Source organism: Papaver somniferum, unplaced genomic scaffold (assembly GCF_003573695.1).
Source record: "Papaver somniferum cultivar HN1 unplaced genomic scaffold, ASM357369v1 unplaced-scaffold_19, whole genome shotgun sequence".
Classification (NCBI taxonomy): Eukaryota; Viridiplantae; Streptophyta; class Magnoliopsida; order Ranunculales; family Papaveraceae; genus Papaver; species Papaver somniferum.
The window spans coordinates 13,424,119-13,496,207 of NW_020628818.1; the positions used below are offsets into that span (position 1 = coordinate 13,424,119).

At 37.9% G+C, this 72,089-nt stretch overlaps 6 protein-coding genes across 7 annotated transcripts; 3 read left to right on the forward strand and 3 right to left on the reverse strand.

Annotated features, from left to right (window-relative positions):
- Nucleotides 1-11,466: 11,466 nt before the first annotated feature.
- On the forward strand, nucleotides 11,467-12,411 carry LOC113338549. Its single transcript, XM_026583944.1, has one exon. It carries the CDS (start codon nucleotides 11,467-11,469, stop codon nucleotides 12,409-12,411), a length of 945 nt encoding a protein of 314 aa, XP_026439729.1.
- Nucleotides 12,412-22,954: 10,543 nt separating this feature from the next.
- Nucleotides 22,955-23,968, forward strand: LOC113338550 (putative F-box protein At3g23950). Its single transcript, XM_026583945.1, has one exon. The coding sequence runs from the start codon at nucleotides 22,955-22,957 to the stop codon at nucleotides 23,966-23,968; it is 1,014 nt and encodes a 337-aa protein (XP_026439730.1).
- Nucleotides 23,969-26,747: 2,779 nt separating this feature from the next.
- Nucleotides 26,748-27,485, reverse strand: LOC113338551. Its single transcript, XM_026583946.1, has one exon. The coding sequence runs from the start codon at nucleotides 27,483-27,485 to the stop codon at nucleotides 26,748-26,750; it is 738 nt and encodes a 245-aa protein (XP_026439731.1).
- Nucleotides 27,486-28,485: 1,000 nt separating this feature from the next.
- LOC113339089 (E3 ubiquitin-protein ligase ORTHRUS 2-like) lies at nucleotides 28,486-34,013 on the reverse strand. Of its 2 annotated transcripts, none has more exons than XM_026584489.1 (9): nucleotides 33,528-34,013; nucleotides 31,800-32,332; nucleotides 31,522-31,638; nucleotides 31,331-31,430; nucleotides 31,172-31,233; nucleotides 30,965-31,067; nucleotides 29,325-29,451; nucleotides 29,008-29,222; nucleotides 28,486-28,873 (listed from the first exon to the last, which is right to left on the reverse strand). In XM_026584489.1, the coding sequence occupies exons 1-9, from the start codon at nucleotides 34,011-34,013 to the stop codon at nucleotides 28,676-28,678; spliced, it is 1,941 nt and encodes a 646-aa protein (XP_026440274.1). In that variant the 3' UTR covers nucleotides 28,486-28,675. The 2 variants fall into 2 exon arrangements, with proteins under 2 accessions (XP_026440274.1, XP_026440273.1); XM_026584488.1 differs by having other exon boundaries at nucleotides 31,522-31,647.
- Nucleotides 34,014-36,882: 2,869 nt separating this feature from the next.
- Nucleotides 36,883-38,279, reverse strand: LOC113338553 (MATH domain and coiled-coil domain-containing protein At3g58210-like). Its single transcript, XM_026583947.1, has 3 exons — nucleotides 38,152-38,279; nucleotides 37,881-38,032; nucleotides 36,883-37,727 (listed from the first exon to the last, which is right to left on the reverse strand). Exons 1-3 carry the CDS (start codon nucleotides 38,277-38,279, stop codon nucleotides 36,883-36,885), a joined length of 1,125 nt encoding a protein of 374 aa, XP_026439732.1.
- Nucleotides 38,280-50,709: 12,430 nt separating this feature from the next.
- Nucleotides 50,710-51,876, forward strand: LOC113338554 (uncharacterized mitochondrial protein AtMg00810-like). The gene has a single exon (XM_026583948.1). It carries the CDS (start codon nucleotides 50,710-50,712, stop codon nucleotides 51,874-51,876), a length of 1,167 nt encoding a protein of 388 aa, XP_026439733.1.
- The last annotated feature ends 20,213 nt before the right edge of the window (nucleotides 51,877-72,089 follow it).

Below are 72,089 nucleotides of genomic sequence, written 5' to 3' on the forward strand. Positions count from 1 at the left end.
TAGTTCGAATAGGTAGTAGGAAATTGGTGTAATAACATATAATCAGTGTGTGCTTATTCTGTACTAGGTCCCGGGGTTTTTCTTCTTTTGGGGTTTCCTCGTTAACAAAATCTCTAGTGTCTGTGTTATTTCTTTTCCGCATTATATTTGTTTACATAATTGAAATATCACAGGTTGTACGTAAATTCAATCAATTGTGAATCCTACCTTTGGGTTGTTGATTAAATTGATTGACACTTGGATATTGGTTTTTGATACCATCCAAGTTATTTCTTATGTTCAATCGGGCTCGCAAATTCCTATTTGTTTGATTGCGGATTGAATCGAGAAATTGAGATATAACTCTTTGATATACTTTTCTTAAGATTGAGTAGGACTGTCTAGTTGATTCTCTTGAAAGTATATTGGAGTTAGTCCATATAGATTGTCAAACGAATTATTGGGTATGGTTGTTAGACCCCCGCTTTTTCAATTTTGACCAACCGAGTGTTAGTATTTGAATATGTCTTTACTAGACTAAGTCAGTCTTTGTTAGTTGTTAGTAGTGTGCGTACTGTTTCCTAGTTTTTAGCCATTATTTTTTACTGTGTCATTGTTTCTGTTAGCACAGTTGTTAGTGCTCAAACACCTATAAATAGGTCAATCTTGGAAACAATCCTGGACAGGAGTTCTTCCAAAGCAATCTGGGATTCGATGAAGAAAAGGTATCAAGGAACATGAGAGAGCTGACTGACAAGAATTAAGGTCAGACTGGGAAGTTTTAAGAATGCAAGTAGGTGAATATGTTTCTGATTACTTGGATAGGACGATGTCAATCGCAAATAAGATGCGAAGCCATGGTAAAAAGATGGGCGACGTTGTTATCATCAAGAAGGTGTTGAGATACATGACGTCGAAGTTCGATTATTTTGTGTGTTCGATTGAAGAGTCAAACGATATTGATACTCTTTCAGTTGATGTGCTAACAAGTTTGTTGATGATTCACGGGCAAAGAATAAATCAACATGAGGTGGTCGAACAAGCATTGAAGCTGCAACACTCCAACAAGGGAAGACCTTCAAAGAATAAGGATAAATGCAAGAAACATGGTGATGGCAATCATTAGGAGAAAGGAAACAACAACAAATGGGATCATTCTTTCAACAAACCAAAAGTGCGATGTCGTCGATATAAGAGGTATGGTCACTTTAAAGTTGATTATCGAGTTAATTTATCTAAGAAGAATGGTGAAAGGTCGAATTTTGCAGAAAAAGATGATGACACATAAATAAGTTTGTTAATGGCATGCCATCACCAAAAGGAGATTGACCATCAAAATGATATGGTATACTTGGATACAGGTTCAAGTAACCACATGTCTGGAGATGAATCTCTTTTCTCTGATTTGGATGAAGCGTTTCAAAGTACTATGAAGTTTGGAGACAATTCTACTATTGCTGTAAAGGGCATAGGATACATCAAAATTCAAGCCAAAAACAACACACATGATGTCATCTCAAATGTATTTTTCGTTCCTGGTTTGAAGAGAAATCTACTGAGTGTGGGACAACTCCTAGAAAAGGGTTATGAAATCAAACTTAAGGATGGAGTCTACCATATTGAAGACCCGAAGAAAAGTTTAATTTCCAAGGTACAAATGACTCGAAATCGCATGTATCCTTTGTTTTTGAGACATAACGTTCTTCCTTGTTTTTATAGTATAGTGAAAATCCATCGTGGTTATGGCATATTCGCTATGGACATCTAAATTTCAAGGGTTTGAGGCTTCTACATCAAAGAGATATGGTGAAGGGTTTACCTCAAATTGATTTGAAAGAACAATTGTGTGAAGGATGTGTTGTTGGTAAACAACACAGAGATTCATTTCCTAAAGGAAGTACATTGCGAGCTAAGAGGACGCTGGAATTGGTGCATACTGATATATGCGGGCCGATCACACCACTATCACACGGTAACAAGCGGAACTTTATTACCTTTATTGATGATTTCAGTCGCAAAACTTGGGTTTACTTTTTCAATGCAAAATCTGAAGCTTTTTCAGTATTCAAAGAGTTTAAGGTTCTTGTTGAGAAAGATGCAGGGTGTCTCATTAAAATCTTAAGGTCAGATCATGGCGGTGAATATAAGTCTAATGATTTTGCTGATTTTTGTAAGAAAGATGGCATTAAACGGAAATTTACAGCGGCTTTTACCCCACAGCAGAATGGTGTAGTGGAGTGCAAAAACCGTACTATTTTGAATATGGTGCAGAGTGTACTATATACATCTGGAGTTCCCAAGAAGTTCCGTCCTGAAGTTGTGCAATGGAGTGTTTATATTCTGAATAGAAGTCCTACGCAATCAGTAGTCGAGGGGTGGAGTGGTGAAAGGCCTCGTGTATCGCATTTGCGGGTGTTTGGTTGTACCGCTCATGCCCATATACCGGATGAGAAGCGGAAAAAGCTTGATGACAAAGGGGTAAAATGTGTTTTTCTTGGTTATAGTGATGTTTCAAAAGCTTACAAGTTGTTTGATCCTATAGCAGAGAAAATTCTCATCAGTCGAGATGTAGTATTTGACGAAACTCGCTTTTGGGATTGGAATACTAATGATGGTGGGGAGTTCATTGTTGTTGAAAATGATGATCTTGAGGGAAGTAAAAGTCCAGAAATTCATGATCCTGATACTTCACCTCCAAGCTCACCAGAACCGCAGCACATCGCAACACCAAATGCTCGTACGGAACAAGGTTCTCCATCAAGCTTACCTACTTCACCTGAGTTAGAAACTTCTCAACCATCTGTTTCAGCGTCAAGACCTCGTCTCAAAATTAATAGACCTTCTTGGATGGAAGATTATCAACTACAAGTTTCTGGTGGGGATGATTCTTCTCAAATTCACTTTGCTTTATTGGCTGACAGTGATCCGATAAACTTTAGAGATGTTGTTCAAGATCCAAAGTGGCTAATAGCTATGGATGCTGAAATCAAAGCGATAGAAAAGAATAATAATTGGGAGATGGCAGATCTTCCGTATGGTCATAAACCCATTGGTGTTAAGTGGGTTTATAAAACGAAGTACAATTCAGGTAGTGTTGTTGACAAGTACAAAGCAAGGTTGGTTTTCAAAGGTTATGCGCAAGAAAAGTGAGTCGATTATGATGAAGTGTTTGCTCCAGTAGCGCGACATGACACAATCAAGTTAATTATTGCCAGTATTTCAGTTAGATATGAAGTCAGCTTTCTTAAATGGGGACTTACAAGAAACTGTTTATGTGGATCAACCTCCTAGGTATGTAAGAAAGGGAAGAGAGAAGAAGGTGTATCGACTGAGAAAGACATTATATGGACTGAAACAAGATCCACGAGCTTGGTACAGTCATATAGAAGCATACTTCATCAAGATGGGTTTTCAGAAATCTCCACATGAGCCTATACTATTTGTGCAATCCAAACCAGATGAGAAGTTTTTGGTTGTGTGTTTGTACGTGGATGATTTTATTTACACCGGTAATGATCGTTTGTTGTATGAAGAGTTCAAAGAATCGATGATGGCGGAGTTTGAAATGTCAGACCTCAGAATGTTGCATTATTTCCTTGGTCTTGAAGTGTTGCAGTCAAATGGAGGTATGTTTTTATCTCAAAAGAAATATGTTTCTGAAATTTTAAGTAAATTTCAAATGGATACTTGCAATTTTGTTCGTACACCTGCTGAGGTTGGAATGAAGTTGGAGAAAGATCCCCAAGGAAAAAAAGGTGGATAGTACACTGTATAAGCAGATTGTGGGTAGTCTGATGTACTTAACAACTTCTCGACCGGATATAACGTATGCTGTTAGTCTCATCAGTCGGTATATGGAAGCTCCAACTGAAATGTATATTAATTCCGCAAAAAGAATCCTCCATTATTTGAAAGGTACTGCTTACCTTGGTATTTTTTATGCAAAAGGTACCAAACCAATTCTGGTTGATTTTGCTGATAGTAATTATGCTGGAGATCCCGACGATCATCATAATACGTCGGGCTATGCCTTTATGTTTGGGTCTGGTGTCATATCATGGTGTTCAAAGAATCAACAGATTGTGTCATTATCAACCACAGAAGATGAATACATTGCAGCTACCTCTTGCGCTTGTCAAGCTGTATGGTTGAGAAGGTTACTCGCTGAAGTCTGTTTCCCACAAGATGGAAGCACCACAATCTTTTGTGATAAAAGTTTTCCAATTAAACTTTCAAAGAATCCAGTTTTCCATGGTCCAACTAAGCACATTGGCGCTCGTCATCACTTCATACGTGATCTGGTAAGTGATGGAACAATGGATTTACAACATTGTAGAAGTGAAGAAAATATTGCATACATCTTTACAAATCCTCTCAAGTTTGCTGCATTTGAGAAGCTTGGACAGTTGCTTGGAGTTTGTTCAATCACTGAAAAAGAAAATTATATTTCTTAAACTGCTACTGTAAGTTTAGTTTATGGGAGGTAATGTTAGTATTTGAACAAGTCTTTACTAGACTAAGTCAGTCTTTGTTAGCTGTCAGTAGTATGCGTACTGTTTCCTAGTTTCTAGCCATTATTTGTTATTGCAACGTTGTTTCTGTTAGCACGATTGTTAGTGCTCAAACACCTATAAATAGGTGAGTTCTTTTCCCTTGAAGTTGTATCTGAAGATAATAAATAATACAAGTATCTTCTTTTTCGTTTCTCCGTGTGATCAGAATTGGTTTCATATTCAATACCGAGGACTGGTAAAAACATACCTTTGTCATTTGGGTGCAACCTAAATTTTCTTGAATAAGTGATTCAACCATCTGTCCATATTGAATCTATGGATCTCTCGTTCCATCGTATATAAACACCACAACCAAGCTGTAATCATGCGCCTTTAAACTCTAAGAGCTAGCACTATGGTGCCTTCCCTCCCTTCCCTATCCCTCGAATGTCGGGAAGGGATAGCATAAGGAAGGTAACCTCATTATGGTGTCCTCTTATCCCTTCCCTACACGAAACGGCTACTCAGTAGCCGTGTGAATAGTGCCAAACGGCTACTCAGTAACAGTTTTTCTTTTTTTGCGATTTTTTTTCAATGGAAATATATTTGTATAGGTAAAAAGGGATATTTTAGAGTAAAAAAAAAAGATATATAATAGGTAAAAAGGAGATATCATAGTTAAAAAAAAAGTTTCAGTAAAAAAAAAAGTTTTAGTAAAAAAAAGATTGTGGAAAAGCAAAGTTTTAAGGTAAAACTTTAAAAACCAGAAACATTTACTCAGTAGCCGTGTAAAATGCTACGGCTACTCAGTAGCCGTAAAATGTAAATACGGCAACTGAATAGCTGTGTGGTTTCCCTTCCCTACAAGAGGGATCATAGGTAATCCTCTTAGTAAGGAAAGGGAGGAATATCCCTACACATGTAGGGATATGGAAGACCATAGTACTTATTTTTTTGAGTCTTTGAGGGATATTGAGGGATAGGGAAGGGATAGAGAGAACCATAGTGCTAGCTCTAAATTATATGAAAATAAACTTAATTACATGTGAACACAGAGAAGCTTACAAAACTTCAGTTGGACTATATAAAGATAGCAGCATACAACAACATAAATTAGTAGCTTCAAAAAAAAAAAAACAAATTATATGCACATAATTCATCATCCGCCACTGTCGAAGGAGCCATACGTGGAAGACATGCATCCCCTGACCATCGAGATATGATGCCACGTCCCAACACTCAAGAGGCATCTAACATCCACGTGTTCCCGTCATCAGACCAATCCAACGATGGATGATCAAGAAGCATCAAAGGACCGAGATACCGCGAAGTATCATATCAGACTAAGAGATCAACTTTACTCCATCCCAATATAGATACAAGATCAAGGGTGGGGAGAAATCACGCCGACAGGGATGTGACAGGGGCATCAGCCGCCTGACGCGTGCAGATTTCCCCAACCACCCGCATTAAACACTCTAGGCATAGGACGCGTGTCGAAGATCCTATGGAGAAGAAGGATTCCCATCTTTTTTTCTACACAAAGTCGTTGAGAGACGATGGATCAGAACGAAGATAGCATCGGGTTCGGTACAAAAATCAAGACGATAAGAACACAACTGTCTATAGAAGAGGGCCCCACCAAAGATGCTTATAAATACCTCTTGAACACTAAGAGAAAGGGGGTCGATCAATTCTAAGTAGAGTGGGAGAAGAGAGCAGGAGAGAGACAAATAAGTAAGAGTAAGTAGTAGATTCATCTTCTTCCAAGCTTCATTATTCAATCCAAAGTCATTCGACTATCTTTGGAATCCCAAAATGCATAATGAAACAACTACCCCCGTGGATGTAGGCCTTAGTGTTGAACCACGTAAATCGTTGTCTCATTTATATTCTGCACTCTTGCTGTTTTATTTTACTTATATGCTGAGTTATGCTATATATTGTGCATCGATAAGTCTTTCCAGTTATTCTCTTATGGCTAGACAAGGACGAGCCCGAAGGCTCTGAGTCTAATAAGCATCAGACTTGTATAGTTTTACACGTATTTCATTCTCCTCAATGATTTTGTGAGTGATGCGAATATTGTTTGTGAATACGTGAATACCATCGTTATTTCCGTGTTCACAATCTGGCGCTAGAAACAGGGACTCTTGTCCCGATAAAAGATTTATCTTTCCCTGTGATTTCACTTTTTGGCTCCCAGCATTATTCCCCGGATAATAGTGTTTTGAGCATCTTATCATCATTTTCTTTGAAAGAACCTGTTAGATCTATGTTTTCCTTTAGATCAGCGTTTACTTTTGCAAGGGTATTCTAGATCTATTTTTTTTTTTTGGAAAAAACATTTTAGATCTATTTTTCCTTTAGATCGGCGTTTACTTTCGCAAGAACCTTTTAAATCTATGGTTTTTGTGACAAAACCTTATAGATCTATGTTTTTCCTAGCACACCATATTTTTCGGGTCCGTCCTATTTAGATCTTTTAGATCTTTGTGAAATCTTTTCATTTAAGTTTTTATCACCCTCATTTGGATTCTAACAAACATACGTTGAACCTAGGATTTCATGCATAAAACCCTCGGGTTTGTCATTTTCCACAAAGTACTTTTAAATCTATGGGGAGATCTATGTTTACAATTATCGGATCTACGATTTCCCTTGTTGTGTTTCTCGAGCCGTGTTCTCTTTGAAAACCCTTAAGCGTACGCTGAGGTTTTTACCCTTTCTTCGGATTAAATTTGCTAACAAAACCAATGTGGATTCTGTTTCTTCGACTACGTCTTATTTTTGCAGAAAATCGAAGATGGAGAAAATGAAGGAGGCAGGAAAAACTAAAGCATCGTCAAAGGAAACACCAAGGATGACCCAAGTTATGACCCGTAGTAAGCAAAAAGGTAAGAAGACGAAAGCGACAAATCAGAAATAAGATGCCACAGAGATCACCTCACCGTTGGATGCCAACGCCGTAGCGGCAGCAACCCTCAAAGCTGTAGCAGCCAAAGCTGATGCAGCAAAGACGATGGAAGATACCCGAATTCATGAACAACGGGAAGAGTTTGAAGAGTCAACGATAAAACAACCATCCTTCGGAATGCCGCCAACAAATGACCAAAACCAAGCTCTACCCGCTACTCAACCCTTGTTGACAGTAAACCAGCCAGCGCCCCCACACGTGGAACTGCCAGTAGTTATTACCGATCCTTCCCCTCCCTTAATCCATACAGTAGATGAAGGTCATATTGTGGCCATTTGAGGGCAGATGCGAACCGGGACCCCAAACCAAGGATCGAATCATTCCGTCCAACTGATGGCAGAACTTAAGGAATTAAAGAAGAACCAGCGGGTATACGCAGATGCAGTAACATTACTGGCTCGAGAAAATCAGGAGCTCAAGGATAGGATCGCCCAAAGCATGGGAGCGGCACGCCAACATGACGAGGCAAATTCAAAAGCACCAGAGCCCAATCATGACCGAAGAATGATCGTGACGAATGCCAACAATCCGGAGCCATTAGACCGAAGTCCTGCTAAAGGAAATAGATTATCCGATCCAGACTACTTCCCAGAGGATTCATATTATTTCGATAGCGAGAACCGAAGAGCTGGACGATCCACAGGCAGAGAGGACCACCAGCGGGCAATGAAGGACCTTCGTGCTGAGATGATGGCTGAAATAAAGCAACTGAAAGCAAGACAAGGAGGAGTAATACTAGAAGAGGTGATGAGGGAAGCCAGCATCACACCACTGAATCCACACCTACCTAAGGCTCCCATCCCCCAGAAGTGTCCCATACCAGCTTTTGAATGCTACGATGGATTCAGCGATCCCGCGGCCCACCTTCGGTATTATAATCATATTTTGGCTCGATGGGACAAGGATGATGCGGTCCTATGCCGATATTTTCCTTCAAGATTGAAAGGATCGGCCCTATCTTGGTTTGATAACTTACCACCCAATTCTATCGACTCTTACAGCCAGTTCACGGAGAAATTCCTGAGAACCTACATGTACAACAAAGATGTCAATGTCGGGATGGACAAGCTTTTATCTCTAGCGGTCACATACAAAGAAACCATCAGAGAATACACCAATAGATGGCACAAAATATGTCAAGCAATAGGGAATGTAGATCCGGTGGTCACCATCAATTGCTACAAATGGGGACTGGATAGGATGAGCCCGCTCTTTTTCGAAATTCATGGAAGTGTACCCACGACCAAAGGAGACCTTCGAGTTATCATTGAAAAGCATGCCAGATTGGAAGAAATCCAGCGGGAATATCCTAAGGCCCAGACGCAAAGAGCACATCGGACTAATTCTGTGGAGCAAGCTAGCGGATCCAAGAGAGGCACCTCGAACGAACGTCCATACCAAGACAGGAGAGGACGAAGGGATGATCCTCGGCGTGATGATCGGAAATTCGAAGATCAAGTGTATACAAAGCTAAACACCAACTACACTCGCATCCTGAGGAAGATTAAGGATCGATAAAACTTAGAGTGGCCTTGGTCCAAAGGAAAGCAGCCACCTCGGTCCGAGAAGTCCAGATACTATTGTGAGTACCACTGCTTCAACGAGCATCAGACTGAAAAGTGGAAGAACCTCAAAATAATGATCCAAAAGCTAATTGACACTGGTGATCTCAAGAAGTATATTAAACAGGCATAAACCGGTGACAAGGCCAAACGAAACAAGCAAGTCCAATTACCTGAGGGCAATCGAACACTCAATACCATTTCATGCTCTGAATCCAACGGACCCTCTCTGACTGCCCAGATAGGAAAAAGATTGAGAAAATAATTCGAGGACTACTGCGAGCTGTACAAAATCGACGGGGTCTAAGTTGATGAGCACGAAGAATGGATGAACGCACCAGTTATATTTGACGCTGAAGATATCAAAGATGACATGGAGGACCACAACGATCCTCTAGTTCTCACTTTTCCAGTAGCAGGATGTAACGTCAAGAAGATCTTGATTGACGGTGGAAGCTCCGTCAACGTTTCGTTCTATGATACGTTCAAACGAATGGAATTGAATGATGAGCAACTGATATCTTATTATTATACCATCTATGGATTCAACGGCGCACCAACGAAGCCCCTATGAGACATCGTGTTAAAAGTAAAGGCAGGACCAATGAAGATCGAATCCCGGTTCAGCGTGGTAGATGCTCCATCCCTCTACAACTCCATCATCGGCCTAATATGGGTGCACAAACTCAAAGGGGTAGCAGCAACATATCACCAATACCTTAGATTCCCAATTCCCGAGGGGGTAATGTAAATTAAGGGAGATCATGTCACCGCCCGAGAATGCCAAGCTCTACAAAACCAACTCAAAAATGCACAAGATGAGCATCGGAAGTCCTGCAGGAAAAAAAACAAAGCAACAGCCAAGGACAAGGAAATTGACTTATATCTTGAAGAAATTTCGGGAAAGCTTGACAAAGGAGAGTGTCGTCTTAACTACCGAAGCTTCTACTTCAATGGATAAGGGGGCTGAAGAGCCTACCAAATAGCAATTAAAAAACGTCCCTCTCATAGGGGAACCAAATCCTACATTCACACCTGTAGAACCCACAAAGGAGATCAATATAGAAACCTAAGAAGACCCGAAGATGATCAATATAGACACTCTAATGGACAAGGAACGAGAAGCAGACCTAACCAATATACTTGCGGAGTATGCAGACACATTTGCAAGGAAACTAGTAGACATGCCAGGTATCGGTCCGAAGATAATCCAACACGAGCTTCGCATAAAGCCAGGCACGACCTCTTTTAGACAGAAGGTACGGAAAGTTGCACCAGAGTACCACCAGGCGATCGAGAAAGAGCTCCGCAAGCTGTTGGAAGCAGGATTCATTAAGGAAGTAAAGTACCTAACCTGGATTTCGAACATGGTCATCATAACAAAGAAGAATGGAAGAGTAAGGATATGCATCGACTTCACCAACCTTAATAAAGCATCCCCAAAGGACAGTTATCCGCTCGCGAGAATTGACCAATTGGTGGAGGCTGTTGAAGGGTACAAAGAACTGTCGTTTATGGACGGATATTAATTCTGGTTATAACCAGGTAGCCTTGGAAGAAGAAGATCAACATCACACAGCGTTCTATACCCCGCACGACCTCCATTGTTACACACGGATGCTCTTCGAACTAAGGAACGCAGGGGCAACATACCAGAGGATGGTCGATGCTATTTTTAATCCATGGATTGGGAACACTCTAGAAGTTTATGTCGATGACATGCTTGTCAAGAGTAAGCTGCGCAAAGACCACCATCAAAACTTGACAGATATCTTCGATGCCATGAGGAAGCACAACATGAAAGTGAATCCAGAAAAATGTACATTCGGCGTCACGTCGGGAAAGTTCCTTGGATATCTAGTGAAGAAGAGGGGCATCGAAGTCGATCCCACTAAGATCCATGCTATTGTGGAAATTCCATCTCCAAATAAACTGAAAGAGGTCCAAAATCTCAACGGATCACTAGCAGCACTAGGGAGATTCATCGCCAGATCGTCGGACAGATGCAAGCAATTCTTCAACATCCTCAAGAAATGAAGTAAATTTGCATGGACAACTGAATGTGAAGAAGCCTTCCAGAAGATTAAGGAATACCTGGCCACGATCCCGATCCTCCAGAAGCCCGATCCCAATGAGGTACTGGCCATTTACATAACAGCAACCGAAGACGCAGTCAGCGCAGTACTGGTCAAAACCAACACGAAGGTCGAACAACCAATCTACTACGTCAGCAAGACTCTCAACCCGACAGAAAGAAATTACACGAAGATTGAACAACTCATACTAGCATTAGTATGGGAAACCCAGAAGCTGAGAACCTATTTTCTAACCCATTATGTTTGTGTCCCTTGCAAGGAACCGCTAGAAGCTGTCCTCAAAAACTCTGGGAAAATGGGAAGAATATAAAAATGGAATACTCACCTTGATCAATTCAACATCATCTACGAGATCCAAAATGTCACAAGTCTTGGCGTATTTTTTAGCAGACCTTCCCTTGGGAAATGACGAAGAAGTGAAGGGAATACCAGAGACGCAGGAAGACGATAAAGATCCGATTGATGTACTTGAACCCTCGAGCCAAAGACGATGGGAGGTTTTCGTCGACGGATCAAGGAATAGAAAAGGGACAGGCATAGGCATCATTATCACCACCCCAACCGGATATAGGATCGTGCATGCACTAAGGCTGGAGTTCAAGGGGAATACCAACAACATCGTGGAGTACGAAGCCGTAGTACATGCTCTTCGGTTTATAATAGAAATTGGAATAATAGACGTGCGCCTGACAAGTGATTTACAACTAGTCATTCGACAAGTGGAGTTGGAATACAATGTTTATTATGAGACCCTCTCAGCATATATGGCTGTGGTCCAGACCCTAGCATCACAAGTACCCAACATCAAGTTCCGACATTTATGTAGGAGGGACCTTAGGCATGCTGATGCTTTAGCATACATATCATCCATTCTAAGAGATGAAAGCGCCAAGGCCATCAAGGTGGCAAGAGTATATGAGCCTTCGATTACTCCACAACAATCCTTCTCTATCAATCGTGAAGACGATGTAGGGGAGGATATAGCAGATGATGATGTGGGGGAAGATATCCACGATGATTTCGTCGAAGACGATATCTTGTCAAGAGCAAACGAAGACGAATATTTCAGCAGCAAAGAGGATTGGAGAACCGAAATCCACATGTTCCTTGAAGAAGGAATGCTTCCTGTAGACCTGAAGCAAGCTCGAAAGATACAGTCAAGGGGAGGGAGATATGATATTCGTAACGGAATTCTTTATAAGAAGTCTTTCCTCGGACTTTTATTGCGTTGTTTATCCAGGGAAGAAGGCCATCGTGCCCTGAAGAACATCCACTATGGGACGCAGGAAACCACAGCGGAATGAGGTCACTAGCCGACAAAGCTAAGATACATGGGTATTACTGGCCATAGATGATACGGGACGCATACAGGATGTCCAGAAGATGCGAAGAATGCCATCTTTTTTCCAAAAGGATCCATTCCCCGTCTGCGAAGCTAAATTCAGTTGATAGCTCCTGGCCATTTTCAAAATGGGGGTAGATATTGTTGGACCCCTGATCGAAAGGTCGGGGAAGAGACGATTCTTGATCATAGCCACGGACTATTTTAGCAAGTGGGTGGAGGCCAAAGCTCTGTCCAGAATCAGAGACGTAGACGTATTCACATTCATTTTTCAAAACATCATTTGCAGGTTCGGTATTCCCTCAAAAATTGTCTCCGACAATGGTAAGAAGCTACAAGGAAAGAATATAGACATGCTCTTTGATACCTTCAAAATCAGGAAGAACAAATCGACTCCCATCTACCCCCAAAGTAACGGCCAGGATGAATCCACGAACAAGACTCTGGCCCTTATCCTCAAGAAATCATAAGATGACCACAAGGGACAATGGTGTGAACAGCTGCATAATGTGCTATGGGCGTACCGAACCACACGCAGATCCGACACCGGTGAATCTCCGTTCCTCCTCACTTATGGAGTCGAAGTTGTCATTCCAATGGAAATCATCATGCCAACCACGAACACCGAAGCTTGGGAGAAGAACCTAACAACGGATATGATGTTGGAAAGGCTCGATGACCTGGAAGAACGAAGGGAGACAACGTTACAAAGAATGGAGAATTATCAACGAAGATTGGATAGAGAGTACAACAAGAAAGTTAAGATTAGGAATTTTGTAGAAGGACAGTATGTGCTAAGAAATATACCGCAATATCAACGAGAGAGAAAGTGGTGAAAATTAGCACCAACATGGGGAGGGCCATTTATCATACATGACATCACAGGTAATGGATCCTACTACCAGCGTAATCTGAAAGGAGAAGTCCTCAGGAACCCTTGGAACGCAAAATACCTCAAGCCATACTACCCATAAAGCAATGCAGTTCTGCACCTGCATAAATAGTACCGGAAGAAGAAGAAGCTGGCGCACTCGCTTGATATGTTTCTATCTATGGACGAGGAATAGCAGGCCTCATCATATCAATCAAAAAAATCTTGTGTAAATATTCTATTGGGGAAAGTAAATATATACGATCTCTCAGGACTCCCCTATCAGCGTCTATAAGTGTAGGACCATGGGGAAGGATTCCGGTAGAAAGAGATACCCAACCAATTAATAAAGCAACGACTCGGCAGAATTCAAGAAAAAAATAGTACTATGTTTCTGCAAATCTTCTTCATCAATTGTTTCTCTAAAAAGCCTCTCGAAAATGAAACCCTTTAAATAAGGCAAACCTTTGAACTATCTTAATCGGACGACGACCGAAGGGATGAGTCCCTGAGGGATGAAAAAATGTTTGTTTGTCCGTCACAATTTCTGTGCAAAAAAACAAGAAAAAAATGTTAATTTATGGAATTTGAGAAAAAAATTGACATGATTGAGTAAATTGATGACAAAATATACCATCAAACAAACATATTTTCAGTTCAAACTTCTTAAGAAAAACCATTAGATCGATTGAATGATTCGGATCTTAAGCATATATCTGTTTTAAGATGAAACACCTCGGGCCGGCTAAAACATTACCGGACCCGTAAAAATATTCGACCCAATTTTTAAGGTAAGCATTCAATTCATATTTGTTTTTCTTTTCTTCTCCAGTGGTTAGAATCGTCAGATGGTGGTAGTATAAAGAAAAGTTGCAGGAATTTCGGATCAATCTCGGTTGATCACGATGTAGATGAAAAAGTAACAGGCTGGGTAAATATGTACCTGATCGATTATCCTAGAAGAAGTTTCCAGCCAACTTAATGCATGCCCACCGTTTCACTTCCTTCGGCTTGGTTAACGCCGTGTATCAACCGACTCACACATCCTTTCTTCTCAAATCTCAATCAACTATCTCTTCTGATCAACTATATACCATGAGTTGATGAGTGATGATGTATTACTAGTATCTAATTATTCTTTTCTCCTAATCTTAAGTGTTGCGTTCTTTTACAGCCCAAATTTATTTGAGATAAAGAGAAGGTGGCGGACATGGAGGAGATTAGTGGAGTATTTATTTTTTTAAAAGAAAATTTAGGCAAAAGCCTAAGAAACGTGATACATAAATTGTCCAGATTGACTTCCGACCCACCATTTAAGTTCTTACATGCCAGAGCTATATCTAAAGCTTGCAAATTCTGAAGTCTATGAATAATTTTGAGATTAGTTAATACAAAGGAGACATGCTGAATTCTTAAGGAGTCTGCTTCATTCATGAGTTTTCGTTCCCTGTAATAGTTTCGGTTGAATATTCCTTTGATTGCATTGATGTATAGAATGTTGAAATGTTCTAGGATTTCATTGGTTTCATCTTGTATTTCAATGTTCATGTGCTGCTTTTCCTCCGCCCAGATGAATGCTAGTTCTACCCCTCCTGTGGCTCCCCTAACTCCCAATTGGCCTGAGTGTCCTCTGTTATCATAGTAGTTTCCTGCAAAATCGGTAATAGTTAGTGCAGAAAAGAATTGTAATCTGTCAGTGTCCTCTATGGTGCAGATCTTGATTATGTAACCATAACCCTGATTTTGCTGAGAATTCCCAAAATTTAATCTGGGTACTTCCCTTGGTATTTCAGTGTCAGAGCTTTGGCCATATTCATTAAGAATATGAGAAGGTAAGTTCTGAACTCTGTTATAATCACATAGGTGTTGCTGAATAATAAGGGTAGTTCTCTTAGCGTTTGATGTTATGTTTTGGAAAACTCGATCACATCTAGCCTTCCAAATGAACCAGCAAGTAGTAGCAGAGATATTATTGTTGTCACTGTTGTTGTTGGACTGAAACCAAGTATTAAACAAATCCATGAATTGTATAGTATCATCAAACATTCCATGGTTTTCTCCAAACATTTGATGCCAGACTTCAGTAGCTGCAGGAAAATTTAGAAACATATGTTTCATGGATTCCTCCCCACTATTGCAGATTTTGCATACGGGATCAATATAGTGAAGTATGCTTGCTGTTTTGGCATTTGTTGGCAGTATTTCATGAGCACATTTCCAGAGAAAGATTTGAATGGCAGGTGCAACTTCTAGTTTCCATATTGTTGTCCAGTCTCTTGTTGCAGTATCATTTCTGTAAAGATTCTCTATCTTAGCCTTGTATAAAGCCTTTACTGAGAATTTTCCTGTATTATTTAGATTCCATTTCATACTCTCATCTTCCCCGGGGTGTATTTCCAGATCAGAAACAGTTTGAGCAATATTTGTGTTGAAGATCTGCTGAATAAGCTGATTGTTCCATTCCCCTTGAGCTGTCATGAATTGAGCTAGAAACTGAATATCCTGTGGACAGTTTGCAGGTTTTGAAAGCTTGGAAGTTGAATTTGGTATCCATAAGTCTTCCCAGACCCTTATCTTGTTTCCATTTCCAATTTTCCAGGAGCAGTATTGCTGGATATTCTGAATGCCTTCCAGAACTCCTTTCCATAACCAAGAATCACCATCCTTAGATTTTGTGTTCATGTTCAGAACAATTCTTCCAAGAAGGTACTTAGCATCCATCATTTGAAACCATAGAGAGTCATTATCCTGTTCCAATCTCAATCCTATTTTTGTTATCATGGAGCTGTTAAATAATTTCATGTTCATAAAACCTAATCCACCCAACTCCTTTGGCTTGCAGATAGCTGTCCATGCCTTAGGATAGAACCCTGTGGGGCTTTATATATTTTTTCCCCAAATAAGTCTTTTTGTAGCTTGTTTAAATCTTGACAATTTTGTTTGGGTATTCTGAAGCAGTTCATTTGGTAGATACTGGCCGTGGAGGTAACAGATTTGATTATGACTTCTATTCCAACAGGATTGAGAGGAACATTTTTCCAGCTTGAGAGTCTAAGTTTCGTCTTATCAACTCCAGGTCTGAAGGATTGAATATTGCTTCTATGAGTGAAAATAGGGGAGCCTAAATACTTGTCATTCAAAGGAAGAGCATGTACTCCCGTTATGTTGCAAATAATAGGTACCACAACTGGATCAGTATCCTTGCTGAAAAAGCTCCAGATTTGTTGAAGTTGATTAGCTGTCCAGAAGTATCTCCAAAAATGTTGAGAATGTCCTTGAGGTTTTGTGCTTCAGCTTTATTGGCTTTGCAGAAGACCATGCAATCATCAGCAAAACGAAGATGGTTTATAGATGGAGCATTCTTGCAGATTTTGATTCCAGAGATAATACCTAAGTCTTCAGAATGAATAAGAGTTCTAGAGAGGGATTCCATACAAAAGAAAAATAAGTAAGGAGAAAGGGGATCCCCTTGTATGAGACCTCTGGAGGGGTTGAAGAAAGTATCAGGAGCTCCATTAGTAAGAACTGATGTGGAGGTGGTGGAGATGCATTGCATAATCTTGTTGCAACAATCAGAGTTGAAGCCTATCTTTGTAAGGATGTTGTGCAGGAAGTTCCAATCGACTCTGTCAAAGGCTTTAGCCATATCAATCTTTATTCTCATACTGTCTTTATTTCCTTTTTTTCCTCTTTTAGATCTCATGGAATGTATTAGTTCATGGAAATGGCGATGTTATCAGATATTTGTCTACCAGGAATAAAGGCAGATTGGTAGGGAGAGATGATCTTTTGTAGGTATGGTTTCATTCTTTGAGCTAAAAGTTTGGATATAATTTTATAGGTGGTATTACAAAGGCTTATGGGTCTGTAGTGACTAGGACAAGTTGGGTTATCTATTTTGGGGATCAGAGATATGAAGGTGGTGTTCATTTCTTTGAGAATGTGACAAGATAAGAAAGAGTGTAGAAACATTTTTACTATGTCTTCTCCAACCAGATCCCAATTGTCTTGAAAGAAATTTGAGGGAAAACCATCAGGGCCTGGAGCTTTATCTTTGGACATGCTGAATAGGATTTCCTTGACTTCATTATGGTCAGGGATTCTGTCGAGGGCATCATTGTCTAAATTGGTTATAGAAGTGGGTATGAGGTTAATAATTTCAGGGTTTATTGTAGGTGTCTCAGCAGTGGCCATCTTGGTGAAATAATTAGTGAAACATTGCCTAACTTCTTGATAGTCCTCAATGCAGTTTCCTGCAGCATCTTGTATAGAATCAATTCTATTTATTCTGGTTCTGCATTTGGTAGCTCTATGGAAATAACTGGTGTTCTTGTCTCCCAACTTGATGAACTGGTCTGTATTCTTGGTTTTCCAGAATTGTTCTTCAATGTCTTGCCATTCCTTGAGGAGTTGCATAGCAGTCTTGAGAGCAGCACTTCTGTCAGGTCTGAAATAATTGCCTTGTAACCAGTGAAGATGTTGTTTACTTTCTTCAATATTAGTTTTGATGTTGCCATAAACCTCCTTGTTCCATATTTTGAGTTTCAGCTAGATGTTTTTGAGTTTTCTAGCAATAATAAAGGCACTGGAACCAGACAATTGTTTCTGCCAACAATCAGCAATGATATCCCTACAATCCTTGTGATCCAGCCAAGGACCAAAGAACTTAAAGTGAATTTTACCAGTGTGCCAATGGGGATTAGAATTAAGGAGAATAGGATGATGATCTGACCCAATGGCTAAGAGATTGGTGATGGTAGAGTTTGGATATAGAATAAGCCAAGAATCAGTGGCTAATCCTCTATCCAATCTTTGTTCAGTAACAGCTGGACCACTTCTCTTGTTTGACCAAGTAAAAGGACAACCCACATTACCCAAATCATTCAAATCCATCTCAAGAATTTTATTACTAAAAAGATTAGCTTCCACACTATCCAATGGTTGAGTACTGTACTTCTCATTATCATGAAGAATGAAATTGAAGTCACCAATAATTAACCAAGGCAGAGAGTAATTGGAAGCAGTATGTTCCAAATTAGTCCAAGACTCAATCTCACTCTTAATATCATAAGGACTACTATAGTAACTAGTAAAAATCCAAGAAGGGCCACTAGTAGGCTTGATTAATGCATTGATATGATTGAGGGAGTAATCAAGGATCTCCACATCCAGGTTAGTTTTCCATATCAATACAAGGCCTTCAGCAGTACCACTAGCCCCTCCAGGGTTAACATGCCAATAATTCTGAATATTAAGCTGTTGCATGGTTTTTAAGAGTTTCGCATGATTTTGTTTTGTTTCAGAGATGAAACAAATATCAGGAATAAACTGGTTTAACATGTCATTAAGATAGTTTATGGAATGTTTTTTCCTAGACCTTGAAAATTCCAAGCAATTGAGGAAAAAAACTGCCAGAAGTAAGAAACATAAGGGTATTTTGAGGAAGGCCTTCTAATTAAGGGATCATAGTAGGTCAGCACATGATTAAAGCAAACCATATTATCATGGATATAGTTCTTATAGTGAGAGTAGTTAGTGATGCATACCTCAGAGTTGGATGAGCAGTTTCCAGGATCACCATTATCCATTTGTGGGATGCTTGAGTCCAGTGGCTCTGCGTAGCAGTCAGCATTGTCCTTGAATCTTTTGATGTTGTCTGTTGTATTTGTTTCCATGGTGACCTCTGTAGTGTCATTTTTTTTCTCTTTGGGATGTTATTCGGGATGGTAGAATCTGTAGGAGTATCAGAATCAGTGATGTTGTTGAGTTCAACAAAAACATGATTTTTCCTTTTAGCGTACCAAGCCTTTTTCTGTTGATTTCATTCATTCTTTCTTTGATTTGAGAGAGGGTTGATAAGGTGTTGAATTGAAATGGTTTAGGAGGGGGTAACGGTGGAAAAATACCAGTTGGATCCATATCCTGTGAAGTGTTGGTATTAGAATCATTGGAATTTTTGGCTCTATCAATTGCCTTTAGTTTTGGTTGCTTTTTCTTGTAATTATTGGTGATCTTCTTGGAGAGCTCCAGCTTTCTGTTCCTTATTTGGCAGGCTAACACATCAGGATGAGGTGAATCTGGTTCATCCACAGATGAAGCTCCAAAGATAACATGCTTGGATGAAGAGGAGGTTATATTAGCAACAGCTGTTTCCAACTCTTTCTTCTTTGCATTTCTCATTTTGATTTCAAAAACTGCTGCAGCATCAGCATATGTGTAAGATCTATGAATGACCTTTCTCCCTTCTTGAACAGCTTTTTGATGGGTAGTTTGGGGTGGTGGTAGGGGTTGTGGTGTTGGTAGAATAGGGTAATGAGATTGTGAAGGGGTTGGAGGAGAAGGACAAAGGGGGGATGGGTGATCTAAGATTCTGCAAACCTTACAGAATCTTATACCATTGAGGGCAAAAGAAAACTCCAACTAGTGAGAGGTAGTTGGTGTCTCATAAGCTTCAATACCAAATTTGAGTAGTCTGGTGACATCAATGGTAAGCTTGACTTCTAGATTTTTTTCAAATATGTCTCTCCCATAAGCTTTCTTAGCAGTTTGGAAAACTCCAACAGGTTTGAGGATGTTTTGGATGTCAAGTATAATATGAGTTGGAATTCTTTTGATGAGTAGCCAAACCATAACTTGAGTGAATTGCTCTTCATGAATTAAATCAGGACCACCCACTGGTACTCCGACTAAGACCATTAGTTTATCAAAGACTCCTCTGGTTCCACCATTCCTGAGAGTTGAGTAGTCATCTTCATGCGTGAGTCTGAGGACATAGTAATTTCTTCTTCTATTCCAGATATCCAGTTCAACTCTGCCATTGAATTCCCAATTGTTATTGATGAAGTTACTGACTTTGGATATTTGGAAACAAATATTGCTACAAAGCTTCCCAATGAAATACCATTTCCAATCTAGAGGTTGTTTGGTTTTGATATTTTCAGGGTTAATGAAAACTTTAGGAAATAGATCCTCAGGCATAGTGAGAGTTTTGTTCATCTGAGCAATCAGATTTTCTATGGAAGGAGGGTTAGAGTTAGAAGATGAGGCCATTTTTGTTAATCAAACAAAGCAGTAGAGAGATGTTTTCCAGTGGATATAATGACCACTTTGGTTTTTGGTGTGACAGAGCCAGTAAATAAGAGAAAAGGAATCTAAACGGGCTTTAGTTTGAAATTGCTTCATGGGTAAGTTGTAACATGAAAGGTTACTTTCCCTACGGTGTATTTTTCTGGGTGTTTTGTAAGTTTGTGGAAGGCTAACTATGAACGATTTCCGAAAACTAACTTCATATGGTTGTGAAGTATTTTGGACTAGGCTTTGAAAATGACATGTGAATTAGTCGCAATCTTCCTGTGCTGGAGTAAGACTCTGCATTCTGCGCTTATGACTATCTATGTTGTGTCAGAACTTGGTGTTGATGGCTAATGGGATCCGGCTCGAGTTCCTGCACATCCAAGAAATGTTAACTTTGACTAACCAGTTAGGCACTATACCTTGTCTCGAGAGTTGAGGATTGCTAATCGAACTTCTTGGCTCAACGTTCCAAGGTGAGTGTAAGTTGGCCCGTTTCAAAAGATTGGTGGGCCGCTGCTAACAATTGGGCTTTGCAAACTTATTCCATAGAAGATCGGCCCCTCCCACACTAGTGTTAGCTTGCTTCTGAATGGATTGAGCATGAGTCAGCCTCTGAGACAGAAATTTTCTAGAGATTTGTATAATGTTGCATGTCCAACAAATGTAGGTTGGAAGATATTTGATTCCAAAGCAAATGGTGCCACCTGGTGGGTGAGAGCTGACAGAATTTTTTGAAGCAGCATAATTTTGAGTATTATCAGTGATAGGAGAGCTGAGAATATAATTTCCAATAGGAAGATTTGGGATTTCAGATGATTCTCTAGTGATTTGATTATTTCTGTCGGAGCAAGTGATTAGTGTGAATTTTGTGATGTGTGTAATACAATTACAACTGCAAGTGTGATCACTGTGAGGAGCATTCATGATTGGGTATTGAGAGAAATAGATATGAGCATCAGAATTTCATAGAGGAAAAAAAAAACGGTGAGAAACCAGAAGATCGACGACAAGAAATAGTCGTTGAAGGAGACGTTGACGAGAAGAGACAAGAGAAGAACGACCAGAAATAGCAGTTAAGGATAGAGAAGGGAAGAACTCAGGTGTAAGGGAAAGAGGAGAGAGAGCATTTTTTAACTCTTGAAATGACAAGTGCATGCTCAAATTTTAGAGATTAGTGGACTAGGTTACTTATGTTTTGTACGTCTCATGTGATACATTAACTTCAATTACCTTATTATCCTTGACAATGCAGAGTTTTGGTTACACTTGTGCCTCATGCATGCATTTTTGAGGACACGTGGAAGGGAAAATAGATAGCCCACCGTGGTAAATGTTTGATACCGTACCGAAGTTTGCCGATAAAAATGTTATAACGGTGAACGAGTGGTAATAATGTTATACTTATTATTGAAACTGGAAAAATGAAGAAGAAGTAAATGAATCGCGTGCTTAGTTGAAACAAAAAAAAGATTTTTTTTGATGCCAAAATGTTTGTGTTTTTTTGACCACCACTGTCAGCAGTTATATAAAAACAAACCAGCACAAAAACAAACCAGTGATGGATGTTGGAACCCCATAATTGGCAAATAATCTCCATTTTAAAATCGGAATGTATAGATGCGCCGAAGGAGGAGCATCGTGGGTACCGTGTGAGAAGAGGGATCCTTCACCAAGTGTCTTGCCTAAGGCGCATAAAGAAAAATTAGAAAACAAAAAATAGTAAACTGCATAATTGGAGAACCTTCAAGAAAGTATAGTTAGATTAATGTGGCAAGAAATGTCCAAGATAAAAGAAGGGAAGAATTACCTACCAATTGAGGAATGAAATTGCAGATCCGAATATGGGAACTTATTGCCGTATTTCCCGTAAAAACGATTTTTACGGCCACCCAAAAACAAAGACATACCAGTACCACCGGAAGCAAGTGAGTTGGGCTGCTGGATAGGTAAGCAAGTGGGCTGGGCTCCTTGATAAGTGACTTGTGACCACTGATGATGTGTCCAATAAAAAGTCCGTGATCTTGGGAAGCTTGCCATACACCGATTAGGAAATTGGAATTAGTTTGCTTAGGACTAGGTTTCCTTATTTGCAACTTCACTTTATGTTCTTCTCTATAAATATGTTCTAGGATGTTGTTCATGGAAACAATACAAAACAATATTTTAAGAGTGTTTTGGCGACAATTCAAAAGATTTACGGTGGTTGATCTCCTAACAACTGACCAAAGGTAGTATTAGGTAGGATTCTATCGTTTTGGTGTCGGATCCTATCACAGACACAAACAAATTATAAGTCAGTGTCTACACAATGAAGAAGATTAAGTTGATGGGATATTCTAATATAGCAGAAGACATATGGTTTGAAATCTTTCTTCATCTTCCCCTTACTGCAATCTATAAATTCAAGTGTGTTTCAAAGGTATGGTTTTCTATTCTTTCAGACCATAGTTTTATCAACCAGTGGAATGCACACAACACTCTGTCACACCCATGGATGCTAGTGCATCTTTATAGTTCTGATAGACTAATAGATCATTCCCAACTTAACTCATTACAAAAAATGTTTATCTATGCATGTCCTGAGATGCATTCACAATTTCTGTCTCATCATCAGTATGGGTTCTCTATGGGGTTCTTGAAACAAGAACAAGTATATTTATTCATTGTGGGATCCAGTAATGGTTTGGTTCTATGCACAGCAAGCAAAATGCTCACGGACATGTATTATGTTTGTAATCCACTAACCAAGAAATGGGTTTTACTTCCACCACCATTAATACAACATATATGGGTTGCCACTGGTTTCATATGTAACGATGAATGTGTTTCATCATCATCACGCATATCTACGAGTTACAAGGTTATTCGTATACCTATAAATATGGAAGCATCCAAATTCAAAGTTGAAATATTTTCTTCTGATTTGGGTAAATGGAATGTCTATGATGTTTCATATCCTCTGGATGCTACTTGGGGTTACTCCTTTAATGAAAAACTTGTTACCCATAATGGTGTTTGCTATCGGTTTCAAAAGGAAAAGAGAAATCTTTTAGCTTTCAGTATTAGCAGAAACAACAACGATGGAGCCTGTGGCAATGACTGTAGGTCAATTGATTTGCCTGACCGAGCGAAGGATGAGGAGCACTGGGATGATCTAAAACAATACCTAGGGGAATCAGAAGGATTGATCTGTTACGCTATAGTCAATGAAAGTGAGAGGAGTTTGAGTGTTTGGGTACTCGAGGAAGACTGGTATTTGATGCACAAGGATATCGAATTTGACAATACTATAGCAGAAATGGAATCTTCGTTCAATGGAGGAGCAGGTGCGGATGATATATTTTCACAAATTCAGGTACTAGGTTTCAATCCAGTAGACAAAAATGTGGTTATTCTCAGCTACAAGAAGTGCATTTGGAGTTACAACTTCAGAACCAGGGGATATGAACAACTCTCTCATGTTCCTCCCCTAGGTAGCAAAATTTCTATGTCTCATATGAGTGAGACATTTTCTTCAAAGCCAACATTTGCTTTAAAGCCAACTCCGACAACACTTCCACCAGTAACTTGGTGACACGCTTCAATATTGGATGTGCGAATATGCCCATTGTCATGTGTAAAGCCATTTACTATTTAATTAATAGACTTAGAATTTCATTGAATATATTCGTTGTTAAGTTTTTGTCCGTCCAAATTTATTTTTTTCTTGAACTCTTATTTTACATCGTCGTCAAATTATCAACCAGAAGGTATGATGTTCTGCATTGGCTTTGTTTTCTGTCTCTCTTTTTTATTTTTGCTTCCCTTCGGGATAGATTTTACATTTCTTTACGTGGCACTGTATGCCCGCACTTATGAACACTTATGGTTTTATATATCTTCTGACATTCAATTGAAGACTATTGGATAACTTCGCAAATTTTGCAACAGCTAACAAAACATAGCCGTATACAGCAACATAAAATAGATGAGTAGCAGAGATCACATTAAAGAAAAACAAACCTATAAGGTTTACACTATAAACCTTTTGGAGTATAGATGACCTAAAAATGACAATGAAAACGTACCAGATTATATAGGTACGTGCATACCTCTTTCTTCCGACTGTTGCTGCATCCGTATCTTCTCCTAATGCTGTTTCACCTTATACCATTGTTTCCACATTTTCTTCTCCTAATGCTTTCAGTGAAACCAAGGTGTTGGCATGAGGTTTAGCTTGACGGATATATTTACCAAAATCCACTAGCATCATTTTGGAAGAAGGAGACTTTGGGTCATAAAGCGTGACCTTGGTATCCGAGTAACATAGTACTTGACCACTACTCGTAAGGGCAACTACAATACTGCGTAGATCCAAATTTCTTAAACTGAACTCCTCACTCCAACTCCATGCCTCATCTTCCTTCTGTTTCCATAACCATATGCTAGCAGTTTCAGTCTTGGCTTTGTCCATAGCAATCAAATAATTCCCCAATAACCCAAGTTTAAGATCCAATCCAGGCTTCCCAGGAAGCGAACAAGTAGACAATTCAACAAAAATTTCATCAGTTAAGTTAAATGCCGTGATTATCCCTGAATAAAGTATCCAATAAATTCATCCATTGGCAAAAACACCATCTAGCCCTAGAAAAAAGTATTCTATAGGCTTTCCATATTTCCCTATGTGTCTCCATCCCTTGCCACTTCCAAGAGTGTAAACCTCAACTTGTACAACTGCAGGTTCTTCTGGTAACTTGAACATTCTAAGAACCTTGTATTCATTAGTGGAAGAAACATAACCGAACCCGCTTGACAGGATATTACCAAAGTAAGTCGTTGATCTATCAAATTTTGGGAGAGAAACAGCTTCTCTAGTTACGGGGTTACAAATATAAGCAGGTCCGCAGCTGAAAGTATTATGACCAAGCAAAGCACTTAGACATAGTAAACCGTTGCATGAACCTATAATACTAGAAATAGAAAATGGAGGGTTAAAGTTGATTTTTGTAATTTGAGTAGATGGTGTCTCAGAATTATTCTCGTCATATTTGATGTAATAAAACTCATCACCAACTGTTCTAGACTTCTAGTCCAGGATATGAAACTTACCTCACCAGAATCAGCATCTTTCAGTCGATTCGAGCGAAGGATGGACGGCTGACAAGATGTCTCCAGCTTTTACATACTCTTTTGCATTCAGGAACTGATTCAGCTGGTATACGAGTAAATATGTCTAACATGATCTCTATTGGGAGCATATTAAAGTACCCCATTGAAATCCATACACAGTAAAAATCTAGGGTTTTTGTTGTGGTCGAAGAAGAAATTGGGGTTTTTGTGTTCTTTCTTTAATGGTTCCCCAACTTCCCAATGGTTCAGCGGAAAAGAAGGACAACTTTATGGCCTGTGTGGTGTTGTGTTTGTTTTAAGGATAGGAGGTCAGAGTCGAGTCGGTCGACTCTGCACAAGCACAATGGTAATTAATTAATTGATCCCCTGGCGGTGCCATACATGTTTCATTAAAGCTTTCATGGTCACTTCTTTCAGGTTGTCTGTTGGTTGTTCATGTTTACAATGACACGAATATTCATATGAAATACGAATCACTGAGTGAACAGCAGTTGATTTCCATATAAGCATCTTTCATATTTGTCTCTCATTGTCATATCTGTACATGCTAATATTTGTTTATGTGCTCGGCGCTGTTTGTGCATCTACCATTCAATACCTGTCTTTCAGAACCTTAAGCCTTGACCTTCCAAAAACAAGATTTTGTATGATTCCCTTTGTCACCTCCCTTCAAGATACACAGAAGCCATTTCTTTTAAGTATCTACCTGGAACTTAATTCGTTGTCAGAGCTCTTATTGGGGTCGTGGTGCAATTGAGATAAATTCTAATATTAAATGTTAGCAATCAGTACCATACCTCGTGTCATATGATATTATGTGCATAAATGAAAGGTCACACACGGTTTGGTATTGAAGATCTGATTTTACGAACATACGGATCTTGACAGTGTCAAGCTCTGTGCATATGGTCCCTTGTTAGCTCCAACAATTAATATCTTCACATGATATAGTAATCAAAGGTCAATGCTTCCTTCATCATACCTGGACCTTAATTAACTTTCCGAGTAATTCGTATGCTGTAATGATGTGAACCTATAATTACCAAAAGTAAATTTGCACAAACACCACAAGAGAAGATAATAGAATGATGTAAATTTGGACAATTGTTTTCGATTAAAGTGATTTCTTGTATTCATATACTTTCTTTTTCTTTTGTATATACAGTATGTACAGTTAAAATTCCATGAAGCATTTCCTGATAAAAGGCGGAAAATACCAATGGGTGGTGAATATATCTACGGATCTATTGGTTGAGAATGTTAAGAAGTGAAACTCGGTTCTTGATCAAACACCGAAAGACAGATTCTAATCCATCTTCAAGTTCTTGAAGGTTCATCTCAAGGGCAGCCAATAGCTTCTGCACTTCTTTTGCTTCAATGACTTTGGATTTCAATGCGACATCGATCTTGGTTACTTCGTTGACAACTTGTTGGGTTGCACTTTTGGTGGTCAACTTTGAGACAAGTGACCTTTGCTTTGGTGCATATAGGAAAGACAAGACATATTCAAAAACTGCCAGAGTAATTGCTTCAACTTCAGTAAGGACATCAGTGACGAGATCATTGTTCTTGTTAGTGTTTTTCTTAAGATCTGAAAGGCATTTTTGAATGACTTTGCAGATTTTTTTTCTTGAGCTCATATATGCGTCAAATTCATTTGAACGCCTTCGAATAGATGATTGAAGATCCTGGGCAGATTGCTTCATCATAGACAAAACATCCTTAATAGTTGCACAAACATCAAGTACCATGACAGATCTGTCCAATACTGCATCTAAGCATTTTCCATCTTCAGTAGAAAGGAAATCCTCAACACATTCGTACAAGTCCTTAAGATCAACCAATTTGTTGGATATGGATGAGGTGAGATACGAGGATCTCAATTTGCATAATTGTGCCTCAACTGCAGAAGCGAGTGGGTTAAATCTGGTGGGCAAACTGATGGAGCGAGCATGGTAAGCAATTTTGTTTGAGGAAGACATGTCGCGTTCTTTAGAAGAAATTGGAGAAAGTTTTGATTAGATATACAAGTTAATGAAGAATTCTATTTGATGATGGTTATTGGTTCTCACCAGGTGCTCCTTTTATAGTCAGGCTCAAAGTAAAGGAATGAGCTGTACTCATGTGGTGGAACGCTATACACGCCACTGTCTTTGCATTGTTCCACCATTATGACAAATACTGTGTCCCCTACCACATGTATAGCTACGTATGTGCATGAATGGATTACTACCTGAAAAGATCTGTGATGATACACATGGTTGATTGTTTACTGCTGTTAGTTAGCTAGTGACTGGTATCTACGTTTTCCAACAGTTGGAATCTAGACAGCCTTGCGTTTACTTATACATGCTCTAGGTTTTAGCTACCAACAAGCATATAAACAGATGGAGTAAGATGATATTTTAACTTACCAACAGTGTGCAGTTAATCATCTCTACTGTGTAGGGAACATGAAGAATCAAATGTCTCCTCTCTATCCCTCTCTTGCTTGCCTGCATTTGGTTGTTACGAGAACTTGAGTTTTCATTGCCAAATTATGTTCCTGACATATAATAATTACTTGTCGTATCTTAACTGACGGACTATATCCAAGTTGCAAGGTATAGTAAAATCAACTGACGGACTATATAATATTACTTGTCATATAATATTAACTGACGGACTACATCCAAGTTGCAAGGTATAGTAAAATCAATTACGCAAAAATGAATTATGCGGATGCAGCTAGTTGGTGGTTGAACTCCTCAGTCCCCTCCTTGGTGTATAGCTTTTGTTCTTCCATAGTAGCAAAAAATAAAATAAAAAATGTAGTGAATCAAAGTTTGATGATTTTATTACTGTAATTGAGTTTGCATGCATGCAATAAAATTCTCAAGACCACAAGATTATACTTATACAAACACATATAGAAATGTACTATGTTTATAACAACATGTTTGTCAAAAAAAATTAAAAAAAAATGAAGTTTTATTTCCTTCCGCTATTTTGTATATCTTCTCTCTATCTGTCAGGAATGTGAATTGTATCTCCATTTTATCTTCCTTTAACGAGTACATCCGGCGAAGTACACTTCCCAATTTTCTTTTTCCAAACCATGTATCAGTACGTAGGTTTGAACTTTACTATCCAATGCGACTCGTTTTCCTCTCCAAGCATTAACCTTCAGTCTTCAAGCGCTTGTTAATCTGCTTAGCTCCCCCCTCAATTTCAGGGGTTTCTTCAGTCGTGTCAGAATTGTCATCTTTAGCAGCTTCGGCGAAGTCTTCCAGTTTATCCGGCCATTCGTCTCACCGTTCAAGTCCTTGTCATTCTCATCCTCAGTCTCACGCTGGAGGTTTTTAATGACTTCCATTAACTCCCTATTTACCTGTCACAACTCATGGTTAGATAATATCCCGCGCTTGATAGAGAAGTTACATGCTAATCTAATTGTCCATGTTAATGATCACAAAAAAATCGGGTTGTGGTCATGTTATGATGTTAAAATAGAAACTTTCGTACCTGAGGATTTTCAAGGAACTCAGATAAGTCTGTTGTACACAGCGGGCACTTCATTATTGTCTTTTGTGCTCGCAGTGTCCTCCCCTGATAAGATCTCTTTCTAACAGAACTTTGACCAACAAAAAACGCCTCTAAACAATGCTTGCAATAGTTGTGAGCACAGGGAGTTGTTAAGGGATCAGACATCACTTGCCGACAAAGTTGACACTTGAATTCTGTTTGATAATTAATCATGAAAGAAGAAGCTTAGAAACATAGTGATAAAGCTAGGATGGTTTTGTCCACAATGCATACCGAGAAAGAGAGAGATATCAAACCTTTAAGAACCTTATCTCTCAGGGACGCATTTCGTGCCCCTTTCCCTTCTTTTCCGGGATTACCTGTCTGCACAGGTGTTTTACTGGAAGGTGGAGGCTTCTTCCATTTCCAGCAACTTTCTTCATCCTGAAAATACAAAGATATTGTACAGTTTTTTTTTTTTTTTTTTTTTTTTTTTTTTTTTTTTTTTTTTTTTTTGTAAATCATACGTGAAAGAATTCGAATAGAATGTACCCGAGTATATACAACACTTGTGCAATTTAACATTTATTAAGAAAATATTGGGAAGTAAGATATTTGACGTTCCATCTCAAAAGAACAACAACACTAGAATAATAAAACCTTAGAGCAGTTCCTGAACAAACTCAAAAATTTGTTGAGTCACGTGGATGGTCAAATGGGTTTCTCCATTATGGTAAAGCAAGGCAAAATGAACAGATTTGGTTTTCGATGGCCCACTAGTATTTCTTTTTAATATAAAATATTTTGTAGGATAAAGATGAAAAATAAAATATAATATTTAGGTGAGATAAAATAGGATAAAGTATGATAAAATAAGATTAAAAAGTAGTAAAATATTCACCGATTGTTAGGTCTGTTCATGGTCGGTTTTGGTTCGGTTTCTAGCGAAACCAAAACCGAAACCAATGCTATTTTGGTTTCTAAAAATCTAAACCAAACCAATCCATTAACCATTGGTTCGGTTTTCAAATGGTTCCAATTGGTTTCGGTTTGTCCCAGTGGTTTTTGGTTAACCAATAATTATGTCAAACCAAAAAAAAACAAAATACACAAATTTACAGATAAAAAAGTCGTAGTTGCCGATAGTATTGATTTACACAAATTTACAGCAAAAAACAATAAAATAAAAAAAAATATCAAGAATAGTTAAAGCTTAGTCTAATTCTAGAGATCAAAAGAAAATATATAATATATCTTAATTTAGTTATTGACAAATAAAAAAGAAGGAAGACGGGAAGAAAAAAGTCGAGTAGCAGCAGCTGTAGTTGGGGGTGGAGAAAGGAGGCGACTGAGAGAAGGAGAAAGAGAAAGAGGGAGTGTATCATAATGATATATTAGATTTAGGGTTTCTATTTATCCTCTAAATCAATGGGTAGAATCTAATACTCGGTAGAAACTAAGTTTAAAAATTAATCGGTTTTCCTATGGCTTTTGGTTCGGTTTTAGAGGTCAAACCAAACCAAAACCAACACTATCGATTTTCCACTTTCTACACCGTAACCAATCCATTAGTAAATGGTTCGGTTTGGTTTCTTCCTAATTGGTCTGGTTTGGTCCGGTTCCAGCGAAAAACCGAAACCATGTTCAGTCTAACCGATTGTACTTGGCGATAAGCCAAGAGTCACGGGCGTCACTGGGAACGTCGTTTATGGCATGGTCGCGCGTTGGTGCTTGCAACGCCCGCGTTTTTGCCAAGAACGCGCGTCCTTCTCTCAGACGTGCGCTGGATGTTACAACTCAATGTTCAAATGAACCGATCCGTTCATTTGAACATTTATTTTCTATGTTTGTTCATTCCATAGTGGGAACAAAATGAACAAACTCTGAGTTTGTTCGTCCCATAGGAATTGCTCTTAAAGAAACTATTGGAAATTAGAGGGGCAGCAATATTACTCACATCATAATCCCAGGAAGGACTATCCGTTCTATCTGTTACATTTGTTGCCCCGTTTAGCTCTTTAATAACAGGTAGGGATCTTGGACGGTCCCCGTGTTCATCGCTACCAACAATGTCGCAGAGAATAAGTTACCAATCAACAAAGAGATATCTGCACATCTTAAGTAGAGAAAGGTAAAACAAATATAATGAAAAAAAATAGAGAACCTCGTCCACGGAGCAGGTTCATTGTCGCATCGAACAAAGAGATATCTGCACATCTTAAATCCCTGAAAATGACAATACTCATTAGATATACACCGGACTAGAAGAAAGAAAGTGCGTGTGCCCAGATTATAAAGTTGACAGACATGAGAAACACCGGACCTGGATTCCAACTTTTCTCCACCATTTTTCAATTCTATATATGCCATCGTATCTCAACCCAGTTTCGGGAGCATATGGGGAGCGTTTCTCCTTATGTGATCTAAAAACCAGTTGTAGTTGTTTCGCTTTCAATAATCTATGTTGAACAATTAAGTTAATTAATGGGACAGGAGATTAAGTATAAACCAAACCTGACAACCCGAACTGGATATCCTTTTCTGCAACTCACACGCAAGGCTTCATTTAATTTCTTAAACTCTTGATCAAAAGATTGGTCCGTGTTTGTGCGTTTGTTACCACTGAGGTTCCTGCCCCCACTGCTTTACCAGGCAAAAAATTTAATCAAATTAACCTAAAAACGAATCCAATTTAACAGTATAATGAAATAGCATATTTGCAAACTGATTAAGACCAATACATAAAGCAAGTATATATGTACAATAAAATGATGATAGTTTAAAAGTTTAACCTTCCTGTGTAGAGGAACCACTCTCCATGGTCTTCATCATCTGCATATCCTCCAGATAAAACAATGGATTGCGAACCATGCTTGGACTGTCCAGCAATACCAGCAACATGAGGAAAATGAGCTCCCCATTGCCTGCATTCAAATCTATCCCCCCAGGATTCTCCTACTAGGACTCCCTGATTCCTCTCAGGGTCGTTTTCAGCCAGTATAGGTCCAAAATGGTCATTTGGGACCGTGACAAAGATCTTTCCACTGCACGCATTGGCCTTACCGGATCTTTTCGCTCGCTCCGTTATATACGCTTTGTCTGGTTTATTTTGATTATTAACAGATTCATAGACTGTCTCGGCATTTTTTCTTAAACCCTTTTTTTGAGCTACCTTTGTCGTACGTATTGCAACGACAAGAGCCGAGTTAATCCTCGGGTTATTTATCATACTCTGAGGTAGTGGACGGCAACGATTGGGACAAATTTTATTTCCTTGTGCCCACTTTTCAAAGCATTTTAAACAAAAATTATGACCACACGGAGTCTGCAGCAAGTAACAACATACAAAGTGAGTCTCCACGACAACCCGAGCTCTCCGCAAAAAAATAGCTCTCTAAATAATCAAAAAAACAAGACGCAAATAAATACCAGAATTTTATTTAATTTCCTCTAACTTGATTTTCTTCTCTCAAACGCGTATCCCTCCCTTGAGTTTAAGCAAGTCAAGTTTAAAGGGAATGAAAGAACCATCGTATTTTTAGTACATTTTTCGTTCTTCTACTTTAGACGTTCTAGCCCTTAAATGTGTTTTTTCTCCTTAAATGCTTATGCCACCTTCTAAAAAACTGTGAATGGATTATGGATCTATATGGAACCCTAATTTGGTTTTGTGGGAAAGTAAAGACTAAGATCTTCCGACCAAGCCACTTGCTGGACCATATGAACCAGACTCATTAATGATCCTGTCCGATCCTTTTTTTTTTTTTTTTTTGAAGCATCGATGCCCAATCTTCTTCAATGGTGCTAACAATTTTTTTAATTAAATCCAGAAAGTTTTTTAGATTTTTTTTCTTTTTGAAGCAAGAAATTTTATCGATGGTTTCGTTTATTAGTTATCAGCTAACTAGATCTTAAAATGATGTAGCATATGGTTTTATTCAACATTCTTTCGTTAAATAACTATGAACAAAAATCTCATCAAAATGAATTAATAGACTGGTTAAAATTTATTATCACTATATACTACTCCCTCTGTTCTTTTTTAGTAGGCCAGTTTCTATAAATTAAAGTTTCAAAAAAATAGGCTAGTTTCCTAATTGGGAAAGTCAAATGTTATTTTAATTTTTTGGGACCACTTTTCTTTTAACTTCTTTTGATGACAAGTGTCATGTGGACCACTTCACTTTACTTCTTTTGCTGACAAGTGTCATGGGGACCATCGATAAAATTTCTTCACTTTATTTCTTCACTTTACTTCTTTTGCTGACAAGTGTCATGGGAACCATTTCACTTCACTTCTTTTATTGACAAGTGTCATGAAGACCACTTTCAATGATTAATTCTCTTAATTTCATTAAATTTCTCTAAAACCAAAACTGGCCTATTAAAAAGAAACCGAGGGAGTAATCAATTAAAAAACTAATTAAAATGAATATATATAAGTAATATAACCAGATTGCATATAGGTTCAAAATGTAGACCAATAAAAAAGTAGTCTCCGAAAATGAAAAGATACTCACAGTAACAGGTCTTTCGGGTAACTCCCGGCAGACTAGACAGATAAGGTTGTCCCCGAGAATATCCATCACATCATTTCCGCCGGTTGTTTTCTTCTTTTTCTTGTCATCATCGTCGGAAGTTTTCCCGGTCATAAGTTCTTGTCGTTTCTTCGCTTTCTGTTGATCGTTCAGCGTTGAATCTGCTTCGATGGCACGCATTAACCTTATGAGATCGTTCTTATTATGCGAAGAAGACTCTCCGATAGATGATGATAATAGAATATCATTCGAAACAACAGCACCATCATTATTGTCGTCATTTAGACAACAACAATCTGGGCAAACCCATTCGAGAGTTAATACTAGTGATTCTATGGGTTTGGAAAGGCAACTTGCATGCCATGAACTGCCACAGGTTTTACAGCATATGGTTTCAGTCCCCGATACTACTTTTGTCTTGCAACTCATACAAACTCCTTCTCCATCACATGGTAGTTGTTGAGCCATGGAAATGGTTATATGCGCACAGTGTAAGCAGAGAAAATGATAGAATTGTAGAGAAACAAAGAAACAAAACCAGTACTAGTGATAGAGATAGAGATAGAGATGGAACTTTCGATTTCACCAATGAAGAGGGCTTTTATAGAGATGAGAAGGCTGAACGTATACTAGGGTTTGAAAGATATTATCTAGGAAGGGGTTTAAATTTTGCCTCTATTTTGTCATCATTAAAGAAAAAGTTACCTATGGAAATTCTGATGTGGAGGATTTTGTTTGATTTGGTTGTGAGATAATGTCTTTATTTACTGTTTATTTGGCATTATAATATTGTATATTCCAATACTACCCATAAAGAACTTGGCTGCACATTTGAGATTTTAAGGCCAAGCACGTACTATCCCTTTACCCCTACCCAATCCCTCAGATGTAGGGAAAGGATATGGCTCAAAATCAGCCTACCTATGGTCTGTTTTCATTTCTTCCCTACACCGAACAGAAATTAAAGTGTCAAAACGAAAACTTAGTTTTCATTTTTTTTTTCTTCACAAATTTAAATAAATATTTATTGTGGTAAAAAAAGTTTGAAGAGAAAAAAATTGAGATACCACTGAAAATAAAGAGTATTAGTAGAAATAAAAGAGTCAAAAGTGAAAACCAAATAACAAAAATAAAAATTCTCAAATGGATACCGAGTTTCTGTGTCATTTTTCCTATGCTACAAGGTGGATCAGATATGATCCACTTTGAACAGTAAGGAAGGGATATCCCTACACAAACAGGAATATTAGATACCATAGTAGTTGCCAAATTAGATTTTTTCATGACATATAAGGGATAGGGAAGGAAAATAGGGCATCATAATGCTTGGCCTAACCAACACGTAAGATCGTAATTGAGAAATTTTCTTTTATAAGACAATTTTAATGATACTTTGTTTATATTTTGGATGTTATTGAAATATCGAGTGTGATATTAGTTTTGAAATACCTATCATAAATAAATTACATTTCAACAAATACTTGATTCGAGATTTTACATTGCAGATTTCTACTCGTTGCGAAGAGGATTTTTTATAATTATTAGTCTTGAATATTGACCTTAAAGATTGTAGTTATTTATTCGATAATGATTCATGACAAAATTTGAATTTCTGGTCAAATTTTTCATCGGTTGATCCGAATTTTAGTTATTAACCGAAGAGATTAACGACAAAATAATATCCTGACATACATAACGATTAAAAGATCTGATGGTTAAATTTTTCGTCGGTTAATCCAAACTTTAGTTATTAATGTTTAACGACAAAATAATATCCCGACATGCAGAATGATCAGAAGATATAATACAACTCAAATTTTATTGTCCACTCATTTGATCCAGTACAATGTAAATACATGTCTGTACAGTATAATCAGAGTCTCGATTTTGTACAATTACAACACAACAAATATATATTATGAGGCTTTAGCATCTGAAAATGATGTGAATATATGAAATAAAAATCTGAGGTGTTATTGCTAACTCTAAAACACCACATATATCTCAACAACGTCTAAACCTCACATTTCTCAAATGGTGAATCTTTTTAGGCTTTCACCCAACGGTGGGTCCGAACAACCGTGAATCGGTATCCTTGCGGCACTTAATATTGAGTGTTGAGTAGAGCTTTGAGTGGAGAAATGAATATCATTTCGAATGAAAATACTAACTTTTAAATTTTTAAAATGAGAACATTATATAACAAACTCCACAATCAGAAAATACTACCTTCCTCCCACTATTAAAGGACAAGGGAAATTTAGTCACTGACAATTATATCACGGAGGTGGGGGTTATGATTGGAGAAAGTTTTGATTTCTAAATTCTAATAAGGCCTCTTAATTTCCCCTTAATTATACTTCCGCTTTGGTCACAGAATTACTGGTCCCAACATCTACTATTACTTTTCACTAATACCTGATTGCAATTAGTTAATAAAAATTAACACTTAAAGATTACACTTCCAAATTCAAATAGCCTGCATTTAATAACCAAATTCAAATATCTTCCTCTCTATTAACTTTTTAATTAGAGTGGGTGAATTCTGAAATAATTCCAAATACTGAAATTTCAATGAACATGCATGAATCCCTTTTGTTTCCTAAAAATGGCCATTAACTCACAATGGGTCGGTCTCACTAGATGTTATCCCTCTCCGCTCTCAAGTGCTGTTGTGAAACCTTGACAATCTTTTAGTCTTCTTCACACACTTGCAAGTATAAATATTATTATTATTTTATTTTATTTTCATCTGTGATACACTAACATTATTTTCAGTGTCTGAAAAACAAGTGGACATCAGTGGTTACACCGTTACGAAATAAGACGAAAGTCGTTTTCTTTCGCTTAGGGTTGATTTGTAAAACCATTGGTGATTGGACGATGAAACTAACCCCTTATCATATACTATTTCTACGAAAATGACCGACCCTGCCAATAGGGAAAAAAAAGTCCCTTGAACCAAAATTATCTCACAAGAAAGCATCTCACAATTTCACTTACAATTACACCCAGTCACGCGGTGGTTATATCTTATCGGATTCGGGAACCGACCTGTCACCTGCTTTGAATCGGTGAATAGCGCCTTTAACTTCATTTTCAGTTGGACAATGAACTCTTTCCATGTGTTGGAACTGACTTCAACCGTGCTACCAGGAGCATTAAAATTCTGGGGCATGTACTCTATAGACTATAGATGCTTAGCAGAGGTTCTCTTCAAAATGTCATGTGTAAACTAAAGAAACAAACTAAAAACTAGCCATAAAATTCCAAAACCCAACAAAGCTCGAATATTCTCAGAATGGTCTTAAACAAAAAAACTTAACAATGCGAAAGTCTACAGAATTCCATCAAAAAGAAAATCTTCACCCATTTGGAAGTACATTTCGGTATCTGACTCCAAGAGTAAGCCAGATACTTTTCCTCGCAGTTCATCTTTTGCAGCACTCAGCTGCATTTCTGCTGTCTTTAACACAGCCTCAATTGCCTTCACCTTTGACCTCGCATATAGGAATGTCTGACCTTGCTTTTGCAGTTCAGACTTGAATTTTTGCATCCCACCAAGTGCCTTTTTCACACACTCTAATTGTTTGCGGAGCCAATTGACATTGAATTCAAGTTTCTCTGCCATCTTTATCTTCTCTTCCCACAAATTGATCATTTCAGATGACAAGTCTACAAATCGGCATTGATGCATATCCATAACCGAGTTCATAATATTTTGAACAGCCATTACAAGGACTGAATATGACGAGGCTGGGATAACCTTTGTTGAAGGAATATGACCATATTTCAGCCATATTTTCTTATATAAAGCAGCATTTTTATTCTGGACACTAAAGCCTCCGATTTCTTCATATAACTCACCTCCAAGTTCATTACCTTCACAGTTACTTCGCTCACCCTCAAACGGTTGTCCTGCACTAGGATGCTCACCGAATTGCAAACTACTTTCAACATTTGGTTTAGTTTTCTTTTCAAGATCCACCTCTGGAACCTTACTAATTGGATTCTCAGTCTCGTTATCATCTGTTGCTTTTGCCGTGACCTTACAAGTAACCTCAACTCTTACCTCACAAGCATCGTTCACAAGATATCCTGCACTGGAGTCGTACAGCTTACTAAGAGGCAGCACTTTTGAAGAACCAAATCCGAGGGTGGTTGTGAATTGATATTCTACTTCTGCAGAACAAAATCAAAATCCACATACACAAAAATGTTTCAAAATTTCCTAATGCTGTTAAACTTGGTTTCTTTTAGATGTACATTACAATCTCTTATGTATCAAAGTTTTAAAATTCCATTTCATTGTTAAAAAGAAAAACAACTATTTACCAAGTTTTCTAGTGTCAGTGGGATTGGTTTGATTGGTAACGGCAAGACTGAACTCCGCATGGATTGGAAAATCTCTCAAGTCCACAGGGACAAGGAATAATGACAAGTGATCATACACATTCTTGCATCCCTTTGGATAAATCAGTAATTTCCTAGTGAAAAATTATCGCAACTGATTGTGAGGATTAGTCAAGAACAGAAATATGTACAGTAAGCAAATTGTTGTGAAATACAAGGTATATATGGAAGTGTAAGTAGTCGAACATAATACCATTTAGCACCGCCAGCATTGAAAATATCAGAGTAGTATGATACTTTGTTGCACAGCGAAGAAAAGTTTTCAATCTTCCAAATATATTTACATGTAGAAGGAAGTTCAACCAACTGACCCATTGCCATTGATTACCACTATCCCTTTAAGAAGCTATCTAGCAAGTCATAACAAACAACATAAAATGATAAAAAACTGATCAACATAGTTACAAAAAGAAATTTTACACGTCTAATCTATGTACTAGCTAGAAATTAGAAAGACGTCAATCTACTCAAACTGCAAGTACGATCTTTGAGATTTGGGGGGCGGTACTTAGCAACTGGGTCCTCAGACATACAAATTTTTGTGGCCATTGGTACTAAACGCGGTACATTGTGTGCACAATTCCTACTGCAAACAACAGCCAACTGTTTCAGCCACTTTGGTGTTAGAGTAAATACTGCCAGCGGAAACGCATGGACTACGTGTCAGATTATTAATACATCTCACCAAATAACGCCTTACTGATCAATCTGAATGATAAGATGCTCTAAGATTACTGAAACTCCCCTCCATATATAGAGTCAAAACTGAGCTAAAATTTTAATTTCACATTGAAACAAAAAAAGACAATAAACCTAATGCTGTATCCCAAAGATACGGCCAAATTGAGCTAGAAAGCTTACACGGCCATACTCATATCCATTCACTTATCTCAGGAATGATCTTATCAAAATTATTGCCTACACATGCAAGAGATAACCTAGTGTACAAAGTGAACAACTGATGAGTCCTAAAAGGTGCATATTTCTATATATTTTTTTTGGCATTTAACTCATTTTTTGTGCATTAATTCTACATTTTATCCCATATTCTGTATTTTCTTTGTTTTCAAGAATAAATATTTTTATTAACTAATTTTGCATTTTTAGGTAATAAATAAAGTTTGGATGAATAACGGAGCGGAAAAGAGCAGAAAAGCGGTGAAAAGCCGGGAGGAATTACACAAGGAAGCCGCGAAGAATGTTGTGTGCAAGACCAAAAGGCTATAACTGGGCTTGAAGAGGAAGAATTGTCCTTAAAGAAGATATGGGCTTGGCATACCCAAGGCCCAAAACCCTCACCCAAATCCATTTCATATATCCATACCCGTTTCCCTTTCTAGCCGTCAGATTGGATCATCACATCATCCTACGGTCGGCTCATCATCGTGCATCAAACTCTGAAGTTCCTGTCAAACATCGTAGTACCTAACCCCATCTGGAACCGTTAGCTTCGTTGTATCTCGCAATCCAACGGTCGCTACAAGTTGTTTCCCTTCTTGTCGTTCGATTCGTTTCATATGTGGTCATCCAACGCTCTCGTCTTGCTGTACATCAAGATTGCTGATCCCGCCCAACACCGGAGCACACCCAACACATATAACCCAAAAACCTAACCCTAAATCGCTCATTCTCTTCTCCCCTTCTCTTTATTCTCTTCTCCCGCCTCTGCAGACACCATGTCTGCCGTACCACCACCTTCTCCACCATGTCCGCCACCACCTACTCTGCCACAACCAAACCACCAACTCCACCTGCTCGAACATCATCACCCCCTCTTTCTAGCCCCCTATTTGATTGATATTTCTTCTCACCTTTCTCTGAAACCCTAGAAGAAAAATCATTCGATTAGGCGAGTCTAGAGTAGCAATTGACACATGGGAATGGAGCAAAGGACCAAGGGGAAGAATGGGTCGAAGACAAACTCGTCAAATCACATCAATATGGGTAAGAATTACCAAACCCTAAATTTTCTGATTTGGGGGAATTTATTAAAGAACCCTAATGTTCTGTTAGGGAGAGCATTAGAGAAGATATGGGTCTGTTTTGTACTGTCAAATTAGGTAGAAATAATTTACCTAATTTCTGTTTGAATTGGGGATATTTTTGGGGAAGAACCCTAATTTTGTAATTTGGGGGAAAACCCAAATTGGGTCTGTGGGTATAAATTGAGACTGTGGGTATGTTTTAATGGGCATGCCTGGACTAGCCAGAGCACCACCAAGAGGCCTGGAATAGCCAGGACCTCAACTGTTAATTTTGTTTTCAATATCAGTTCATTTTAAATTTCAGTTGTTCAATTCATCATGTTCTAGTTTAATTGCTAAGGGGGAGATGAAATCATGATGCTTCTGCTAATTCAATCCAAGCTAGATATTGTGCTTGTTATGCTGAAATGTTTAGGATAGTCGTAATCAAAGAACATCCTTTAGGTTGTTAAAACACCTAAGTGGCTTCTCTGCGGGTAGTTGCAGTGTGAGAGCCCCAACTATCACAAGGTTTAGAATTATCTTAGTGCCTTTAGCCTCCTTTCTAACCCAACCCTTTGATGAGCAGCAGGCATAGAACCTCCACTGCCATCTAGTTAGTCAGTTGAGCCAAGAAGCTCACTGATAACTATACAAGGGACAAGAGCAGTATTGAACTGAGATTTCCTTAGCGTAGGTAAAATGGTGGATTCGAAGCCTTAGTACCCTGTTGCATTGCTTTACTTTCTGTCACTATTTCAGTCACATACCAAAACAGCTCAGTTGTGTTTCAACACAACACAAAATTCATTCCCACTGTCACTAGAAAAGTAGAAACAATACTAGCTCCCTCCATGTCCCTGTGGACAAACACTTTCTTCCCATCACTAGCTACAACTGACCCTGTGCACTTGCAGGTCAATTTGTAGGTTGTTTATAAAACCCACCAAGTTTTTGGCGCCGCTGCCGGGGACTCGGTTAGCGGCGCTGTTGTTTTTTTTTTCTACATTTGTTTGCTGTTCTCTGCATTTGTTTGCTGGTGCAGGTCTTGTTGCTGGCTAGCCTTTGCTAGCTAACTGTTGCCTGTTGCTGCTAGACCTTTCTTAACCTTGCTGCTGAGCTTGCCAAGCTGCTGGGTTGTAAGAACTTGACCCTTGTTGCTGCTGCCCTGCCTGCAAGCCCTGAACTGAACCACCTGCTGCTGCTGGTGCTCTTGTGCTGTTGTGGTGCTCCTGCTGGTGCCAGGCCAAGAATCCTGTGAGATGCTGCACCTGTTGCTGTGCTGCTAAGGCTGAAACTTGCTGAACCAAAGCTGCAGCCTGAAACCCAAAGCCTGCTGCTGGCCTGTTGTTGTTTGAACCTGAACTGGTGCTCCTGCTGCCATTGAAGCTGTTGCAGCTGGTGTAAGATAAAGCCCAACTGGGATGTAAGCTGCAGAAGGTGAAGAAGTTGAACCAAAGCCCAACTAGGCCTCAGAAAAGCCAAAGCTTAGGATGATCCAAAGCCCAACTGGGCTTTTGCAACCAAACTGAGCAGCTGGGCTGTGCTTAAGCAAGTAAGCCTAAACCCATTAAGAGAACCCAACCTGTGGGCTTCCATTTTTAATTTGTGGGCTTGTAATAATTTTTTCCATTTTTCTGTTGGGTTTGTAATTAATTTCTTGTGGGCTTGTTTGTTTAATTGCTTGTGGGATTTTGGTGTTACATTGATTTGGGCCTGTAGTTTTAAATTAGAAAAACTGAACTTTTAAAAGCCCAACTGGGCCGCAGACCAAACAAGCAACAATTGGGCTATCTCAAAAGCTACATTGGGCTTCAGTTTGCATACACATTGTCGGCTTGTTCACCTTCCCTTGGCAAAGCAATTTCTCCCACCAATGTGGGCTTGCTCCCAATACTAAAACCAAAATTTTTGCTCCCAATTAAAAAAACCAAATTTTTCCCAAAAATCCAAACCCATTAAAAACCAAATTTTGGGCTTTGTAACATAGTTACTTAGCTTTTGAGCCCAATCATGTCTAGATCTTGGTCTACAGTTGGGGAATACAACAAATCCCTTAGAGAACTTGCGTATGGACATACTTCACGTCATGAGCCTCCCATAGACCATGATGCCAATAGTTATAGGAATTATTATGGACATTTTCAAAGTCCCGAGCTTCAATACATGAACCCTACTGACTATTCGCACATGCATCGTTCCCCACAACGTGAAAATGAACATTTTGCTAATGCCTCACTCACACAATCATCTCTTGTGGATCAATTAGAAGCTCGAATCGCAGCTTTAGAAATGCAATCACATGAGGAATCTGTCACATCTAATTTTCTTAGGCAACCTGAAATCTATGCATGTCCCGCATGTGGTAGTTTAGACCACCCTGTTGAGAATTGTCATATTTTGCATAATTTTAGGCAATCTAGAGAAACTCCAAGGTATGAAATGCCCATAAATTGTGAGAATGGTAGTCATTGGGACCATAATCAAACCTTTCAGGGTTGCGATCAATCTTTTATAAACCCTAATGACCATGCACACATGTACCATTCACCACAATTTGAACATGAAGAATTTTGTACTCCCATGAATTTAGACTCCATCACAGAAGCTTTCAGACTCAGTGAGCAAAACTTTGATAGATCTACATCACGAATTCAAGCATGTTTAGATCAGATTTTGCTTCACCTACAAAAGGAGGAAATTCATGAGGAAATGTATGTTGTCCCTAATGAAGTGTCTAGTACCATTCTTGTAAATGATGTTGAATATGAACCTAATTTAGAGGAACATGAATCGACTAATGACACCACCACTGTTAATGAGGACCAATATGCATGCTACCATGATGATGATTATGATGATTATGATGATATGTTAGAAGAACATGAAAATATTGTGGAACCTGTTGGTTCAAAAACATATGGCTTCTCTCCCTCGACCTTCATGAATGTTGTTTTTTCTAATACTCATTGTAATTCATATGATTTTGATATTGACATGGGATTCGTACAATTATTCTGTGAAGATGAGCATGACATAGGAATAGTTGAATCTTCTGTACACACTAATGTTATTATGCATGAAAATATATTTGATGTGTCTGATTCTCTACCTAGGTCACATTGTGATATTTCTCCTGATTTGCCGATGCATGAGAATAAATTTGTTGATGATGTTGATGACTCTGATTGTGGACTTGATAATTTGTTTGATGATTGTGAGCATGTTGTGACACGTGTAGAAGACTTAGGAGATGTTGATGTGATTAATAATGATGTGCCTATCTTCCTACATAAGTCACAATCTTATGGCCTTCCACCCAACCTAGATTTGGTTTGTACCCATATTGTCAAACCGATTTTTCTGAGAGTCCCTAATCTAGGTTTGGAACCGTGTGCTTCCCAAGTCCTCTTGGACTATTTTGCTTCTAAGTATAATACATTTGAGGAACCACAGTTGGAATTAGCATGTTTGCCCGTCCCTAGCACAGTTCACTTTGAGTTAGACCTTGTACATGATGAACCCCCAAAACTGCGAGATTTTGTTTCCAAAATTTTATCCTGTTGAAAAATCCAGGTTTGGGGGTAGCTCATTTTGTTTTCACAGTTTCACTTGCGTTTATTTCCTGTTATATTTGTGTGAAGCTGTTGAAACCTCTACACTTTGTCTTTTGGGTTGATCCTCAACTCTTTAGATTGTTAGTGTATGGTGAATTTTTTGTATATAATCCAGTAGATAAAATTTCTTAAAACCCTTTTGTTCCTTTTGTATATATTTTGCTAATCCAATATGATCTCGGCTGACATATGTTGGATTCTTGCCTTGAATAACGGAGTTCTAATATTGCTTTCGCCGAAATCGGGTATTCTCTTTCCTTTTTCTCTACTCAACATGATCCTCTTCATATGTTGTATTATAATTTTGTTCATATTTTGAAACATTGAGGACAATGTTTAGTTTAGGTTTGGGGGTGAAAAGTAGATACTTTGATAATATGCCATAAATGAAAAAAAAAAAAAAAAAAAAAAAAAAAAAAAAAAAGCAGAACTCCTTCTTTTTGAAAAAATTTAAAAATTCCAAAAAAAATTAAAAATTAAAAAAATCATAAAAATGGAGCTCATTTACCTTGAAATTTTGACTCTTGTGCAAATATGTATTTTTATTAGGAGTCTTAGTCTAGATATTTAGGCACCCTGATTCTAGCACAATTCACATAGTGATAAGAAACTTGCACGCGCACGATCTACCAATACATGTATAGCCTCATCCTTGAGGTGTTCTATCGGAAGTTTTAGTTGCCAATCACTTTAGAATACTGAACGAAACTTGACTAGCTTGTTCTTTGGTTGGTTGGGATAGAAGGTGGAGATTACATTAAGAAAGACAACCATCGAATTTAACTGGGTGCATCAAAAAGGGCTACCTCTTGCTAAGTGTCATGTAATTTTTATTCCTTTCTCTCTATGTATCAAAAGAGTTACCATGTTGTAAATTCTATTCACAAAAAAAAAAATCAAAAAAAAAAAATCAAAAAAAAAAAAAAGAAAAAAAAAGAATCAAGTATTTATCAATTCCATCTCTCTTGGTCCAAAAAAAGAGAGTAGTCAATGTAAATAAGAGTCATGTAAAGAGTCATCTTTTGTGTTTTTGTGTTATAAGCAAGGAAGGGTGTATGCCATTGATGTACAACGCGAGTAATTGTGAAATACCTCCAACTCATTCACAATTCTCGTAAAGTCCGGACAGCTAGCTAGATTTCGACCTCGGTTCTTAGCCTGAGAAACTATCTCTTGGTGATTAGTAGTCATAACATCCGATCTTTCTTTACACATGTGTAGATACACTTTACACTCTTATCACATGTCTTTATTTGTTATCAGTGCTAGGATTGTGCCTTTGATAGCTAGATTGACATCTCCATTTTGCTGTGAGCTTAAACTGTCTTGCACATGTCACATTTGATGGAATCTGAGCTTATATTTTGTCCTAGAACTTTGTAGGCACGTTCTAAGCAAACCTTCACGAGACTTCACTCGTCCACTAGGGACACTTAGTGGTTTAAAAGGCTTAGTGCATACGCTAAATGCATTCGAGAGACCAGCGACAGTGGTATAGGTAGGATTTCCTTAGTTTTGTTTTACTTGAGGACAAGTAAAATTCAGGTTTGGGGGTATTTGATGAGTCCTAAAAAGTGCATATTTCTATATATTTTTCTTGACATTTAACTCATCTTTTGTGCATTAATTCTACATTTTATCCCATATTCTGTATTTTCTTTGTTTTCAAGAATAAATATTTTTATTAACTAATTTTGCATTTTTAGGTAATAAATAAAGTTTGGATGAATAGCGGAGCGGAAAAGAGAAGAAAAGCGGTGAAAAGCCGGGAGGAATTACACAAGGAAGCCGCGAAGAATGTTGTGCGCAAGACCAAAAGGCTATAACTGGGCTTGAAGAGGAAGAATTGTCCTTAAAGAAGATATGGGCTTGGCATACCCAAGGCCCAAAACCCTCACCCAAATCCATTTCCTATATCCATACCCGTTTCCCTTTCTAGCCGTCAGATTGGATCATCACATCATCCTACGGTCGGCTCATCATCGTGCATCAAACTCTGAAGTTCCTGTCAAACATCATAGTACCTAACCCCATCTGGAACCGTTAGCTTCGTTGTATCTCGCAATCCAACGGTCGCTACAAGCTGTTTCCCTTCTTGTCGTTCGATTCGTTTCATATGTGGTCATCCAACGCTCTCGTCTTGCTGGACATCAAGATTGCTGATCCCGCCCAACACCGGAGCACACCCAACACATATAACCCAAAAACCTAACCCTAAATCGCTCATTCTCTTCTCCCCTTCTCTTTATTCTCTTCTCCCGCCTCTGCAGACACCATGTCTGTCGTACCACCACCTTCTCCACCATGTCCGCCACCACCTACTCTGCCACAACCAAACCACCAACTCCACCTGCTCGAACATCATCACCCCCTCTTTCTAGACCCCTATTTGATTGATATTTCTTCTCACCTTTCTCTGAAACCCTAGAAGAAAAATCATTCGATTAGGCGAGTCTAGAGTAGCAATTGACACATGGGAATGGAGCAAAGGACCAAGGGGAAGAATGGGTCGAAGACAAACTCGTCAAATCACATCAATATGGGTAAGAATTACCAAACCCTAAATTTTCTGATTTGGGGGAATTTATTAAAGAACCCTAATGTTCTGTTAGGAAGAGCATTAGAGAAGATATGGGTCTGTTTTGTACTGTCAAATTAGGTAGAAATAATTTACCTAATTTCTGTTTGAATTGGGGATATTTTTGGGGAAGAACCCTAATTTTGTAATTTGGGGGAAAACCCAAATTGGGTCTGTGGGTATAAATTGAGACTGTGGGTATGTTTTAATGGGCATGCCTGGACTAGCCAGAGCACCACCAAGAGGCCTGGAATAGCCAGGACCTCAACTGTTAATTTTGTTTTCAATATCAGTTCATTTTAAATTTCAGTTGTTCAATTCATCATGTTCTAGTTTAATTGCTAAGGGGGAGATGAAATCATGATGCTTCTGCTAATTCAATCCAAGCTAGATATTGTGCTTGTTATGCTGAAATGTTTAGGATAGTCTTAATCAAAGAACATCCTTTAGGTTGTTAAAACACCTAAGTGGCTTCTCTGCGGGTAGTTGCAGTGTGAGAGCCCCAACTATCACAAGGTTTAGAATTATCTTAGTGCCTTTAGCCTCCTTTCTAACCCAACCCTTTGATGAGCAGCAGGCATAGAACCTCCACTGCCATCTAGTTTGTCAGTTGAGCCAAGAAGCTCACTGATAACTATACAAGGGACAAGAGCAGTATTGAACTGAGATTTCCTTAGCGTAGGTAAAATGGTGGATTCGAAGCCTTAGTACCCTGTTGCATTTCTTTACTTTCTGTCACTATTTCAGTCACATACCAAAATAGCTCAGTTGTGTTTCAACACAACACAAAATTCATTCCCACTGTCACTAGAAAAGTAGAAACAACACTAGCTCCCTCCAAGTCCCTGTGGACAAACCCTTTCTTCCCATCACTAGCTACAACAGACCCTGTGCACTTGCAGGTCAATTTGTAGGTTGTTTTAAAACCCACCAACAACATAGGATCTATGAATCATAGCATCACTATTTGACGTGTACACATGCTCTACCACAGCAATGGCCAAACAACAGCCAGAGAAAGCCGTCAGTAACCACCAGAACAAGTCTCCAGGAAGGTCCGCTTCCTATGCAGTCATAGTTTGTTGTATTTAGTTGAATCTTCCCTGTATATTCGTGATAAGTTGAGATATTCCCTGTATTTGTATCCATATATATATCTAATACAAAGAAAGTGTCGACACTATTGTGTGACAATTCCACATAGAAATCTCATAAATTTAAGATGGTATCCTTGTAGATCCTAGGAACCCTACTCTTCAGTCTTCCACTTCATCTCTGTCATAGTTTGCTTCCTTCATAGTTTGCTTCATCTCTGTCATAGTTTGTTTCCTTCTTATTTCACTATGTCTACCTCAGATCACTCGTCCCCAATCTCACCAGTTCACAACTCCAATCCTACAGAAAATAATGAAACCCAAACCCCTTCTTCAGGAAATCCTAGAACCCTAGACCCTTACATAATTCATTCAAGTGATAATCCTGCAACAGTGTTATCTTCTCCTCTTTTGCAAGGGGATAATTATGGTTCCCGGGTTAGGGGAATCACAAAATCTCTGAATGCTAAGGGCAAGCTCGGTTTCGTTGATGGATCTCTTCCTCCTCCAAAGGATGAGTTGCAGTTTCAATGCTGGAAAAGGTGTGACGATCTTGTAGGCAGTTGGCTTCTCAACTCGTGCCAACCTGACATCAGGGATAGCTATTTATATGCCCCCAATTCCCATGCTATCTGGAAGGATTTGCAGGTGAGATTCTGTGTTTCCAATGCTCCAATTATTTTTCGTTTAAAGTCCTCTATTGCTTCCATCAGACAGGAGTCTATGCCTGTGTCTCTCTATTATACGAATATCAAAACACTCTGGGATCAGTATGATTCCCTGGTAGCTTCTACAGAGGCCTGTATTTGTGGTGCTGGCAAGCACATGATTGAACGGCTTGAAAGGGAACGTGCCATGGAGTTCCTACATGGTTTGCATGACAGGTTTTCCAACCTTCGCAGTCAGATCTTAACCATGGACCCTTTCCCTACTGCACTCCGTATTTTCAATCTGGTTCAGCAGGAGGAAGAACAACAACACATCACTTCTGTTTCTCTTCCAACACTTGATGCTGCTGCACTCAATTCGAATCGTCATTTTCCATCCAGTTCTCGTCCTTCAGCCAACCAAAACAAGCGACAACGTCCATTCTGTGACTATTGCAACAAGCTTGGTCATGTCAGAGACAAGTGTTATCGACTCCATGGTTTTCCTCCCAGCGCCGGTAACTCTCTGCCTCAACCTACCAACAATATGCACATCACAGCAGCGACTACAGTTGCACCAGATGATACGTCTGCCATTCAGCATGCTCTGCCAACGCTGTCAGCTGACCAATATTCACGTCTTCTAGTCTTGATTACTCCTGCACCAGAGTCTGCGCAGATTGACACTCGTGCCAACTTTGCAGGTATCACTTTATCCACGTCTCTAGTTGATCCCTGGTTTGTAGACAGTGGTGGCACACACCACATCTGTAATTCATTGCACTATTTTAAATCATATATGCCTGTTCAGTCATTGATTCAAATGCAATTACCGGATGGATCATTCTCCGTTGTTAAGCATATTGGTGAAGTTGTTTTCTCGCCCACACTTACGTTGTCGAATGTGCATCATATTCCTAATTTCAAGTTCAATCTTATTTCTGTGAGTCAGTTGACTCGCCAAACTAATTCTGTCGCTTATTTCTTCGACAATGTCTGCTTCTTTCAGGACCGAGTAACGAGAACAGTGATTGGTCAGGCTGATTTCATCTTCGGCCTGTATCATCTCCAAGTCAATCCTCATCAGTCCTTTAATCGAGTTTTGTGTAATAAAGCATCTGCCGATGTTTGGCATTGCAGGCTAGGCCATCCTATCTTAGAACGTTTCAAATTTCTTTGTCGTAATTTTGATTATATTAAATCTAGTTCTACTCACTTCTGTGATGTATGTCCATTGGCTAAACAAAGCCGTTTATCCTTTAATAAAGTTGCGTTGTCTTCGAAACGCTGTTTTGAACTTGTTCATTGTGATATTTGGGGTCCTTTTGTGACACCTTCTCTCACAGGTGCTAAATATTTTCTCACTATAGTTGATGATTTTTCACGTTGTACATGGATTTATCTCATGCACACCAAAAGTGAAACTTTTAAATTTCTCAAATACTTCTTTAATTTTGTTATCACTCAATATTCTAACAAAATTGATCACATATCCACTGGCACTTCCGTTCCATTTCTTTCATCCTTGCAAAGATTGCAGTCTGATAATGGCTCAGAATTTTTATCCAGAGAAATGCAAACATGGTTTCATGACCATGGTATTCATCATCAACGGAGTTGTGTTTCCACTCCTCAACAGAATGGTGTTTTTGAACGTAAACATCGTCATCTTCTTAGCGTGGCTCGTGCTCTACGTTTTCAATCACATTTGCCTATCACTTACTGGGGAGAATGTTTACTCACGGCATGTTATCTCATTAATAAAATGCCTACTCCTGTTTTACGACATAAAACTCCACATGAAGTTCTCCTTGGTACTGTTCCTAATTACCGTCATTTACGTGTTTTTGGTTGTTTGTGTTTTGCTCGAAACACAAAAGTAAATTCTAAATTTGATTCACGAGCTAAACCTGGTGTATTTTTGGGATATCCCTATAATCACAAAGGTTACATTATTTTAGATCTCCTCACAAAGACAACTTTTGTGTCCAGAGATGTTGTTTTTCATGAGCATTTGTTTCCCTTCAAAGATGCTCAATTGACTACAGACAAAGTAATTTCACCTTCTATAGATTCTGATGATGTTTTCTATGAGGAATTCATACCTGTTGTTCCATCGAATCATGTGACAGATACGTCTTCTCATATTCTTTCACCTTTTTTGCAAGAAGATGATTCTAATTCGTCCATACACACTTCGAATGATTCTTCTTCTCCTGTGAATGACTCTCATTCTACGTTCAGTTCTCCGGATGTTCCTCCTGACACAGTTGTTTCTCCTAATCCTATTTCTGCCACCGAGAATGTTTTACGCAGATCCCTCAGAGAACACCATCGTTCTTCTCACTTGAAAGATTACATTTGCTCTGTTAACAAAGGTTCTTCCAACTCTCTCTATCCTCTTACCAATTATATTTCTTTTGATAAATTCAATCCGCAACATCGTATATTTCTCTCTTCGGTTATTGCTAATGATGTACCACGATCATTTACGGAGGCCATTAAATCTCCACCGTGGCGTGATGCCATAATTAAAGAACATACTGCTCTCCAAGATAATGATACTTTTACAATGACTACTCTTCCCCCTGGAAAATCTGTCATTTGCTGTAAATGGGTGTTTAAGCTTAAATATAAACCGAATGGTGACATTGAACGTCATAAAGCCCGGATGGTTGCCAAAGGATACACACAACAGGAAGGTATTGACTATCATGATACTTTTGCTCCTGTTGCTAAATTAGTCATTGTTCGTGTTTTATTGTCTATTGTTGCCATTTTTAATTAGCCTCTTCATCAACTTGATGTTAATAATGCGTTTTTACAAGGAGATCTCCATGAAGATATCTACATGAAAATTCCTCCTGGTTTTCAGAAAAAGGGAGATACTCGTGTTTATAAACTCAATAAATCTTTGTATGGTCTAAAGCAGGCATCTCGTCAATGGTTTGCTAAGTTTTCTTCTGCCTTACTTGAGGAAGGTTTTCAACAGTCTCGTGCTGATTACTCTCTTTTTCTTTATCATAAAGGTGCAATCTCTATTTATGTTTTGGTTTATGTCGACGATATCATCATTACAGGTAATAATGACTTGGCTATTAACCAACTCAAACATAAACTTGAAGCCAAATTCTCGCTCAAAAATCTTGGGCGTTTGCAATATTTTCTGGGAATTGAAGTTTCTCGTTCTCCCAAAGGTATTTTTCTTGGACAACGTAAATATATTCTTGACATTGTCCAAGATGCAGGTTTTTTGGGTGCTAAACCTGCTGCTTCTCCTATGGAGCAACACCTTAAATTATTACCGGATTCAGGACATCCTATACCTGATCCAAGTGTCTATCGACGATTAATTGGTCGTCTACTATATCTTCAGGTGACTCGCCCTGATATCACTTATTCTGTGAATTATTTAAGTCAATTTCTGCAACATCCTTGTTCTGGTCATTTGGATGCTGCTTATCGTGTGGTTCGTTATCTTAAAGGTACTGTTAGTCATGGAATTTTTCTCTCTGCAACTAGCTCTCTTTCCCTAGCTGGTGATACTGACTCAGATTGGGCAGGTTGCCCAATTACTCGTCGTTCTACGGCAGGATATTTGACAATGCTGGGTGCTAGTCCCATTTCTTGGAAATCCAAGAAACAACCCACTATTTCTCTTTCTTCTGCTGAGGCAGAATATCGAGCTCTCGCCAGGGTGACTTCTGAGTTACAATGGATACACTATTTATTCACTGATCTTCGTGTTAGTATTCCGAAACCAATCCCAGTCTATTGTGACAATCAGGCTGTTGTTCACATTTCTGAAAATCCGGTATTTCACGAACGAACTAAACATATCGAAATCGATTGTTATTTTGTTCGTGAAAAAGTGATCTCCGGTCTCATCAAACCCACTCACATTCCCTCTGCAGCCCAATTGGCTGACCTTTTCACCAAACCGCTTGGTGTGGATCACTTTCGTCATCTTGTCAGCAAGTTGGGCGTTCGGCACCATCTTCCTCCCGCTCCAACTTGAGGGGGGTATTGGACGTATACACATGCTCTACCACAGAAATGGCCCAACAACAGCCAGAGAAAGCCGTCAGTAACCACCAGAACAAGTCTCCAGGAAGGTCCACTTCCTATGCAGTCATAGTTTGTTGTATTTAGTTGAATCTTCCCTGTATATTCGTGATAAGTTGAGATATTCCCTGTATTTGTATCCATATATATATCTAATGCAAAGAAAGTGTCGACACTATTGTGTGACAATTCCACATAGAAATCTCATAAATTTAAGAATCACACATACTAAATATGCAGTGTTTGATCAAAATTGTTACGAAGAGCGGAAGAGGGGGCAAAGCAGAAAAGCTTACCTTGTTTGAAGTTGCAGGCTTTCAGCAACTAAACCTTTGATTGTAGATCAGGAAGAGTGATTCTGCTTAGGGTTTTATCTCGAGTGTTAACTTGGGGTTATACTAAAAGTCCACATTTGCCCATGATTTTCTTTGAAATCCCTTGAATGAGCCCGTTCTGTAAAGAGAACACACCTTTAAGTGGAGGGTGTTATTTTCTAATCTTTTGGTCCATGGGTTAAATCCAAGTCAAAATGCAGGGTTGGACGAGACCCAAAATTTTGAAACAGTAGAAGCCAAGTCCAGCTACTAATCGCACAGAATTTCCTGAAAAGACTTGCAGAATCTGACATACAGAAAGGTGGTGTTTGGCAAATTTTCTCTGGACTAATCGTAAACTGCCAACTTTTTAAGAGATAACTACCCAAACTTAATGCTCAAAGGAGTGCCCACTACGAAGGAGTACAAATTTTGGCTTCTTTAACTTCTGGATTTTGCTAGCGTCGAAAGGGTTTAAGAGGTGCCGACCATATTGTCTTTGTTTGATTCACTACTCATGTTTTGTAGCAAGCAATTTCAAAATTGTACTGGAGTAGTTAACTGGAGATCAGAAATCAAATCTCAAATAAATTAAGGGAAAACTCTGATGCTTTTCCTTTGTGTTTTGTAAGTACTGTACAAATTTCCAACTTCATATAAAAGTAAACTCTGTATGAGACCACCTATTTAAGGAGTATTAACCAAACACCATATTCAGCATTTTTCTTTTTTTGCTTGGCAGTTATGTGTGCGGCTCCAGATTAACAGGCATCATGGCCGGCTCCACTTAAATAGGCTTCGTGGCATCTGCAGCAATCTTACCAGTAATCTGAACTCTAATCTGCAGCAGTCTTTTTTTTCTTTTCTTTTTTTTTATGAAAACAAACCTTTATATTAAAGCATAATATTACATAACTTCCTTTCATCCCTTACCAACATTTCAAATCTAGCTGGGATGTCACAACCAAAATCGAACCAAGATTTCCGAGATCTAGCCTCGTGGGCTATTACATGGGCTATATTGTTCGCCGTTCTTTTTACATGTCTAACAGCAAAATACATAACTGAAGACTGCATATGTCTTATTTCATCTACATAGCTCCGGTTCATCCAGTGAACGCTTGAGCTGACATTGCTGATAGCACTAATTACATTTTGACAGTCGGACCCAAACAAAACATTACCGAGTCTGGCCATGAATCATGCTATACAGTGGGCCAAAGATCTCAATCTCAGCAAGTGTAAGTCAACATATATCCTTTTCTAGTGTCATGAAGTTGATGAAGATGCAGAATTCCTCGGTTTGGTGGACTAACCGTAGGCCGAGTTGACCGTACCATAACACAAACTGTTTAACAGAAATATGTACCAAAACATTGCTAAAAGGAATAACCACTATTAAGTATAAATACTTGCTTCTTATCTTTTGAGTTTTGCGGAAATTTGGTAAACGCGCTGAAAGGGTTTGAGGGGATCCGCCGATATTGGTTTGAAATTTTGAATCAACATTCATGTTCTTGGAAGCAATTTTAAAATGGTACTCTAATTGACCGGAGATCAAAAAATACAATGAAGCTTAAAAATACTCTCATGTTTTTCCTTTCTAATTTTAGTTGACATTTCCAACTTCATATAAAAGTAAAACCCTTACCAACTACTTAAAAGCTTAAACCAAACAGCACATTCAAACTTTTTTGCTTGGCAGTTGTGAATGGGGTTCTTCTTTAACAAGCTTCTCAGCATTTGCTGCGACCATACAAGTAATCTCAATTCTAATCTGGCAAGTGTCATTTACAAGATATCCAGTGTTTGAGTCATGAAGTAGACTAAGAGGCAAAAACCTCGAAACACCACGTCCGGCAATATTACTTGCAAAATGTTTTTCCCCTGCTTCAGAACCAATAAATTAAAGGTCGAGACTTTAGGTTAATCTTTCCCTGGAATGTATTCACACTGTAACATACTAGATAACAAAAAAAAACGCATTATTTCAAGAACAAAAAAAAGGTAGAGGATTAATATGTACCATTTGTCTTTGTGATGGTGTTACAAGGATTAGTTTGACTAATAATTGCAAAACTGCACTCGGCATTCACCGGATATTTGGTCGCGCCCACACAGTAAAGGTACACTGATAAGTGATCAAACACTATCCCATCTCCCTTAGGATAAATCTGTGCCTTCCTATTGAAATTGCAAGAAAATGCTGAGGATTAACCAAACCAGAACATTTAAAAGGAAAACACTACCATTTAGCACCGCCAGCACTGAAAACATCAGAGTAGTGTTTTACTTCGTTGTTCATGTACAACTTAGAAAAGTTTTCAATCTTCCACATGAATTTGAATGTTGTCGGAAGTTCAACTATCTGAGTTCCATCGGCGGCTAGAGTAACCCTTCAATAATAGAAGGTCAACGAAATTCAAACCAAGATTCGAGATAAGCAATAATAAGAGATTTCGTATACATGAAACTCTTGCAAATCTTACCTTGGTACCGCTGGTAATTAATCTAGTAGAAGTTGCAGCGTAAAGTGTTGAAAGAGTGATCGATTTTCTTTAGGGTTTATCTCGAATATTAACCTCTTTGGGAATTAAGGTAAAATGAATATTTACCGATCAAAATATAAAAGGTATAGTATAAGTGATTACGTGAAATGTCTATATTTGCCCTTGAATGAGCGCGTTTCGCAAGGAGAAGACACGTCTTTTAACGAGAGGAGGGTATTATTGACAGCTAAATATCACCCGCCAATGGGGAAAATCCAAGTCGGAGTGCGGGGATGGACGAGACCCAGGTTATCACTAACGCTATACAAACAAGTGGGAATGTTATAAATATCCTTCATTTTTGTTGACCTTGCACAAATATTCCTGAGGGGTACAAAATAATTTTTTTAAAGTCAATTTGAGAAAGTTGCTTCCGCTTTTGGAAGCAACTTGTATAAAGTTGCGTTTACTTCTGGAAGCAACTTGTGCTAGTTGCGTCCGCTTCTGGAAACAACTTGTGGTATATTTTAAAAATTGAATATGAGGGTATATTTTAAGGGACAGATTTTGAGGGGTATTTAGATAATGTTCCCTACAAACAAAATCCCATAAGAGAAACCGATGGTTAGAAAGCGATTCCATCATCTGGGTAAACCCATTGTCTATCCAAATTTCTTTCACGTGTGAGCTTTTTCGAGTGGAGACAGTACCTATAAGAACCAGTATCGTCTAAATACCTCAATATTTTTTTTGACTACTGACCAATCTGCATCTCAGGGGTTTTGTATGCTGACAAGTCTTATAACTGCATATATTATATCAGGTTTGGTAATGGTTACATACTGAAGAACACCAACTGTGCTTCTATATGGAACATGATCGTCAAAAGGAGGAGAAGTAGTATTTAAAGCGGTAGATGCTATAAGAGTAGAAGAAGACCTTGCGGCGTCTTAATCAACATATTAGTGACATAATGCGCTTAAGACAACAAAACATCCAGAATTCTTGGTAATTTGAATACCCAATAAAAAATGGAGTTCACCCAAATACTTAATAAAAAACTCTCTGCTTAAAGTAGCAACCAAGTGATCGATTTCATAAGTAAAGCTTCTTGCGCCCAAAATGTCATCTACATATATTTATAATATAAAGAGAAATTGTATTGTTTACCCTGCAGAAAAGAGAAGTGTTAGTTTTTGAAGAGACAAAACCATTCTTAATGAGAAACTGACTCAATCTCTCAAACCAACTCTTTGGTGCTTGTTTTAAGCCTTAGATAGATCTATGAAGTTTACACACAAGGAAGTAGTTTATTAGAATATCCTGGTGGTTGAATCATCAAAAAAATATCTTCAGAAAAATGACTATGCAAGAAAGAATTCTTTACATCCAGTTGTCTCTTCTTCCAGTTCTTGTAGATAGAGATTGAAATAATGATGCAAACACTTATTGGATTGACCAAATAATTGAATGTATCTTGATAATCAATTCCCAATTCCATTTACTTGAGAACCAGTTTTTGTTTGAAATTCTTTTGGGATTCATGTATATTGTTTTATGAGTTGCATATCGGAATTGACTCAGTTTTTTGCTACCAAAAGATTCGTGGAACATCTTCTCAGCAAATTCTTCGATTTCTCGGAAGCAATGATTTACTTTATCATAATTCAAAATCAATGGATAAATTGTATGCTTGTTACCATAAAATCTCAAAAAAAATCCGAGATATCGTATTTTTTAGGATGTTACGGAAATTTTCAGTTTACTATATGAAGTCTTAAGTGTCTTGGCAAGGTATGAAAAGAAATGCCAAATCCTAAGAAAAGATATACCAAAAAGGCAAGTCGATCCAAATCCCATATGGCCATGTTCACAACAAATATATCAAATCCATTTCGATTATTGGAGGAATAGTTTAGCTGAGTATATGCATGATATAGTTCCAGAGGGGAATGCTAACAACAACTTTTGTTTCTTAACATATATAGAAAATAAGAATGTGTATGTTCTTTAAAATCCCATATAATATCAGGTTCATTTAGTCTATATATTGTAAGACTTTACATGCAGAATAATTATGGAATTTCTTTAGAAGTTTAGAACTGATTTTCCTTGTAACTTCGATATTATCAAAATTTCATCAAATTTATCTCACTAAGAACTAAAGTTGTAATTTTAGATTCAAACTACCTAAATCTTAGTAACAATTTCAAATCCAAACCAAGAAGACACCTAATATTACAACAATTTTATTACATTGACCAATTGTTCATATATATCCATTTTCGGAAATAACTGAAAGTTTAAATCCTAAATAATAATCAATTAATTCACTAACATCATTAAAATAAAATTTTACTATAGAAAAATGCTCCCTCCGTCCCACTATTAGATGACCTACTTAGTTTAAAATTTTGTCCCACTATTAGTTGACTTATTTCATTAAACAAGGTGATATTTCTAAAATTATCCTTTTGATTGATTATCGGTAGTAAGAAATATGTATAATTTGATATCCATGTTTATATTCGTTGCGTAGATGTTGTAAAATGCTTTTCAATGATACAAAGTTTACGAAAATCCATGATATAGTTTGAGAGATAAATCAATTCTAAATTTTACAAATTATTATCATAAGGGTGTAATTGTAAAAAATACTCCCTTTCATTCCTTGCCTTAAGAATTGTGCAAACTAGAACTAGGTCATTTAATAATGGGACGGAAGGAGTATATTAAAACTTGAAAGAAAAAATGCATCAAAATTTGAAATTTATTTAATAAGACAGAGAAAGAGAAAGAGACAGTTATACTGAAATTTGAGAAGTTAGAAACTGAAATTTGAGTAGGAGATGATAAAGGGAGTGTTTATTTATGACATATTTTGTAAATTACACATTTGTGCACAAGATGAGGTCAATGATGGTGTTACGTCTCTTTTAATTTGACATATTTTTAAATTACAAATTTATGTACAATATGAGGCTAATTATATTAACAAAATGATGTTATACAAAAAAAACATTGCTTGATAGTGTGTAACTACTGTTGGCAGTGAGTAAGGTGTGCTAGGTCAAACTATAGCATGATCATCTGTTCATTTTACCGATTGGACTTACAGCCTTCTTTTTTGAAATATTAAATGACCGGGAACGATCGGAACCCAACGGAGAAACCGACACAATAATTTAGATAGTGTTGAAAATCTTGTGGGTTCCAAATTATTTCACGTCATTAATACAATGGCATTCATCACCTAATGGTATAAATTCACATCAACTAAGTAACAAATATCAACAATTTTCTACATTATGTTTGCGAAAAATATATATATATATATATATATTTACCGTTATGTGATGATAATATTGAATAAACAAGATAAAAAGACTAACTATGGAACAATATAGTTGAAAATGAAGAAAAAGAAAGGAAGCGTTATTATTAAATTGGTGTATCATACTAAGGAGGAAGAGATCTTTTATATATGCTTTAATTTATATATCATAAAAATAATAGTCGGACCATATTATATTTTCGTCGGCACCTAGAATGGGGTTGTAAGAGTTATACAATTAACACTCATATAGTTGGTATTGAATGACTAATTACTAACAAGTAATTGAGTCTGGTTAATCACCAAAATATTTATATCATAACAATTTAGTGTTTAACTTCATTAGTTTTACACTTTGGTGTGTTGTTTAGTAATTTTAGCAATTAAAAGTACACATTTTTTTATCTGGTCTAAATTCTAACCACTATTAAATATTTTATATCTATGTTTTAAGAAGTAAAACCAAAAGCAAAAATAAATTCATATTCTTCATGAACGACTATCTACCAACTTTAATAAGTGGAGATACAAAAACACACATACTCATAATCAGTTGATATATCGAAGCTAAAATCAAACTAAGTTTTTTGAAGCCTTGAATCAGTACCACACTCTTCTTCATCTAGTCAAAACAAATATAACATCTAATAAATCTTTCTTGTGAATTCTTGTAGTGTAGAAATTATAGAGGTGAAAGCAATTCAGAGATTGCTGAGATGAGAAGTAGAAGAAAAGATACGAAACAAGACAGAAAATTAAGTTGCAGGAAGAAGAAGTTGATAGGAAAAAAACTTGTTTAAGTTGTTTATCAATAATAATTGTGTCTAAACTTGAAACAGGACTGGACTATTTATAGGATAAACATAGCCGACTTGAGAACTAACTAAAGAAGTTAACTAATGTAGGAAACAAGTGTTTAACTAAAATAGAACTCTCAAAACTAGAACAGGAAAATAAGAAAAGACTAAGCTTAAAATGCAAGACAATTAATGTGTATGTTGTACGGCATCAGTCTCCCCTTCTTGAATTGAGCTCGTTCTCGAGATATCTGAAGGCAACATCACTTCATTATCTCCATGGAAATTGAAAACTTCTTGAACATTGAACACATTGGATATTTTCCAATCAGCTGGAAGATCTATGACATATGCATTTTCATTGATACGTTTCAATACTTTAAAAGGACCATATTTCTTCATTTTTATTTTATTGTAAGTACCAACTGGAAATCTCTCCTTGCATAAGTGAATCATAACCAATTCTCCCTCTTTACAAATATTAAGTCGTTTGTGTTGATCTGCAGCTTCCTTATACTTAGCATTTGACTCCTCGAGTTTGTTCTTTACTTCGTGAGGAAGTTGAGAAGCTCGTTCAATCATTGCATCAGCTTTTGTATTTGAGTGTTGTAACTTAGGAAGAACCACAAGGTCCAAAACATGATTAGGAACTTTAGAATATACAATATCAAAAGGAGTCTTACGAGTAGATCGATTCACAGAGGTATTAAAAGCAAATTCCATATATGGAAGGAGAACATCCCGTAGTTTGCAGTTGTTCATGCACTTGGCTCGAATTAAATTTCCCAAAGATCGGTTGACTACTTCTGTTTGACCATCTGTCTGTGAATGAGAAGTAAAACTAAATTGTAATGCAGTTCCAAGTCGCATCCACAAAGGTTTCCAAAAGTAACTCAAAAACTTTGTATCTCTATCAGAGGTAATATATTTTGGTACTCCATGAAGACGGAAAATCTCCTTAAAGAATAAAGAAGATACATTAGATGCATCTGTAGACTTCTTACAGGCAACAAAATGTGTCATTTTGGAATATCGATCAACCACCACCATGACTGAATCATTACCTTTAGCAGTACGAGGCAATCCCAAAATAAAATCCATGCTTACATCTGCCCAAGGTGCATCTGGAACTGGCAATGGAGTATATAATCCAGTATTTTGAATAGTATCTTTAGCTTGTTGGCAAACCATGCATCTCAAAACGTATTTTTGAACATCACGCTTTAAAGAAGGCCAAAAATAACGGTCTTACACAAGAGCAATAGTCTTGTCACGGCCAAGGTGTCCACCAAGTCCACTTCCATCAAGTTCTATAATAAGATGAAGACGTAATGATCCATGAGGTATGCATAAACGATTACCCTTGAATAAAAACCCATCTGGAATAACGAAATCATCTATTGAAGAACCACATTTTTCCCATATGGACTTAAAATATTCACCCTCTGCATAAATATCTTAAAAATAATCAAAAGCAAAGCTCTCATTACGAATGGATGCAAGTAGCTCCCCGACTTAATGCATCAGCAACTTGATTAGTCTTCCCACTTTTATGCCTCACAGAAATATATATTTGTTGATTGTAGATAACCAGCGATCATGCATTCTGTTAATCTTGGCAGAAGTTTGTAAAAACTTCAAAGAGAGGTTATCAGTATTAACAACAAATTCTCTATGGATCAAATATGTAAACCACTTCTTCTGAGTATCTGTATTCTTCTCACTATGAAAAGCAACAGGATGGCCTTCTTGAGATAATACTATACCAATGCCAATGATTGAAGCATCACAATCAATCTATAAAGGTTTTGAAAAATCAGGTAAAGCTAGTTTTGGAGCCGTACATAATTTTTGCTTAAGAATATGAAAACTCTTATCAGCTTCTTCAGTCCGAACAAACTTTTCTTGTTTGAGACATTCAGTAATAGGGGCTGCAATAGTAGTGAAATTGCGAATAAACCTTCTATAGAATGAAGCTAAGCCATGAAAACTCCTCACATCCTTAGTTGAAGTAGGAATAGGCCATTCTTTAATAGCTTTGATCTTAGAAGGATCAACATGTATGCCTTGATCAGATACTACATATCCTAAAAATGTAACCTTGGAAGACATGAAGGTACATTTATTCAAATTCACAAACAAAGTATGATCTTGTAATACTTGAAATACCTTTGAAAGATGAGTGAGATGTTCTTTTTCACTGCGGCCGAAAATCAGAATGTCATCAAAGTAAACAATAACAAATTGACCCAAGAAAGGTTGTAAAACCTGATTCATAAGTCTCATGAAAGTACTGGGAGCATTAGACAAACCAAATGGCATAACAAGCCACTCATATAACCCTTCACGTGTTTTAAAGGTTGTTTTCCATTCATCTCCTTCTCGAATACGTTTTTGAAGATAACCACTTCTTAAATCCATCTTGGAAAAAATTATAGAACCAGCTAACAAGTCAAGCATATCATCAATACGAGGAATGGAAAATCTGTAAGGAATAGTTATTCGATTCAAAGCTCTACAATCAATAAACATTCTCTATCCATTGTCCTTTTTTGGCACCAAAAATGTAGGACAAGCACAAGGATTGTTGCTAAGTCTAATCAATCCTTTAGCCAATAAATCGTTCATCTGACCTTGTAAAATTTCATGTTCACTTGGGCTTAGCCGATAATGTTCTTGATTTGGAAGAAATGCACCAGGTATGAAGTCAATACCATGTTGAAAATTTATTAATGGAGGTATGTCACAGGTAACTCATCAGGAAATAAATCACTAAACCGAGATAGTTGATGAGTCGGAAAACCGACTTTGTTTATCTGCAAGTGCACGGTGTCCAAATTATAGACAACAGCACATGTGTTTTATTCCCACAAGGAGTGTTCTAAACTACTTCAAACTAATACAATCAGCTTCCTAATCAAAATCAGTTCAAGTGGAAATTTTCAGATGTTGTATTCAGAAAACAGAATCCAAACTAAGCTATTAAAGTGTCAAGCAAGAGTAAGAAAATGTTAAGGCTCCGGGAATCCTTTGTAGGTTATGATTACTTGTGTTTTATCACGAGAGTCTCGATATTACTCATGTAAAGCGGCAACACCTAGCTACTGAAGCATGGAATATATATCATTAAGAACTATTGATAATAATCGACGAAGATTGTCTGATCTCGACCTAAATGTAGAAATCCTAGACACTATGCATACTTGGCATACAAATTTCAAGAAAGTTCATTAATCTATAATAAATCAGGTCTCAATGGGATTGTCTATAGCTTACCTATGTAGTATACTTGGCATAAAACATGAAAAAATCTATCAACCTATAAGAGATACTCAAACATAAAATTAAGATTTAAATTTTAAAGAAACTCTTGTTCATAAACACAAATAATCTAGCCTACAAGTTCATCCTTTCACCCTAACAATGGTTTAGAAAACCATGGCTTTCTCAGAATTGATAGAGAAAATAAACTAAACATCGCAAAAGTAAGAAAACTCAAACCCTAGTTTCTTCCTTGTAAAAACGCTTCCCCTCTCTTCTCCTAATCGCTGGCTTATATAGCAATCCAGTTCCTCCTCATGCAACGGATGCAGAAACCACCGAAGCCCGGTCCATTCATTTCCTGACTAGCTAAGGTCCATCGTCTGGCCACATCACCAATTCATACCAGCATCCTTTCAGCCGACTACCTGCAACGTCTTCAGTTACTGCACTACATCTCGCAAGCAGCTGTTAGCCATCGAAAATAACCAATTTCAGTTTGCATACAAACCCCGTTTCTCTCTTCTTAATTCCATCCACATCACCTTCTTCGCAGCATAATCAAATCAGTAACACTCGGACCCCAACTTCATTTTCTATCTTCGCACCAGCACCAGCTTCTTGGTTTCTATCGAATCACCACCACTGACTGCGATCTCGACCCTTAGTACTCAGCCATCACAACCAACACCAACTTGAACTTGTAGAACCACCACTGTCACAATTAAAGTACTACAGCTAACTGACCCTCTTGAACACCAACAATCCATAATGACTTAGTGGCCTGACTTGCACTTCCTTTCTCTCTGATATCTTCAAGTACTGATGACAACCAATCACCATTAGCATCAGTTTCATCTGACTATTTCTGCCTCGATTAATAGACAAGACAGATCTCGTTCCCACTAAACACCGGCACCAGCTTCATAATTTCAGTCTCAATCAAGTACCCACTGAACAGATCCACATCTAATCAGTTCATCTTCAAATTCAAACCCCAGTTTCTGACTTGTACCGCATTTGTTAAACTGAATATGAACCCAACCTTGTTCACTACCGAAATCTCTAAATTTTATCTCATGTTGATGACATATGCTTCCATAATTGACGTCGATCAATTGAAAGAAGACGCTAATTTCAGACCTCATCAAAACCCCAAAACAGATGCATATGAGAATCCCCAAATTCAATTGATACTACTAGAAAAGAGTTTATCACACAAGAAAGATCCGGATAAACCCTTTGATTGGGGGTCATCCACCATCTCTGAGAAGGAGAAACTTAATTAAAACTAAATTGTTATTGATTGATAAATCATTACAACTCAAGTTACGTATTTATAATCTACTTTAGCTTGTTGATCAAGCAATAATAATACCAAAATAAGATTTTGTTTGCAATAAGGAAACTGGCTTAATTAAAGTAAACTGAATAAGGAAAACTAGTTTAGTTAGGAGTTGGTATCACAACATCCCTCCCTACTAGAAAAACTTTGCTTGTCCTCAAGCATCAAATTCTGGAAAACGCAACAGTATCTTGTCAGCATCTTCCCAAGTAGCTTCCTCGGTTGGATGATCCTTCCGCTTAACCAACCATTTGGTTCCTGCATGATTTCCTTTCTTGAACATTCTGCATTCGAAAATGCGCTCAGGTTCCCAATAAGCATAATCAACTGTAACTGGTAGGTTAATATCAATAATATTGGTGGAACCAAGTTTCAACTTCAATTGTGAAACATGAAATATTGGATGAATCTGACTTGTAACAGGTAAGTCCAACCTATTAAGCTACAGATCCAATCTTTTCTAGAACAGGAAAAGGTCCATAAAATTTGGGAGAAAGTTTAGAATATGCCTGAGTAGAAACAGTGCTTTGTCTGTAAGGTTGTAGACGCAGAAAAATCAAATCGTCAACAGCAAAACTGCGCTCAGTACGATTTGTATCAGCGTATTTCCTCATTCTCTCTTGAGCAGCTTGTAGATGTGAATGTAGAAGTTTGAAAGTGTAATCTTTCGCCTTCAAATTAGAGTCAACAACATGAATAGAGGTTGTTCCTAGTAAATATAATGATATTGTAAGAGGGTCGACTATACACTTCTTGGTATGGTGTCATCTGAATAGCAATATTAAAACTAGTATTATACCACCATTATTCCCATGAAAGCCATTTTGACCAATCACTCGGCTTTGTTCCTGAAAAACATCGAAGATAACATTCCAAAGTACGATTTGTGACTTCAGTTTGCCCATCAGATTGTGGGTGATATGTGGAACTGCGACATAACTTGGTATTTTGTAAAGTAAAGAATGCTTCCCAAAAGATGCTGATAAATATTGGATCTCGTTCACTAACAATATTGTTGGGCATACCATGAAGACGTACAATCTCTCGCACAAAAATCTATGCTACCGAGCTTGCAGTATATGGATGTGTGAGAGGTATAAAATGTGCATACTTAGATAGTCGACCCACTACCACCAGAATTGAATTTTTTCGATTAGAAGTTGGAAACCCATCCACAAAATCCATTGAAATATCTAACCATATATCAGTAGGAATAGGAAGGGGACTCAAAAGACCAGGTGGAGATATTGATTCTGACTTATTCCGTTGACAAGTATCACACTTGGAAATAAAATCTTTTATGGATTTCTTCATCCCTTTCCAGTAAAAATTTTGTTGGAGTCTCGTGTAAGTCCTCAAATACCCATAATGACCACCAATAGGTTGAGAATTAAACTTTTCAAGAAGCTTGACGCACCATGCGGAAGTTGAAGGCACAACTATACGATTTTTGTAACGTAATAGACCATTAGTATAAGAAAAATGTTTCTTAAAACTTGTATCTTGTTGTAAACGTTGAATTAAGACACCCAAATTTACATCGTTATGACATTCTTGACTAATGTCATCAACACCAGAAAAAATAGGTATAGATAGATGAAAATATGAGTGAGTACATCTTTATAAAGCATTTGTTGCAATGTTCTCCTTTCCACGACGAAAGATAATCTCATAATCATATCCTAACAACTTGGACAACCATTTATGTTGTTCCATGGAAGATAATTTCTGATCCAATAAAAACTTAAGACTACGATGATATGTATATATCTTAAAGTGTCTTCCAAGCAAGTATGGATGCCATTTTTGGACTGCAGATTCAACAGCTAACATCTCTTTGTCATAAATAGAGAGGTTTAAGTTCTTGCCTGAAAGAGGTTTACTAAAGAATGCAATTGGTTGTTGTGATTGCATTAAAACAGCCCCAATATTGTTGCCAGATCATCGCTTTCCAATGCAAATTCTTTTGTAAAATGTGTAAGTGCCAGAGTTGGAGTTGTAGTAAGATCATGTTGCAACAATTTAAATGTAGTAGTAGCTTGGTCTGTCCAATGAAAAGCATCTTTCTGATACCAGGTGTTAGGGTTCTTGGCCTTTAACACTAGAAAAGAGTTCATCACACAAGAAAGAGCCGGATAAACCCTTTGATTGGGGGTCAGCCACCAGCTCTGAGAAGGAGAAACTTTTAAAACTGAATTGTTATTGATTGATAAATCATTACAACTCAAGTTACGTATTTATAATCTACTTAAGCGTGTTGATCAAGAAATAATAATACCAAAATAAGAGTTTGTCTGCAATAAGGAAACTGATTTAATTAAAGTAAACTAAATAAGGAAAACTAGTTTAGTTAGGAGTTGGTAGCACAATATCCCTCTTTGCTGGAAAAACTTTGCTTGTCGTGAAAGCAGTTTTTGGAATGTCTGGTTAATAAAGTCGAATTTGATAATATCTTGAACGTAAATCCAGCTAAATAAACACAGCAGCACCAAATAATTCATCAAGTAATTCATCGACTGTTGGAATTGGGAAACGATCCTTAATGGTTAGCTTGTTTAAAGCTCTGTAATCCACACACATAAGGCAAGAGCCATCTTTTTTTCGTACCATAATAATGGGAGAAGAATAAGGAATCGAACTTGGACTTATAAAACCAGCTTGTTGGATCTCAATAATTATTTTCTCTATCTCGTCTTTCTGAAAATTAGGATATCGATATGGACGGACATTAACAGGGGAAGAATCTGGCAATAACGGAATACGGTGATCATGAGCATGTTCTGAAGGTAGAGTGGTTGGTAATTGAAATACATCAGCAAACTCAGCGAGTAATTGTTGCACTGTTGTAGGAATAACTGAAGATTTATGCATGGGAGCATTTAATGCAGAAAGTTGGAAAAAGAATCCCATGGTTTTCACTATGTAATAAACGCTGCATTGCTTGTGCTTCCAAAATCATTACTGATGATTGGTTGTTTCCCATTAATGAAACAACGGCGTTATTAATGTGAAACTGCATGGTTAATTTAGAAAAAACCCACCTAATTGGTCCTAGCGTCCTTAACCATTGAACACCCAAAATTGTGTCACATCCACTAATATCAAGCAAATGGAAATCAGTGGTGAACTTATACTATTGAAGTTGTATAGGAACATCTACACAAAAACCTCTTGTATCCAACTTCCCACCATCACCAACTGTAACACTTAACGGATATTTTGTAGAGAGAACCGCATAACCACATCTCTTAGCCACAAACGGATGTAAGAAATTATGGGTGGAGCCTGAATCAAGCAAAATTGTAATAGATTGAGTCATAGTAGTACCAGTAATGCGTATAGTCCGAGGAAAAGTAGATCCCATAAGCGAGTTTCAAGAAATTTTAGGCTCAGTGTCAACTAAATCTATAACCTCAAAAGAAAGAGGTACATTTTCAGTAGAAGGAAGAGGTAGAGTTTCAGATGGCGCTGTAGAACCCTCATTAATCTCTTCAGCAGTATCCAAGATAGTTAATCTAGGGTTCACACAAACATGATTAGGTGTGAAGAGTTGATCACAGTTAAAGCAAAGGCCTTCCTCTCGTCTTTCTTTTTGTTCATCTGGTGACAAACGTCTAGCTCCTGATGGTATAGAGGACTTATTGTATGGAGTTGGTTGTACCATAGCGGCAGGCCTAAATGAAGGAGGACGATGAGGTTTTCTTGTGACATCCTTAGTAACAGCTGCATGGCATTCTTCTTGATGAAGTGCTTTAGCAAAAGCCTCAAGTAATGTTTGTGGTGCCAACAGCTTAACCGTAGTATCAATATGAGGTTTTAAAGAACGAATGAAGCAACTGATTAAACAATCCTCAGGAAAATCAACAAATTTTAAGAGATGCTCAAATCCAGGTATATGTTCACGTACTATACCTTTCCGATTAATGGTGCTAATAGCCAACCGAGCGTCAACAAATTTCTCCAGAGACAATCTTTCACGAACTAAAGTACAAAACTGTTCCCACGAATTGACTGCAGTTTTGGTTCTTCTCCATCGAAACCATTGGTTGGCCTCGCCTTTAAGATGAGCAGAGGCGACAATAATTTTAAGAGCATCAGATGTATTGTAAACACTAAAATATTGGTCTGCATTGAAAATCCATCCATCAGGAACTTCACCAGCAAAGGTTGGAAATTTGATATTAGCGCGCAGCTGTTGTGGTTGACCATGATTTGGTGGTAGAGGTGGTGGAGGATTTGCAGCACCGGGACGTTGTTGTAGCAAAGGTAAAAATTCTCTAAATACGTTGCGGAAAGAGGTTTCCATGGTTGTGGGAAACTGTTTGGCGAGAGCAGTACGTTCTTGTTCACGGAGCAACAACTTATCTGCCATCTTCTTATTCCGAGTCCCCTCATCAAGAAAATCAATGTTAGTAATAGTGTCAACAAGATTATCCATTTTGTCTGCTACGACTTCAATACCTTCATGCACGTTCTTCAAATTTTCTGTGTAAGACATTGTGAGTAAAAGAAAGAAAGAACCCTAATAAAAAAATTGGTTGATTTTTGGAGATGGAACTGAACCTGCTCTGATCCAGGTGTTAGGGTTCTTGACCTTTAACACTAGAAAAGAGTTTAGCACATAAGAAAGAGCCGGATAAACCCTTTTATTGGGGGTCTACCACCATCTCTGAGAAGGAAAAACTTAATTAAAACTGAATTGTTATTGATTGATAAATCATTACAACTCAAGTTACGTATTTATAATCTACTTAAGCTTGTTGATCAAGCAATAATAATACCAAAATAAGAGTTTGCTTGCAATAAGGAAACTGACTTAATTAAAGTAAACTAAATAAGGAAAACTAGTTTAGTTAGGAGTTGGTATCACAAAAAAAGTTTCCGAAAATTGCTTGTGTAATTCCACCTTCCCTATCAATTTGAAGGATACCAATCAGCACCAGCTTCTATCCCTGTCTCCATCTTCTCAATTAACTCAGTCTCGATCCATGACAAGAAACCCCACTGTCCTGTTGTTGTTCTTCCTTGCTGTTCTTCCAGCTACAGATTCAGGAAAAATATAACCCATATCTTCAACGATTCGATCCCTACTTTCAGTAATTAATTAGCTCCACCAAATCTTCATGATTTCATCTTCATTTACATCTCAGAACTACCCATCCATCCATGAAACAACACCAATTCCTTAGTTTAAAACCACACAGATCTATTGATGTTGCTAATTTGAGAAGAAGAACTTGAATCCCCAATCCCTTCTGACGTAGAAATGAAATCAAGCTAAAGAGAAATGCCAGCAGCTGCTTGAGAAATGGTATATGAACTTCAATTAAAATCAGTCTCAACAGCTTATCATATCATTTTTTTATATTTTTATTTTTATTTTTTTTTGGGAAAGATGCCACTAAAGGCTTATATTAATCATACAATTTGTCAGATACATTATCAAATTTCAAGAAATTAGAAGGGAGCCTAGCAACAAGCTGAGCCCCGATCACTTTTTGAATGACAACACCTAATCTATGGAAAACAAAATCTCCAACTTTGACATTTGCATCATTACTAGCCATATAATTACGAAGTCTCTTTAGGAATTTTATAGTGTCATCTCCGATCTCTCCTAAGGTAGTGAAAGTAAGGATGCCAAAACCAAGCTCGTGTTCTGTGCATTTCTCAAGATATTTAACATGTTTGCGATCAATAGCATTGGAAAGAGCTTGACCCCGGTTAAAAGCACGTACTCCATCACCTGTGAAGGGAGAGACACCTGTCACATCCATACACACATCACGACCATCAATCCAATTATAAACAAAGATGTCTGCTGGTCTTAAGTCCGAGACATCATTGGAAAGGAGGCCCACATCAACCTCCTTCCTAGCTGGAACACCTGCACGATAACACATGTCAGCGAACGTGTCACAAACAAGGTCATGTCGAAACTTAAGATCAACCTCCTTGGCACAATGCAATGCGTGATCTCCGAAAATGTCCATGTCCCTGCCACAACTAGGACACTTACTGCCTTCCTAAAAAAGTGGTATACCCAGTCTATAATACATAACCGCGCTGAATTTCCTAGGACCTATCTTATGATTAATACCCTCAATAGGAACAGTCAACAAGTAGTCTTGTGCATGCTTAATCTTATTGCATTGCCAAAGAGCAACATCACGTGCAGACAAATTAAAGTTAAGAGGTAATTATTTCAACATAGCACTAAAGTATCTAACCGCCAAAGAACGCATAGATTTGGGGGAGATATGATGGAAACTAAGCGTTGAATCATGAATACCACACACTTGATTGTAGGCACTAATAGCATGCTCCAGACTAGGGCTGAAACCAGACACATTGGAGTGGCGCGGGATGTTTTGTTGTTGCAGAATAGTTTGCAAGCTAGATGCAACGTAGCCATATTGCATAGTATCATACATAGTATAAACACCCGCACCACCATGTTGAATAGGTAAAGTAACTAACCTTTGTTGAAGCTTACCAAAACCTGGACCATCTCCTGTGATGAGGTGCTGAATATACGTTATCAAAAACTCATCAAACAAAGGTTGAGATTCACTCAGATGTGTTGGTTTTGCCGTACGCATAGAGAAATAAACCCTAGAAACACCCGTACAAATGCGCAAAAGAAGGAGCTCACATTGCGGATCTTTAAGCTTCTTGATAGCCTCTATTAATATTATAGTTTTCTGAACTTTTTTTACCACGAAACCCCTGCAGAACTGATCATTCATACTCACTGGACCACCCAACAACTTCACCCCGTCTGAGGGTCTGCTAATGTCATCTGGAAAAACACCTGGCACCAAGCCTCTTTCATCGAATGTGGGCCAATAAATGATCGAATTTTGAATAGTGGTAAATAAGTTGTCGTTCACTCGGACTTTGTTGAGATTGATTTAGGATTGAATATACAAAATACTAGAAACAAAGGAAATATACAAAATAAGGTCACAGGATGAAGAGATACTAGGACGCAGGATTTCACTACTTTTCATATTCTTGTGGTTCAATCATTAATTCTAAACAATATAACTCAAACAAAAGAAGTTGTGACTCTAATTCTTTGCCAAAAATAGATTTCATAAAACATTAGTTGTAAGTTGCGAGCATGACGCATCAAATGTAATTAAAACCAAGTATGCCACATCAAACAAAATAAAAAATAATTAGTAGAAATCATAACGCAATAAAATCTATGTAAAAAGTCATATAAAGAATTAATTCATTTACCACAATCATGAAAAGTTGCTTCCTCCGTTGTCCCAGTAATGGGTTCTAGCTCCGCATGGTGAAAACACACCCAAAGGAATTTTTCATTGCTCAAAAAGGTGTTCACAATAATGAAATGGGAGAAAAATAATAAAACCGGCTTTGTAACACTTATATCTGTTACAAAACTAACTGTTACAGAAAACGATACATGAGAAGAGTCGTTGGTACTGTAGCACTACGACTGTCCCCTACTGTTTAATGTTCTTCGTGTTCTTCATAGGAGCAGAAATGGCAGCTCTATGTAACTCCAATTTCTCCGGCTCTGTAGTGTCTAAACGTATCTCAATCTCTCCATCCCCTCCTACAACTCCAAAGAACCCTATATATACTTGATAGGGCCTCAAAGTCACAGTAATAACTATGGAATAATCTCCCATTGCTCTGCCAGACACGGAAGATATTATTTCCTTTTTCTTCTCTTGCACGCGTCTGCCAGCTGTAAAACTCTCCTTGTTTATCCCTGCCCCTATCCAAATTGATGCTCGAGTTAACCAACATGCGCAGAAATCGTTTAAACTCTCCAAAACCCAAGCAGTCCCGTGAAACACCTCTTGCGTGAACATGTTACCCTGTTTTCTTCAATCCGATGACGTAGCCCAAGTTAGTTAATTCTTGGCTCATTACCGACCTTGTTTAGGTGTAACAGGCCCATACGAATCCATTTGGGTGATTGAATCACTTCATAAGTCTTCAAGATCAAAAACAACAACTCTCGGGTTTCTCAAGAAAAACCCGTAAGTCCCTGTTTCAATCAATCTTGATGATTCAGCCACTTCTGATCAACACCAATAACCATAACACGCCTGTTAATCATTAAGAAGTCTTCCCAAAATATTTTAGCCATTGAGTCTGCTTAAAACCCCTTCAAAACACGAACTCTAAATCTGCCTGTGTATCCACAAGTTTTCCTGCCAAATTTGAATTCAAAATGTTGAGGATGAAGTGCCCTGGTCCAAAAAATGGGCGCCTTTAACAGCTGGGGTGCCTGTGGGGTGCCCTTATCCAAAGTGGGGGGTGCCTTTAACAAATTTCCTCCGGGGTTCCCCGAGCAACTTTTCGAGCCGAATTTTCCAAAAATGTTTATTTCCCCAAAAATACCTACAAACACATAAAACACCATAATAAGTACGAAATCGAGTACCAACAATACAGAAACTTGAGGACAACTTAGACACAAAAATGTGTCTATCAAATACCCCAAAACTTATTATTTGCTAGTCCTCGAGCAAAACTAATCCAGAAAATAAAATCCTAACTCACTAGGGCCCGAGTTAATCTCGGGAGGGTTTAACAGAGGTGTACCCACAAAACCTTTACTCCAGACTCTAGATATCTA

Coding starts and splice junctions, on each gene's coding strand:
- LOC113339089 (XM_026584488.1), bottom strand. CDS start 34,013: ATGGCTCAACAACTACCATGTGATGGAGAAGGAGTTTGTATGAGTTGC. Junction 32,333..33,527: donor TACCCGAAAGACCTGTTACT/GTGAGTATCTTT, acceptor TACTTGCTGCAG/ACTCCGTGTGGTCATAATTT. Junction 31,431..31,521: donor TATCCAGTTCGGGTTGTCAG/GTTTGGTTTATA, acceptor ACTGGTTTTTAG/ATCACATAAGGAGAAACGCT.
- LOC113338550 (XM_026583945.1), top strand. CDS start 22,955: ATGTTTATCTATGCATGTCCTGAGATGCATTCACAATTTCTGTCTCAT.
- LOC113338554 (XM_026583948.1), top strand. CDS start 50,710: ATGAAAATTCCTCCTGGTTTTCAGAAAAAGGGAGATACTCGTGTTTAT.
- LOC113338553 (XM_026583947.1), bottom strand. CDS start 38,279: ATGGCAATGGGTCAGTTGGTTGAACTTCCTTCTACATGTAAATATATT. Junction 38,033..38,151: donor AATGCTGGCGGTGCTAAATG/GTATTATGTTCG, acceptor ATTTTTCACTAG/GAAATTACTGATTTATCCAA. Junction 37,728..37,880: donor CACTGACACTAGAAAACTTG/GTAAATAGTTGT, acceptor TTTGTTCTGCAG/AAGTAGAATATCAATTCACA.
- LOC113338551 (XM_026583946.1), bottom strand. CDS start 27,485: ATGTCTTCCTCAAACAAAATTGCTTACCATGCTCGCTCCATCAGTTTG.
- LOC113338549 (XM_026583944.1), top strand. CDS start 11,467: ATGTCACAAGTCTTGGCGTATTTTTTAGCAGACCTTCCCTTGGGAAAT.